This window comes from Stylophora pistillata, chromosome 11, assembly GCF_964205215.1.
Source record: "Stylophora pistillata chromosome 11, jaStyPist1.2, whole genome shotgun sequence".
NCBI classification, from domain to species: Eukaryota; Metazoa; Cnidaria; class Anthozoa; order Scleractinia; family Pocilloporidae; genus Stylophora; species Stylophora pistillata.
In genome coordinates this window covers 29,643,073-29,712,400 of record NC_142529.1, presented here as the reverse complement: position 1 = coordinate 29,712,400, position 69,328 = coordinate 29,643,073, and the positions used below count along the sequence as shown (strand labels likewise).

The 69,328-nt window shown below is 38.0% G+C and overlaps 12 protein-coding genes and 1 pseudogene across 16 annotated transcripts in view; 2 read left to right on the top strand and 11 right to left on the bottom strand.

The window, feature by feature from the left end:
• Positions 1-9, bottom strand: part of LOC148721114 (small ribosomal subunit protein eS28) — a 4,487-nt gene extending 4,478 nt beyond the window's left edge. For both annotated transcript variants that reach the window (XM_088739478.1, XM_088739479.1), the window contains exon 1: positions 1-9. This exon is cut by the window's left edge and continues 100 nt beyond it. The gene's annotated coding sequence lies outside the window, so the exon portion shown is untranslated.
• Positions 10-83: 74 nt separating this feature from the next.
• LOC111321180 (NADH dehydrogenase [ubiquinone] 1 alpha subcomplex subunit 7) lies at positions 84-2,433 on the top strand. The gene is made up of 4 exons (XM_022923989.2): positions 84-280; positions 361-407; positions 650-796; positions 1,890-2,433. Exons 1-4 carry the CDS (start codon positions 230-232, stop codon positions 1,951-1,953), a joined length of 309 nt encoding a protein of 102 aa, XP_022779724.2. The 5' UTR covers positions 84-229; the 3' UTR covers positions 1,954-2,433.
• A 992-nt stretch (positions 2,434-3,425) lies between these two features.
• LOC111321198 (transient receptor potential cation channel subfamily V member 5) lies at positions 3,426-15,859 on the top strand. Of its 3 annotated transcripts, none has more exons than XM_022924015.2 (14): positions 3,426-3,825; positions 5,102-5,293; positions 6,231-6,517; positions 6,956-7,034; positions 7,866-8,120; positions 8,377-8,450; positions 9,100-9,282; positions 9,840-10,022; positions 10,446-10,592; positions 11,066-11,146; positions 11,541-11,721; positions 14,111-14,171; positions 14,337-14,403; positions 14,480-15,859. In XM_022924015.2, the coding sequence occupies exons 1-14, from the start codon at positions 3,637-3,639 to the stop codon at positions 14,538-14,540; spliced, it is 2,040 nt and encodes a 679-aa protein (XP_022779750.2). In that variant the 5' UTR covers positions 3,426-3,636; the 3' UTR covers positions 14,541-15,859. The 3 variants fall into 3 exon arrangements, with proteins under 3 accessions (XP_022779750.2, XP_088595598.1, XP_088595599.1); XM_088739472.1 differs by lacking the exon at positions 3,426-3,825 and adding an exon at positions 4,036-4,130; XM_088739473.1 differs by lacking the exon at positions 3,426-3,825 and adding an exon at positions 4,262-4,348.
• A 901-nt stretch (positions 15,860-16,760) lies between these two features.
• Positions 16,761-19,242, bottom strand: LOC111321215 (uncharacterized). Its single transcript, XM_022924036.2, has 2 exons — positions 19,106-19,242; positions 16,761-17,246 (listed from the first exon to the last, which is right to left on the bottom strand). Exon 2 carries the CDS (start codon positions 17,234-17,236, stop codon positions 16,778-16,780), a length of 459 nt encoding a protein of 152 aa, XP_022779771.2. The 5' UTR covers positions 17,237-17,246; positions 19,106-19,242; the 3' UTR covers positions 16,761-16,777.
• Positions 19,243-22,664: 3,422 nt separating this feature from the next.
• On the bottom strand, positions 22,665-24,149 carry LOC111321231 (melanocyte-stimulating hormone receptor-like). Its single transcript, XM_088739474.1, has one exon. It carries the CDS (start codon positions 23,927-23,929, stop codon positions 22,982-22,984), a length of 948 nt encoding a protein of 315 aa, XP_088595600.1. The 5' UTR covers positions 23,930-24,149; the 3' UTR covers positions 22,665-22,981.
• Positions 24,150-29,060: 4,911 nt separating this feature from the next.
• Positions 29,061-31,406, bottom strand: LOC111321142 (uncharacterized). The gene has a single exon (XM_088737750.1). It carries the CDS (start codon positions 31,404-31,406, stop codon positions 29,061-29,063), a length of 2,346 nt encoding a protein of 781 aa, XP_088593876.1.
• Positions 31,407-34,009: 2,603 nt separating this feature from the next.
• LOC148721113 (melanocyte-stimulating hormone receptor-like) lies at positions 34,010-36,349 on the bottom strand. The gene has a single exon (XM_088739343.1). The coding sequence runs from the start codon at positions 36,111-36,113 to the stop codon at positions 35,193-35,195; it is 921 nt and encodes a 306-aa protein (XP_088595469.1). The 5' UTR covers positions 36,114-36,349; the 3' UTR covers positions 34,010-35,192.
• A 5,102-nt stretch (positions 36,350-41,451) lies between these two features.
• Positions 41,452-43,676, bottom strand: LOC148721112 (melanocyte-stimulating hormone receptor-like). The gene has a single exon (XM_088739195.1). The coding sequence runs from the start codon at positions 42,674-42,676 to the stop codon at positions 41,756-41,758; it is 921 nt and encodes a 306-aa protein (XP_088595321.1). The 5' UTR covers positions 42,677-43,676; the 3' UTR covers positions 41,452-41,755.
• A 571-nt stretch (positions 43,677-44,247) lies between these two features.
• LOC148721111 (melanocyte-stimulating hormone receptor-like) lies at positions 44,248-49,043 on the bottom strand. Its single transcript, XM_088737749.1, has 2 exons — positions 48,106-49,043; positions 44,248-44,682 (listed from the first exon to the last, which is right to left on the bottom strand). The coding sequence occupies exons 1-2, from the start codon at positions 49,021-49,023 to the stop codon at positions 44,554-44,556; spliced, it is 1,047 nt and encodes a 348-aa protein (XP_088593875.1). The 5' UTR covers positions 49,024-49,043; the 3' UTR covers positions 44,248-44,553.
• Positions 49,044-56,035: 6,992 nt separating this feature from the next.
• LOC148721110 (melanocyte-stimulating hormone receptor-like) lies at positions 56,036-58,779 on the bottom strand. The gene is made up of 2 exons (XM_088739507.1): positions 58,687-58,779; positions 56,036-57,431 (listed from the first exon to the last, which is right to left on the bottom strand). Exon 2 carries the CDS (start codon positions 57,390-57,392, stop codon positions 56,445-56,447), a length of 948 nt encoding a protein of 315 aa, XP_088595633.1. The 5' UTR covers positions 57,393-57,431; positions 58,687-58,779; the 3' UTR covers positions 56,036-56,444.
• Positions 58,780-59,083: 304 nt separating this feature from the next.
• LOC111321221 (melanocortin receptor 4-like) lies at positions 59,084-60,411 on the bottom strand. The gene has a single exon (XM_088739508.1). The coding sequence runs from the start codon at positions 60,030-60,032 to the stop codon at positions 59,097-59,099; it is 936 nt and encodes a 311-aa protein (XP_088595634.1). The 5' UTR covers positions 60,033-60,411; the 3' UTR covers positions 59,084-59,096.
• A 1,853-nt stretch (positions 60,412-62,264) lies between these two features.
• LOC148721109 (uncharacterized) lies at positions 62,265-63,681 on the bottom strand. The gene has a single exon (XM_088737748.1). The coding sequence runs from the start codon at positions 63,679-63,681 to the stop codon at positions 62,701-62,703; it is 981 nt and encodes a 326-aa protein (XP_088593874.1). The 3' UTR covers positions 62,265-62,700.
• Positions 63,682-64,548: 867 nt separating this feature from the next.
• Positions 64,549-67,753, bottom strand: LOC148721108 (melanocyte-stimulating hormone receptor-like; annotated as a pseudogene). The gene is made up of 2 exons (XR_015993552.1): positions 67,151-67,753; positions 64,549-66,385 (listed from the first exon to the last, which is right to left on the bottom strand). The product of XR_015993552.1 is annotated as a melanocyte-stimulating hormone receptor-like (transcript).
• Between the last annotated feature and the right edge of the window lie 1,575 nt (positions 67,754-69,328).

The following is a 69,328-nucleotide window of genomic DNA, read 5'->3' as shown; positions in this document are numbered from 1 at the left end:
GGAAAAAAGAGAACTCGATGAATTGAAATGATATCATAACTCCATGTAAATTATCTAAAGAAAAACAGCTTAGTTATCCTATCCGCCCACTTTTATTTGCATTTAGAGTTCCAAATTTGAGGTTTTTTGGCTATTTATCTCCACTTCGAATTACCGAAAAGACTTTTTGGCCGAGAAGGCCTAGGTAGAAATCTCCCATGATTCCATGTAAGCTTGGTTTTCTCTCAAGATGGCGACGGCATCGAGAGCTATTCAAGCGATTCGGAATTTTCTCATTGGCGTAAGCATACCTGAATACTTAGAAATTGTGTACTTCCTCACAAAGGAGTTTCCATTGATCCTTTCTCTCTCTTGCCACAGAAAAGACTGACAGTTTCTTCTCGTTATGCGTACGATCAATCTGCAAGGTAACTTTTTCGTGCTGAATTGCATTTGTTTTGAACACTACTTCTACGTTAGGTTTTTCGCCGTTTTCAGACACGTAGAAAAGTTAAATTGTTTATCCAAGCATATTAGCATATGTAGATTGGTGGGGGTAGGGGGGTTGTTAATATAGAGGAAGAGTTTATGAATCCATTTATAGTAATCAAATTTTTGAACAATTTCCTGTAATAACTGATTCTTGGTAATCAACAACACATTCTTATAGGACACAACCGAATCCTAACATCCCAGATGGTCCTGCTCACAAACTAAGTCATAATTACTACTGTGACCGAGATCTGCGTCGAGCTTCAATGCCACCAGTTGTATTGTATGGCCAGCAGAAGCTGCTAGAAGAGGCTGCAGAGAAAGGGTGAATAGTTCTTTGAATTTTTCAATATTATTTTGATAGGACATGTTCTCTAATTATTTAAGAGAAAAGATGGGTAACTGTGTGTAATATGTCAAGTGAAAGTAAACTTAGTGGAAAATAGATCAGAAACTGGGAGGTATGCTGTCACGTTTCTCTTTTTGAGAACTGTTGTATTTTTCCTCAGTGAGGTGCGATGGCCTCATGGTTAGAGTGCTCAACTCCAAATCAAGTGCTCTTGGTTTCGAACCCTGGCTGTGGACAATGTGTTCTTAGACAAGACATTTTACTCTCGCAGTGCCTCTCTTCACCTAGGTGTTTAAATGGGTACCAGCAAATTTATTGCTTGGAGGGGGGGGGGGGGGTAGCCCTGTGATGGACTAGCATCCCATTTAGGAGGGAGAAGAAATACACTTAGTCACTTGGTGTTATGGAAACTAGAGTTAAGCGCCAGCTGGATGGGCTACTTAGCTTGTAAACAGACTTTACCTTTTTTTTTACCGTGCTTGTGCTCATCACTCTCTTGGGATATTAAGGATTCTTCCAGGTATAAATTGAATCTCTATGTTCACCTCCTCTCAGTTTGCTAAATTTCTTGGATAATATGAAATAATTGAGATGACATCAGTACCCGAATTGGTCCAAAATTTGTCATTTATCACACTAGTAAACCCATAGCTATTTTATAAAAGCAACAGGCCACATTTTCTATTGGTTCACTGGTATATTAGCCACTTGGGATGTTAAGTGAACATGAGGAAAGGTTGTAAATCACGAGTAGGAGTCAAGTGCTATACAAACCTTCCTGTGTCCTCCTAACATCCCACATGGAGTATTATGCTAGTAAATCAATAGGTGTGGTTTGTTGCTTAAAAAGTAAACTTTTTTTTTCTATATTGTGGAGGAAATTAGGTAGCTTATGTCACCAAAATAGGAATTGCAAGGTGCCCTGTTTAGGGATGGTTGCAGTTTTTTTTTTTGTATTTTTTTTTTCAATTTGGATTATGCAGAAGTCTCATTATTTGTCAATTTTTATTTCTCAGTATATTTTATATGTTGATTTACCAGTTTTTTTTTTCATTTTTTTTTTATTTAGGGGAAAAGGAGTCAAATCACTAGCTGCAAAAACTCCAGGAAAAGTGTTCAATCCAGATCAGTGATGGCTTCTGGAAAAGCTATCATGCTGTTGTATCTGGGATAAACTATTATTTCCACTCTAAATTTTTCTTTTTTGATGAACTCAAGATTTTCCTCTGAACAAGCAGGAGTGTCATATGAGAAAGAAATAAGCCCAATATTTTTTTCTACTGGGCAAAGTCTGTTCCTTGTGGTTTTCTAAAATTATTAGAACCGTGGCTGATAGTATTTATAGCGATTTGGGTTTTGAGTGTCTTAATGCCAAATTGTGGATTTTAAGGAGTATAAATCAGACCTTTTCATACTGGCTGACTTCAAGTTTGTTGAAACCATTACTTTCTTGAGATGTCAAGTCTTAACATCCACTGAATTTTGTGTTTTAAAATTTCATGTGATGTTCTGTATGGGTTTATTTCAGAGTTAAGGTTAAATATAAATGAGGTATTTGGAATTCTGTTTTGTATATAATGTAATTTAGAAGAATAAAGGTGATTTCACAGAAATCTGATTTCTGACAACTTGTGAATCTTCTCTAATAACAATTAAAACCTGTATGTGCCATGGTAGTCTGGACTTAATGACAGGCAATTTAGCATGGCAAAGTAATAGAATATTTAATAAGTGAAAAAAATGGGAAAAAATTGTCTTTGCCTTGCTGAGTTTTATGGCTACCAGAGCCTGGTTGTTCAAAGAGCAGATAACACTATTCAACAGGTAAATCACTATTGAGTGGATGAGTGTTACCAAAATGTACTGTGCCATCCACCAGACAGAAATTTTTCCAGTGTATAGCATTATCTGCCCTTTGAACAGCCAGTGCCTGGGACATATGTATGATTATTTGTGAACTGCACAAAGCAGCCAAATGTAAAGCTCTTCCTGTAGACTCTTGTGTGAAATCTTAAATGTAATGGGAAAGAAAGAGTATTCTCAATAAGTCTGATACGATAACATGACATCTCACATCAAGGTCCAGGGTTTACTGGCTTGTGAATGCTGGAGAACTAAGCTGTTTAAGAAGGAAGTAGTTTTCACTTTCTGCAGTGCTTTTATGTGTATAGATAATCCTGAGCTATATACGACTAATTACATAGAGGGCATTTTACATCAACTTCGGTAATTATCCCACAGGCATTTTACATCAACTTCAGTAATTTCCCTCTATAAAATTACTTGTATTTGAATACACTGAAAAGGCTCAACTCTGGCCAAAAGTAGTGTAATTGCATTAATTGCAATTGTTTATTAACAGGGCTGGTTTTGCTGCGCTGGAGTAGTGCGAGGAACATAACATTTCATTCAGCTGATTCGCGCGTTTTACAGTTCGTAGACGCGAACTGGACATTAAAATTTTGAAAACTGTTAGATAGTGAGCGTGTAGAAAGCTGCTAATGACCTTCGACCATTATATAGCGCCTTGTTCTTCACCGGAAGTAAAATGTATGAGATACGCGCGACCGGAAGCCAAGATGTTGTGAACACAGCGTGAGCTTTATTGACAGCAAAGGCCCATTTTGATAAGACAGCCGGTCATCTGCATGTTTATGTGATCATTATGCCTGTTCATCTTTTCGACTGTCTATGGACGACGCCCGAATTCTTGTCTACTCCTTTCCGAAAATATGTGCTAGTACTGATGTCTTGGTCGAACTTAGAGGGCTGAAGAACCGTTTTAGTTAGGCATTGTTTGTGTTTTGATCGTCATTATGGCAGAAGCAAGATCGGCAGGAAAAGGTTCTTATGTGTCTTTATCGCTGGAAGATATGAGGGGCTCGAAGCGCAGTGAAAACGACAGCGAGGATACAGAGAGCAAAAAGGGGACTGTTCATTCAATCGATACGAGGAGCTTTATGGATGATTACTTGATAGAGTTCAACGAAGTCTTTAGAAGACAGGTAACAGCTTTAATGCAAGGAGGATCATAACATTGATTATGTTCAATGTGTTCTTTGAGGTTGCATGTCCATTTGAGAGAATGAATTTCTATTTATTTAGCTAGACGTTCTTCTTTGTCATTTTGCGAGCCGTGTTTTTTCATGGAGCTAAGTAGAAATTAAGGGGGGTGGGGGAGGGGTGAAGTAGGGGACTCAGTAGGGGTGGAGTAGGGGATTAGGGCCGAGAAAGGAATTGAAGCCTCACCTACAAAGTGATATACACAGGAAAGGATGCTGGTAACAACAAGTATAATGTTCAGGAAAAAGTAACAAAATGCTTTTTTTTTTTTAGGCTTTTAAGGGAAGGACTAATAATGCAGTATCTTTCAGACAAAATTTCTTCACTTGAATTCAAAATTGTCTCAATTAACCCTTTTACTTTGCTCTGACCTGGGCTAATGCTCAAAATGTCAGCTTTTGAACCCTTTATAGTGGCCAATTTATCAGCTCAGGTGATAAAACCAAGTAAGCTTCAGAGAAGGGGGTAAGTTTCTAGAGAAACTGTGGTGCTGTGTCAGTGGGGGTTAAACAAGGTAATTTGGTAATATCAACTAAGTTGAAATTGTAAATTGGCCACCATAAAGAGTTAAAAAGCTGATGTTTCGAGCGTTAGTCCTTTGTCAGAGGGAATGGAGGAATTGTGGGTTGTGTGTGGGTTCATATGCAGAAAGTGAAGAGCTCTATGCTATTGGTGGGAGCATAGCGATTCATGTTTTTCTTGTCACCATGCTCCCACCAATAGTGTGGCTTCACTTTCTGCATATAAACCCACACACAACCCACAATTCTTCCATTCACTCTTACGAAGGGCTATAAACGCCCGAAACATCAGCTTTTTAACTCTTTACAGTGGCCAATTTACAATTTCAACCTAGTTAATATTTAACAATTATTCCACGAGCGCGCGTTGGATATGAGATGATAGATAGCCAATGAGGCGCATAGTGCCAAGCTGGCTATAATCATCTCATATCTAACAAGCACGAGTGGAATAATTGTTTTATTTAAAAAAATGCCCCCAAGATATTAGACAAATCTTCTCGCCTTTATTTTGTAAGAAGAAACCGAATGTTACAATGTACAGATATTAGATCATGGTATATTGGCTCATATACCATAATGGCTAACCTAATAAAAAGTCTTGAATTGCATTATCCAATGATCCAGTTTTTAATAATACTAAATAACCTTCAGAGAGTTGTTTTCAGCTCCGTGACATGTTTTTTACTTAATGTAGGTACGTGAGAAGTATTGTTCTACAGAGGAAACATCTTGGAGCAATGCGGCAGATGAGGTGAAAGTTGAAATCTTGATAGCAAGATTTGAAGAAGGAGGAAGGCAACTTTCAGATGATCCTCTTCTTGTTTTACTTAAGAAATGGCCAGCAAGTGAAATGTTTTCTGATAATCCAAGATTGGTGGAGGCAGAGGTATGTTTTCACCTCTGTATGTTTTAACTCCTTATTATATCAACTGCCTCCCTGTTAGCTCAATTAGTTAGAGTGCCAGACTGTTGTGCGGGAGGTCAAGGGTTCCAGCCCTGGCCAGACCAACACTCAAGGTCTTAAAATAACTGAAGAGAATGTGCTACCTTTCTATAATATCAAGAAATGGATAGACATTCTAGTCTTCTCGGATAAGGACGAATAAACTGTAGGTCCTGTCTCCTGCATCTATTAATTAGTTAATTTGGTTAGGCAGGGGACATTTAAGAACCCACTCATGAGATAACTGTGATGTGGTCTGGCCTGCATGTTTACTGTTCCAGGCCCATAGTAATTGGCGTAAGCTGTTGCGGAGTCCCTGCCTGTCGGCAAAGCCTAATAAAATAAGATAAATAGAAGAATTATCATATTGAGGCTATAGGAGACAGTAGCCACAATGATTCTCTTTACAATATCAGTGCAGTGGCAATTGAACTGGTAACAAGAATACACAAGTTCATCACCCAAAGGGTGTTATCTGAAAAAAAAAATGTAACAAATTCTCTTAACTCATTTTCAAGGTGTTTATCGCCTTTATGCAGGAGAATTTCTCATCAGACTTATGCAGTTAAAGAATTGTCTTTATCATTGAATTTGAATCTATGAAAATCATATAATTATGTGTACTGCTGTTTATCTGCAAAAAAAAATGGAACAAATTCTCTTAACTCATTTTCAATTGGGTGTTTACAGCCTATGTGGGAGAATTTCTCATTAGACTTAATATGCAGTTAAAGAAATGTCTTTATCACTGAATTTGAATCTATGAAAATCATTATGTGGTCTGCAGTTTTAAGATATGTATGAAAGCAATCCTTGCACTAATGAACACTACTTATGTAGTATAGAAAATTGTCCTCATCTTTCTCTTTTTTATATCCAGGTAAATCGTCTAGTCAAAATAATTCTCTGCAAAGATGAAGCTAAGAAATACAAGTTTTTCAGAGACAAAGAAGAGCTGTCGTGGAAGACACCACTCCACCTGGTTGCAGAATTAAACTTCACATCTGTGGCGCAGACTATTTTAGCTCACTACCCTGGGCAATTGTACATAACAACAAATCCACATACAGGAAATGATAATAGTAGAGGCATTCCTCTAAAGCTGGCTTTGAAAAGATGCAATGATGAAGTTTCAACTCTGTTGATAGAGCACATGAAATCTGAAAGGTATTCTTATGGAAAGAAATAGGTGTGATAGTCATTTATGTTCATTTTGGATCAAAAGTGTAATGAAATCCTAAGACCATGGAAAATTATGAGCAATTAATGTTGGTTCTGTTAAGTGTTAGGTGAGGACGCTCAGATCCCATGTCATACTGCTTAACTTCATGACTGTGCAGAAAACTGGTGACCAGGTTGCTCGGGAACAAGCCATCTGTAGATGTGTTGGGAAGGGGGGGGGGGTATTAGCATCCTATCATTCAGAAGGGGTGAGAAAGAAGATGTTTAATTTTGACCTCATTCCATTAAGGTCCAGCTCCCTCAGCTCTTCCAGGCAGTCCAATGTACATACCCTTTTGCTTCTACCCTCCTACCTACTGCTTTGATTATTTTTTAACTTTTTTTTTAGTTAGATATATATAATAGTTTTTTTTTACTCTACAGGGTCCTGAGGCTGTTTTCTGATAATGTCTATGACATCCCTTTGAGCTTTCAAGAGCTTGTGAAACACCCTAATATGAAGGTGTGTATTCAGGGCAGGTGAGGGAGGCAGCCCTCTCAAGGAATTTTCTACAGAAAAATATAAAAGAACTTCATTAAGTAGATATAATGGAATTAAAAGATTATGGGAAACCTCCTTGAGACAAAGCAAAGATGAAAAAGAAGTTTACACTCAGAAAACTCCCTTTGGCATCCTGTTAAACACAATCCAGATCAATAAAAATGCAAAACAAATGTATAAGAGAACAACATAAGAGAGTGGCTTGCTATCAGAATTTAAGACCTGTGTAAAGACATACCTTTTTAATAAATTTTATAATTAGACTATTGCTTAGTGAGTTAACTGGTTATTTAAGTAGTTAGCTAGGCTGCTAGATAGTTGGTTAGTAAATTAGTCAATTAGTTAATCAGCTGGTTAGTTAGTTAGTAAATTAGTTAATTTCATTATAAGTTACAATTTTTACTCTCATTATTACAGATTACCTTATTAGTTAGTTTCTTTTACTCATATTTCTGAGATTTTTACGTTCTATAAATTTTATCAGTGTGATCTATAACACTACTGTACAGCGCTATTGAATAGTGACAGATATAGCGCTATATAAATACCATATTATTATTATTATTATTATTATTACTATTATTATTATATGCAAATTCTGTGTTTGCAAATTATGGATTTTGTTATCTCATTGTCACTAATGTAACCAGTCCCACCACTCCTTCCCTTTCCTACTCCTTTCAATCCTCTCCCTCCTCTCCCCTCCCCCCTCTCCCCTCCCCCCTCGTCCTCCACCTACTGGTCAAGAACTGTAGCTTCTACTCAGGTTGGCCATAAATCTGTTTTCTTCAGAAAACTGTTGTAGCTGTTCTCAACTGTATGGTTAGTCCCGATTGGCGACATTTACCCAAGTTCAGGGAAGACTTTTCCTCGCAAATGAAAAAGGACATCGAGCGTGCTTGGAGCTCAGAGCCGAGTGATCCAATCAGCTATCAATTTTACTTTAAAATCTTGGATGGTGATGAATACGGTAGAGACCCCACTCATGATGAATTCAACTGGATGTCAAAATCTTGTCTCTTCTTGATTGCAAATAGTCAAAACAAGGTAAAAATCATAAGCTTACTTGTAAGCCGTACCCTCCTCAGTCCCGAGGAGAAACGGAAGGGAGGGAATTCTTCCGTTTCTCCCCGGGGGAGGGAAGGGAGGGAGAGTCTAAGGCTACACGTAGGCTAAAGAATTACTTGCTCGCTTCTACCCTATGTTAGGAGCTTGCATTTGATTGACGCGTCGTTTATCATTTACACCTATGTTAGGAACTTGCATTTGATTGACGTGTCGTTTATCATTTACACTGATACAGGAAGCCATTCAACATCCAGTGATCAGACAACTTGTCAAAAGGAAATGGATTAAATATGGTCATTTCTGGTTCAGGTGAGATAAAAAGACATACTATTTACCTATTGAATGACTTTGATCAGGCCAGACGGGAAAATAGCTGCTCGAGGTCATTACGTACGGTCTGAGCGCAACAAGGTCCGTGCTTCATGACCGAGGACCAAATATTTTCCTGTCCGGCCCGATCAAACTCAGTCAATAAGCATTTCATTATACGACCATTGCGTGTTGAAAATATGGACAATTTTGTTACAACCCAAAATAGGATGAACTTGCATGCAATAAAAAGGGCGCGCACCGGACAACTACTAAAAAGATTTTATAACAAAAACTTTTCCTTTTTTCCTTCGAGTCAGAATAGAGGGTCTCCAAGGGGTTTGGGGGAACAAGGGAACGTTGGCAAAATACTGAAGGAAACAAGGGAACATAAGCCTATTTTTAGGGAACAGGGGAACAAAATTGTACAAATTAGAGGAGAAAACATTGTGATATAAGAAATAAAGACCGTTATTTCTGAGATTTTATTTATGGTCATTTATGCACTACTGTCATTGGTTTCGTCTTACTTTACGTACACAAGAAATCAAACAAAGACAAAGCAGTCAGCTGAGAGTCTGGGTGCGAGAAGCTGGCGGGCTTGCAAGACAACTTACATCTGTCATTTTGGTTTTTTTTTTTTCCTCAGTGTGTTGACCTGTTTGTACTTGTTATTTCTCCTACTGTTGTCTTTCTCGTTGCTTTACGGCGCAACTAAACCAGACCCAACAAAATACCAGGGCAGTGCGGACGGGCTAAGAATGATCTGCGAGATTTTTGTTGTCGTGTGGATTGTGGCCTACATTGCTGACGAGATTAACGAAATTAATAAGTAAGTACATCGTCAATTGTTACGAATTGGTTTGTCGTGTGCTCTCCATCGTGGTTGAGGTTCCTCCCTCCGAGAGCAGTCTAAATTGACAGCGACTGACGTATCTATAAACTGAGGAATTGTCGTCGTCAGAGTAGCGTGAAAAAGTTTTTTTTTTTCCTAGTAGAATGGTATTAGTCACACTATGAAATATCTTCCTCTTTCGAGGTCCGCACAAATTACGGACAAATGTTTTAACGCTCGGGTTTATATGGCTCAAGCGCGAAGCACGCAGGTCATGACTCCGAGCGGAAAACACAAGGTTCCCTAACTTTCAGTGTGGACCGATAAAGCGTGGATGGTAAGATATTTATTTTATTTCTGGGTTTAAATAGAGGAGGATGATTACTATTCGAACAAACTTTTGAATTTAGCGGACTGTACGTATGGTAAAATACCCGGCATTTAGCACCAAAGATTCTTGGTGCCCCCATAACTTATAACTCAGTTATTTAGCCTTTTTTTCGCGAGCTATGATATTTAGCCTAGAGCTCTTCCTTGTCTTGTTTGTCTTGTAGAGAACGCTGGAGTTACTTCAAAGTTCCACAAGTTTACTTCAATCTGTTTGACTGGCTTGGATTGATACTAATTCTGATAGTGATTCCACTTCGATTTTCACGGCATGAAGGCCAGTGGGTTGTCGCCTCCTTGGGCTTTTTCTTCAACGTCCTCCGGCTTTTCAAGTATTCTTGTGTCACCAGGTAATTTTCGTACAAGTATCCTAAAACCGTAGCCGGAGTGATCACAATCAATCAGAAGAAAGGTGAATGTCACAAGGAGCCAATCAAAATTCGAGGTGAAAACAGACCAGCGACCGAAGCGCGGGAAAACACGAGTGGCCAAGTTACGGTTGGTTTGAGCTTTCAATGTGATTGGTTGAGAGTAAGGTGCAAGTTTATTTAACCAATCACAGAGCTTTCGAGCTACAAAATGGCTAGTGACCAAAAAGCGCGGGAAAACGCGAGTGGGCTAGTCGTGATTGGTTTGAGATTTGCAACTGATTGGTTACGAGGATACGCTAGTTTTTGGACCAATCTCAGAGCAAGTTACGCAATGTCAAATGAATGCAAAATTATTTTCGACTCCCAATTGAAAATGGCTCTGATTACTTTGATGTTTTGTAGGGCAACAGGACTCTATACAAAGACGTTAGCCAGGATTGTGTATCGGGATATTACTCGCTTCAGCTGCGTATTTCTCGTCGTATTCTTGGCGTTTTGTGGAGCGTTTTTCCTGTCCTTACGAACAACAAGTGATGTGAAAGTCTTTGGGTAAATAGATCGGCTTTTTCTTCTTAGATTTTCCTTCTTCTTGTAATGGCTTGCTTTAGTAATGAAAACGTTAATCCTTGTCAAGAGACCGGAAATTTCACGATTCTTAAATTGACCAATCACACATGTACGGGTGCTTGTAATCACGCCGAATCTAATATGTGCGCAACCTTTGTCGAGTTACCGAAGATTTTACGATTCTTTCACCCACCAATTAGCGTTGCACGCCTGTTCACGTATACGCCGAAGGTTGTCACATCGGGTCCTTAGGTTCGTTTTGTTGCCTTGTAACCTTTTGTGAAGAAAATTCAGAACGCTGTCTGTCTGGAGGCTTGAAGTCTAGCTGAAAGGCTGGCCTTGTTCTCTCTGGTGCATGGCGATCCATTCTTGGCGCTGAGTGTGCAAAGTTGGGCGTTAAATGGAATCGTTTTAGCTTGTTAATTTTTCTCTTTTCTTCTCTTTAATTAATTTAGTGGTTTCGATATTGTCATGTTGAGTGGTGTCAGAGCACTTGTGGAACAACAGCCAGCTGCAGATGATTATACAAAATTCAAGTAAGGCCTAAATTAATGTTGAAAGCTTGTATTAATAGCCATATTCCAAGGGTTCACCTACAGAAAACTAAGTTAAAACCACTTTGCATAGCATAAATACCTTTTACTAGGCGAGTACCGCGTTCGCTCGGATTTATGGACTAAGCGCGAAGCGTGCGGGCTATAAATCCTAGCAGAGAAAAACGAGGTGCCGAAAAAACGAGGTATGTAAGATAGTTACTATATCTTTTCGTTCAAATAGAGGGGGAAGATCTAAATTCGAACAATTTTTTTTAAATAAGCCGGCCATGCATTGAATTACGGTCACGCACTGAGAGTTAGAGGCAATGAATATGACAAACAGAGTTCACTTCGGTGGAAACTGAGATGTTATTCTATATATTTTCGTTACAAGATGGCTTCCAGTGTTTGTCCTTCTGATGTACATGATGGCTGTTGTGGTAATTCTTCTAAACATTCTGATCGCTCAAATGAGTAGTACTTACTCTGAGGCCAAGAAGAATGCCAGGCTGCAGTATGATGTCGACAGAATGCTCATTATCACAAGACTAGAACATAGCAGATTCCACAAATTCGTAAGTCTGTTAATGGAAGTCTTCGCCCAGTTTCTCAGCATTCGTATGATGCAGGATCCTTCGCAGTAGATAGCGCTATTTATGCAATAGCGAAAATCAGACCTGAAAAAAATCAGGCCTGTACGGGATTCGAACCACTGACCTCTGCGATACTAGTGCAGCGCTCTACCAATTGAGCTAACAAGCCAACTGGGAGCAGGCCGTTAAGTTGATTCGTAATAAACCCGTGATGATAAATCAGATACAATGAATATATGAAGTTCATATATTTTGAACATAACGCCCACTACTATAAGAACTTTCAGCATTGCTGAAAGTTCTTGTAGTAGTGCTTTAATTCATTTGCGCAACTTCTCTTTTAATTTTTCTTTTAACGCAACTGGTTTGGTGAGAATCCTAGCGTTTTTTGCTGTTTTGCTGTTTTTTTGCTGTTTTTATTATTATTTAATAGAACATTAAGAGCCAATTTACACAACCCGCATATAGCATTAGCTAATCTTGGCGGGTATTAGTAATAAATAAGTAAATACTACATATTGTAAGCTAAAGAGATTTCATTACTACTACAATATTTCTGCAGTTATGAGCTATGCATTTGTTTACTACATTATAAGCTAAAAGATACGTACAGTTGTCATATTCACCGAACCCGAGGCGAATAATTGTTTCAGTATAATTTCAGAGCTGAACAACAGAGAAATTTCTGAAATCATAACATTTTATTTTAACATTTTATATAAATCGCGTGGAGCGGTTTATATAACCTCTTAGTATAATTTCAGAGCTGAGCAAAGAGTTTCCAGTGATCTGATTGGTCGAGCGGTTCCTTATATGACGCTCTATAAACCGCTCCATGCGATTTATACAAAATGTTAACTAAAATGTTAATAAATGGTACTAAAATGTTATGATTTTAGCAAATGTCTCTATTGTTTAGCTCTGAAATTATATTAAAACAATAATTCGCCTCAGGTTCGGTGAATATTGTCGAATAATCCCCTCGACTTCGTCGCGGGGATTATTCGACGATATTCACTTCGCCTTCGGCGAATAATTGTTAAATATAAGGAACCGCTCGACCAATCAGATCGCTGGAAACTCTTTGCTCAGCTCTGAAATTACACTAATATTCGATAATCATTGGTATTGAATTTCAATATTAGTGAATGGGCGTCAACATAGTAGTCCTCAATCCCAAGTATAGTCAATGGATAGAGCGCTGGACTGTTGTGCGGGAGGTCGAGGGTTCGAGCCCCGGTCGGACCAACACTCAGGGTCTTAAAATAATTGAGAAGAATTTGCTGCCTTTCTATAACATCAAGAAATGGTTAGATATTCTAGTCTTCTCGGATAGGGACGAATAAATGGAGGTCCCGTCTCCTGCAGGGTTGGGGTAGGAGACGTTAATTTCCCACACACGAGATTACTGTGTGATGGATGTCCTCCCCTGGGGTGGGATGGGTGGGAGGGTGGACTAGCACGAATGGTTCCTATGTTCCTTTCTAGTCCTTCCCCACTGCAAAACTTAATGCAGTGAAAATGGACTAAATTAAACTAAATTAAATTAAATTAAATTAAATTAAATTAAACTAAATTAAATTAAAAGCAACTTATGAATTTTCCTTTTAAATGCTCTTTTCGAGAGCTTACGCAAGTCAGAGTTTAGACAGTTCCATAACCTCGTACCAAACGCTGAGAAAGACTTAAATTTCACATGCAATCTAGATTTCTTTACATAAAAATTCTCTGTGGAAGAGAAACGCGTATTATATGTATGGACGTCAGCTGAATTAATAAAAAGTTCACGAATATTCCTTGGTGTAGAGCTAGTTGAAACATCATGCATTATTGCAGAAACGGTTTCAAAATAGAGCATATTAATAGGTAGAATACTCGAAGTTATAAAAAGAGGGATAGCATGAGATATTTTGCTGGAAAAGATATTTTGCGTTTGAAGTCATTGCTGATTAGCTTATACCTCCCATGATATTTTTCCTTAGTTAACCAAAACAAACGCAAGTTATCTCAGTTTTCCCGTTCCTTAAAGAGACCTTGCATCGTTTACTTTCTGTTAGCCATGTGTCCAGGTTTACGAACTTTTTTTATTCGCACTTTGGAGAACTTGTTCCACAGTCGTCATTTTTCCTGCCTTTGCAAAGTTGGACCTAGTCCTATAATCTCCTTTTCTTAAAAGAAGAACGCGGCATTTCGTAAATTTTCTTTCGTTTTGTAAAGTCAATGCTAGTTGCTTATTTTCCCGCTCAATTTGCAGAGGTCTATTAAAATTTTGCACCAAAGTGTTAGAGATCACCGTAACACTGGCTTGGGCTTATTTTTTGGATCGGCGTTTAGTCTACTTAATTACTTGTGTCTTCTTAATATTATACAGAATCTGCGGCTAAATTACTATCAAGTAGAAGAAATTATAGACGAGATGACTCTGGCAAAAGGTAAAAAATACATAAATATAGTCACGGGACAACATAAGTAATGAATAATGAAGTATAAAACCAACCGCATCTGTAATATTTTCTTTGTTAAGTTACCTGGAACACGTTTCTGTATTAAAAAGTGACTTAATTTAACAAAATAATTTTATTTGTGTTTAATAACAGATCTCTTAGAGTACAATGCAGACATTTCCCCTTGGGACACAGTTGAGGAGAAACTGGATGAAATCAGGTTTGTAACCGAATATTTAGGACTTTACAGATTTGACAAATGTTGTAATTCTTTTTATCTATTTATTTCCTTTAAGGGCTATAATGCGGAAGATCATTAAACGAATACCTTTACTAGATGAAGATAAAGAGAGATGATGTGTCAGGAGATTGAATCAAAAGTCCGCAAGAACAACATGATCAGCTTCTTTGATCAAAAACGAAACAAACAATGGTAATCATAATAGGCCTTTTGCAGCTAGAGATCACGTGCTTAGATACCGCATAGCAACGCCATACTGGAGAGCAAGCATTCCAGTGATCTCAGACAGTATAGAGGTGACAGAGGTCTGCATTCAAACAAAAAAAACAGCGATAACAGGTCAAAAGGTATCCCAATTCGAGAAATCCAGTAAGAAGTAATCAACAGCTTCCCTGGGAGTGTATCAGCAGCAAAATCACACCAAAATTCGTTTTTCGCTGATACACTCCAAGGAAGCTGTTGATTAAAACTTGCAAGATTTCTCGAATTGGGATACCCTTTAACTTGTTATCCGCTGTATTCTTTGTTTGAATGCAGACCTCTGTCACCTCTATACTGTCTGAGATCACTGGAGTGCTTGCTCTCCAGTATGGAGTTGCTATGCGGTATCTAAGCACGTAATCTCCAACAGCAAAAGGCCTATTTTACCACAGGCATAATATTAAGATAAAACTCTGGTTTCCCCTCAAGTAATCGAACCGCAGGCCTTAAATACGGTGGTTAAACGTCTGCGCATTTGCGAATGTTGTAAAGGCTAGATGACCACAAGAGCGATTAAGTCGCGATGTTTAAAAACCGTAGAACTCTTTTTGTATAGCTCAGAACAAAATGGTAAAATAGGAGATAAACCGTAATCAAAGAAGTTTTGGGCAGGGAAACCCTCGAGTTTTCCATTTTTTGTGAGCCCCAGAAAACTCAATGGTGAGGCAGGTCATTGGTAGGTGGCTGTTAGAACGAAACGAAGTTTATCTACGAGATGAAAGCTAGAGGATTATTGATGGTGGAACATGGAATCCTGTACGCGCATTTTAGTTTCGTACCCAGACCCTTCACGGCCAAGCCCACCTTTCAGTTACAGTTACACGATAGGATCTGGTACAACATTGTGCATTTTTAACAACAACAAGAACGGTGATAGTAGGAGTTAAGCTCACTAATTCTCTATGAAAAAATCGAAAGGGTTCTGAATAGCAAAGACCAAAACAAAAGCTTTGTGATCACTATATGAGATCAGAGGCACTGCAGTAGGTAAAACTTCAGCTTAAACTGTTCGACCAAGAGGCCAAGAATATATATGTAGTGTAAAATAACCTTATATTTATTTACTGTATATATTGGTGATAAAATGTTATCTCAGGAGGAGATAGTAGCCTTTTATGACAGCTAAGGTTTAAAAGTTTACATGTTAGTAAACAATGAAAATTTACTGACAAAACGACGTATTGTCATGCCGCGGGCGGGGGAAACTGGTGAACACTTAATAGAGACCTCACTGTAGTTCTAGACAAGGCAGGGGGGGCGCGCGGTTATCCCTTTTTCCCCTGAGAGTGGCCAACGTAATAGTAATAGTGATAGTAATCAAAATTTAATGTCTTTACGTGGGACATGGTTACCCATATTGCCCGCGCCAGAGGCTCATGTATGAAACGCAAGACAACAACCCACCCATCCCACCCCAGGGGAGGACATCCATCACACAGTAATCTCGTGCGTGGGAAATTAACGTCTCCTACCCCTAACCCTGCAGGAGATGGGACCTCCATTTATTCGTCCCTATCCGAGATTTCGAATTTCTCCTTAAAATACCACGCCCGAATCACGCATTGAGGTGACGTCATGAGAATAAAGGAAATGAACACCAACTGAAGCAGCTCCTGATTGTTCTACAGATTCTCCTTGTTAGCACCTGAGGATCTTTATGGAGAACAGTATGGAGAATATGCATACTGATGTCAAGGTGTAAACGTTTAGATAAGCGCGAGGAGAAGATAAAAACGTGAAATCTGAAATCCAAAGCGCGCGAGGTACCTCGGAACACATGCTACGGGAACTAGTGTGATGAGACTTCGTCCTAAAACTACCTTATTGTTTTGGTTTGTTTCTTTTCCAGTCATGTGTTTTAATCAGTTTTTCATTATGTTTTTGTTTTTTATTCATTATTTTATTTTATTTTACGTCCGTTTTTTTTGTTTTTGCCTTTTTTTCATCTTTCCTAGTTTAGTGTTTGTTTGTGTTTCGTTTTGTTCTGTTTGTATATTTTTCTGTTCTTTCGTGTTTTTTTTTTTTTTTTCACTATAAAGACAATTTTTTGCTCCTAAAAGAACCTCACAACCAAGTTTATGAACTCAGTGTTTTATTTCTTGTTTTTCTTAACAATCCCTTTAATCGTGTCTACAATTTGTTCCACCTTTGGGTTTGCTTCCAACTCCAGCGTCTCACTGACGTGGAAAATTCTCTTCGGAACTCGATCGTAAAACCATTGCTCCGGTCTCCATCCGTAATGAATCACAATTACTCGGTTAACCATCTCATCTTCCTCCAGGAATGCTTTAGTGATACTGCCATCGAATACTACGTATTCCTCGTTAAAATCGAACGCTCCCTCTTGCAGAAACTTTTCGCTGTCTTGAGTGTAAACAAGAACGACGCATTGACTTTGGAAAAGCTCGTCCTCTAGGGTAGAATCGTCCTCCAGGGCGTCACTTACTGTGGCAACTTTAACTAAGGAGCCTAGTTTTCCTTGAAGAAAATCTTTCAACTCCTGGCTTCGGGTTTCATCAGCTTGCGCATAGAGAAAAAGCACGTTGGACATGATTTTCGATCTATGAATTTAAAGCATAAAAATTAGATCTTATATATTGAAAACCTGCGACAATTTTTTTTCCAAAACTCGTCATAATTCAATAACCAGTAATAATTAAGAAAAACTTATATTTTCGACGACTGTTTCTTATTTATTCACGCACGAATTTTAGACAAATAGGCCATTTTACAGTTGTGTACTTAGTTGCCAAGCCTTTTATTCAGAGTGAGGCTGAAGTAGACCTTGTTGTGATAGAGACCTGTATCTACTTAGTATGATAACAAAGTGATTTACATTTGAAAGGCAGCAAGGTTTGTATCATGGTCAACCCTAGCCTCACTCCCATTCAAAGGCCTGGCAACCATGCACACAACTGTAAAATGGACTATTCATCCGTCACAAATACTTTGAACAGCATTTCATGCGTCACGAATTTAAAAGGGAAAACCCCAAGTCTCTCTTCTTCTGTTCGAGGTTTCTGGAAAATCTTGAAAGAAAAAATTCACAGGTCAAGCGTATTCACAAGGCAAATCATGTCACTGATTCATAAATTCACGAATCACGCCTTTCTGTAAAATTCACGCATCGCATATTAATTTTGGCCTCAATCACGCTACGTAGAGACCCTTAGCCACCCTCTAATGAAGGCGGAAGGCGCCATCTTTATTGATATGCGCGCGCTGACTAAGGGTAGACGGTCCGTAGCGGCATCGGAGACGCGCTGGGCAATGCCACGGAAGGTGAAGGTGAAAAGGGGCTTGAACAATACTTCAGACCTACAACGAACGAGAATTAACACTATGGACGAATAAGGAGAGACTCGCAGAATTCTTCACCTGAAGCATTACCTACTTTTCTAAACCCCTTCCACCCATTCAGTGATTTTCATGGGAGCGACGACTGGGTACGAAGCAGATGCAAGGCGTTTTTCTTTGGCGTGATAGTATAACAGTAACCGCTCGGTAAAGCGAACAAGAAAGAACGCGTTCTATCTTCCTCATTTTCCCAACAGCTGACTACCGCACTGCAATATACTATCACACTTTCCTGATAGAGGAAAGCCTGATCTCAGGTTGAGGTAAAGGCAACGATTAAACTTTTTGAATCGCCAGTCACGCATTCGTCCACAACATTTGTAGAAGAATGCGTGACAAGCCGTCTTGAAGGGTTTTCACTACTTGAGCGCTTGACCTCTGACATTTAATGTCGTTCCGTCTTTTTTGTTCAACTGAAATTAATTTATGTTTCAAAGCATGATAAAGTAATTGTAACCATAGGCACACGTTTTTTGAATCGTACAGTAAGCTGTTCCGGTTAATTATTTAAGCAGATAATGGATAGCCAGATGAGCTTCGCGGTCAGATTAACAGATATTTTATGTCTAATCTAGTGTTACAAAGGAAACAGACACATTGTTTTGTTGTGCATGTTGCAGTTTCTGTTTATAACAAGCAAAAGATGATCGCTTCAAAATTGAGTAAACTCTGATGAAATTAAAAATACCAGTGCTACGAAAGGAAAGATCAAACTGAATTGACGGAAAATAATTTATTAGTTAAACAGAAAGAAACAGAAATGAATGCCGACTCTAAAAATGTAACTCTTTGCGTTACCCGTTTGGATTCGTCAAACTGTTTGTTTAACTCAGAAGAATTCTTTTTTCCATATTTAATTCATTTGAGGGTCTTCACTGTAGACTAATTTTAGCATTTTCATAGTGTAAGGCAAACAGTTTTGAAGCGTCTGTTGATGTTTCGTGAAAAGCAGTAATGGAAAGCTAAACGCTAAAGGTCTCGCTCACTTAGACTCCGGTCTGTCTCTTAATCCGCAGCTCTAAAATAAGCCTAGCTTTAATAGGCAACGACATTAGGCACCTACCTCTACACTGTGTCTTTTTGGTTGGTTGAACTGTCCAGTGAAAAATTTTGCGGCAGGTTTCTTTAAGAACTTTCATCACATGTCCAACATTGTCAACCGATTCGTGCAATAAAAACTCGATTTACCGGAAGTCCAAGAATGCGAAACAAGAGCCCTGTTGAATTTTTTAAGGTCAAGTAGCCTTGTTTAGCTATGACATAAACGTGCGTTCGAGAAGGTAGAGCCATCATTTGGCGTGAACTGAAAAAATTAAGAGCCCACTCGTTAACTTGTACACTGCAAAATCAATCATAAATTAATTCAGAATATTCATGTTGATCTCCGCAAATGTTTAAATTTCAAGGAAAGATGAGTGGCACCGGAGCAGTGAATCAGTGAGAAAACTCCCAAGCACCTCCCCCCCCCCCCCCCCCTTAGGGACAGAGTAGAGATAAACAACCACCTTCGGGTACGCCAAAAAACGCACTGAGGGCAGTCCGGTTGGGAAAGACGAAGCGGGGGTGGGGTTTAGGTGGAGGGAAGAAAATATTTTCTTATTTCTTCCGCTAGCCTGTCCTACGCGAAGCGCTAATAAAAATAAATTGCGCGATTGAAGCGGCGGAGCGGAAGGTCGGGTCGCAAGTACTTCTCGAATGAGTGTTGCAAAACCAAACCCAGGCCAAAACCAAAGTAATCACAGGCGCCAATTCCTTACTAGAAAGTACCGCAAGGAACCATTAACCCGCCAGAAAAACAAGCAAACTTTTACTGAAGCACGGGAAAACGAAGATGAGCAATTTATTTATGAGCCTGCGTAAAAAGGAGATACTTTTTGAGTACCAAATGGAATTACTGCAGGAAGAGAAATTTTTGTTTTCAACCAGCTAAGCCCGGCTCGTTTTAATCCTAGAGTTCCATCCGGTACCAAAACATTTATTTCGTCTTCCTTAGATGCCACGTTTTCTACCAAGTTTTTACATTTTTCTTTTTTAACCTACCATTTGTCTCACAGATGGTAAAAAGCAACATGAAAACTCTAGAACATAGGCGATTTTATATTTCCTTGGTTTTACTTTTTAAATGTATGAAATGGAACGGTCCGGAATATATTAAAAACTTTTTTAAATTGCGGGAATCTAGATATAGTTTAAGGAATAAAGGTGTAAATCTAGTGCAACCAGGGTATAATAATAGATCGTATCATAATTCCTTTACATATAAAGCTAGTCACCTTTGGAACAGTTTACCTAGAGAAATCAAAACAGCATCTACGCTTAGCGATTTTTGTAGTAAACTTAAGAATTTCGATTTTAGCACTCTAGGACCAATCTGTAAATGTAATACATGTAGTTGACTTTTATTGTACGTACACATACATTGTCATTCTTATTCATATTCATCTACTGCAATATCTTTCACCGAACATAATGTTTAGACTCTTTTAACTATCAGTATTAATCACCTACAATTTTACAATTATCACTCGTACTCTAAACTTATATATTTTTACCTGTAAAGTTTTAAGTACTTCTAATAATATACCTTTAATTATAGTTAATTTATTGTCTACCGTTTTATACATGAGCCTCTGGCTCGGGCAATTGGGCAACCATGCCTCACGTTAGACAATAAACTTTGATTGATTGATTGATTGCGGCAATGACATCAATTTTTGTTGGAGCTCTTTCTTATAATCCTCTTGAAATACTGAGCACAGCGACTACAGCTCTGTAGCTAAACAATAACATATCTGTCGCAACCAGCTGTTTATTCCTGCATATAAAGTTTCGTTTAACTTTTACAAGTTCAAATTAGCATTAAAAGATAATTCCCTTGGCAAACACAAAGACATCGACTATACTACTGTTGGACGACAAGACAAGAAAGATTACTCATGTCACTTTATTAGTGACGCAATAAATACTTCACTTAGATACACTGTTATTTTCTAGAGCCGATATATAATTGAAAATATTCTCCCTGTATTTTCAATTCTGAATTCCAATAAGGAGTTGTAAAACGACTTAAGGGAAAAATAAGGGGAAGATACAAACGGCTAAACATAGAATAAAAAAAACCTGCGGGCAACTAAAAGACTCACCAGCATTAAACTGTAAATAAAGTGACCCTTTCTATTCAGTGTTTTCAAACGTCGATTTTTTTAAAATCCATATTCCTTTTTCCCTACAACACTATCGACAGACCTCGAGAACAAATCTTATTGACGAGTGGTCAATATCGGTCAGTTTTGAAACGAAACTAATGATAAAATCGGGTATAACTAGCGGATGTCTGGGGTGGATCCAGGGGTGGTTGAGGTGGTTCGGTCGAACCCCCTGAGTTTTCCCTCAGAACGCTGGAAATCATGTTTCCGAAGACCTAATTTTCAAATTCTCGGACCCCTCCGGAGGGGGAAAATTCTCCGAACCCCCCTTGACTAAATCCTGGATCCGCCCCAGGATGTTCTAACCCCAAGGACAGCAAAGTGCTTGTCTGATTGTCTGCTTCACTGCTGCTTGTCTCACTTCACTAATCTTCCAGCAGTAAAGGTACGGGTTTAATGAATAAAGAAGGTAATGGGGGGGGGGGGGGAGGGGTAAGTTTCTAAAGAAACTGTAGTGCTGCGTCAGTTGGAATAATAAGGTAATTTGGTTTTATTGACTAAGTTGAAATGTAAATTGGCCACCGTAAAGAGTTTCAAAGTTTCGACCGTTAACCCTTCGTGGAATCGAAATTTATTTAATTCTTGTTTTCCAAACAGCGACCACAATTAAACTATTAGACAATTATATGTGGGCGGCTATTAGCTGTTTATATCAATTAGTTGAGTTGAATTTGAATACAAATTAACATTTAAGTTAAATCCCTTGCCAAAACATCAGCATTATTACTCTTTGAAAATACAATTTAAATAGGGGAACTTTCTTTCTGTCGCTTTTTTAATGATGGAATAGGCAATATATTGCGATAGACTGTCATTTTCTGGAGCCGATAATCAAGCGGAAATATTCTTCCTGTATTGTAGTCAATTCTGAACTTCAAAAAAACCTCCCTAAAGTGACTTTAAAGGAAAAGGAATGGAAGTTAGGGACAGTTAACCTCTCGAAAGTGGTAGATATAGAACGAAGTATTAGTTAAGAACAACTGATTAGAAACTGAATCAGCGACCTGTAGATATATAACAACCCTTTAAATTAAATAACTTTTAAAGTTGACTTTATTCCTCATTCGAATTATTTTCTCGACGTTAACATGTTATTTCAGGAAATCGGTCGATCTTAAATTGATCTGAAACAACCGGTTATAGTCAATTTTATTTCATACGCATTCAAAAAGTTTATTAATTACCTTACACAACTTGTAACGAAACCAATTTGCAAATTCATAAGCATTACGGACATTTTTCTGATAATAAAACAAATTCGAGACTAAACGTCAACCAATGCAACTCGTTTGGCAATATGGCGTCAATAACAAGCGCTTTCTTTAAGTTGACTTTATTCCTCATTAATATTCGAATTATTTTCTCGACGTTAAACGTGTTAGCGAGCGATCTTATACTGAAAAAAACTCTGAAACAACCGGTTATAGTCAATTTTATTTCATACGCATTCAAAAAGTTTGTTACCTTACACTAAGTAACGAAACCACTTTGCAAAAACATAAGCATTACGGACATTTTTCTGATAACAAAACAAATTCGAGACTAAACGTCGACCAGTGCAACTCGCTCTGCAATGTAGCGCCAATACCAAGCGCTTTCTTTAAGTTAGGGAAAAAAACGTTGAAATTGTTTTATCGTAACAAAGAAGTACCTTGATGAGCGCTCCCATCTAATAACTGCGACTCAGTGACTCAGCTTTGAAAGTACTATTACAGATATAACTCGAGAAGGATCTAACTCCAAGGACAGCAAAGTGTTTGTCTGATTGTCTGCTTCACTGCTTGTCTCACTTCACTAATCTTCCAGCAGTAAAGAAACGGGTTTAATGTCGAGTTAAAGTAAACTACGAGAACTGCTATTTCCCATATTACCATCAAGTGTGATGAATGTGTTTTACGGCGATCGATTACAATTGCCATTATAGAGTATAGTGCATAACAAACTACTAATACTAACTGCACCCACAGAGCGCTGTACAATCCCTTTTTGTATCGCATCATGTTCAGTGCATTTGATTGGCTCGGCTGTTGTTGGATATGATCTTGTACTTGAGCCTGATGATGACTGAGACCCCGAAAAATTTTTATATACGAGGCCACTGAAATAACAAGGCAAGATGGTATAGCTACATGGCCATACCAAATGGTTATACGGTAATCTAATGTGTAGCATAAAGCAGCGACACTAGATACAATCCAAAAGGTAACTACGATGATGTATGTGCGCTTCAAAGTTACAATTTCTCTGTATCTTAGCCTTAACAGCAGGGCGAGGAGCCTGTCCACGCTTATGGCCGTTATTGTCATCAAAGACACTCCACATAAGGCATACGCTGTGATGTAGGCTGCGTCAAACGCGTATCGACAAAGACTCCAGTGTTCCTGGCCCACGGACATCCAGTAAATAGCGTAGAGAGGCTGGCTGACGAGACCAACCAAAAGATCAGTTGTTGCCAGACAACGATACAAGAGTTTGGACGGCGGATGAAGGGAAGATTCTTTTTGAAGGGCAAAGAGGATAAGAAAGTTCCCAAGAGATGCTGTGATGGAAAGGAGAATGTAGATTGCTAAGAAATAAATTTCAAATTCTTTTTGAAGCACACCCACCAGAAGGGGGGAGCAATGTAATTCTTGAATTGTTATCGCTAGTGTTCCACCTCTACTGAAGTTTGTTGTCGACATTGTTCTGTATTCGTTTCCTTTTTCTTGGACTGGGGTTATCTGCGATTGCCACGAGAAATATTTCGTCTAAACAGCAACATAACGACGATCATCGAAAACTTACTCAGTTCCTACATAATAATCATATAAAGACTTCCTCATCATCGTTTACTCGTTTCATAAACGTCACAAAGAAAATTGTCTGTTGTGTCAAAAATCCTATACCTGTCGATTTAACTTGTCAGCTACTTCCCGTATGAAATGGAAATAAGAGAGAAATTTATCAAAATACCCTTAACATGACTATTCTTCACGTTTCGACCTACTATTCCTCTTTATTAAGCCTACGGGCAAGCACTCATTATATCATTAACGCTTCATTAAGAATTACTTGGCTAAGTCGTGAATAAGTTTGAGGCCTTAAGCAGCAGGACTCGTGGGCGAAGGAGCGACGTGTACGAAACAGAGGTGAAAGAGCTACAAAAGGTAATCAATTACACAGTTGAATTCAAATTTTTTAAAAGAAGTTTGCATCTGTGTCCATACATTAATTTTAAATCATTTTATGCATTCGAACACCTGGACTGATTGACATAGCTTGGACATCCTTAGCTAGAATCTCCTATAGTTTTAGCTTGCTTAGACTGATAGTGTTTCAAGGCTCAACTTTACACAAATGATATGGACATTTGATTGACACTCTATCAATGAAACTAGGTCAGCTTGCTAGGTGGTCTTCGTTATTAGTATAGCGGCACTGCACCCGACAACACTAGAACAAAACCAAAGGAGAGCAAAGAAATTACGCGATCAGACAATTTCAGCCGTTTCTTTCTCTTACATTCTCTACTTGTTCTCTAAATTCCTTTCTCCAAAAAATTCTAAGGGATTGTCTTGGATATTAGTAAGCCTCTTATAGCTTTGTTACATCATTTCTTTTCTTCCAACGTCTTGTCTGCGAAGAGACTAGTAAACTATTTTCTTATCAAACAAGCTTTCATGCTTCCGGCAGGTGACTTAGTTCTTCATATTGTAATTCCGTCGAGCTGTTGGCAATTGTCCTCTGATGATAAAAATTTTTTATGACAATGCTAAAGTGAACATGATAATCTATTGATCGAGAAGGAAAATCCAGGAAGGGATAACTTTATCATTTATGAAACTATGATCGCTCTTGGCTACGTCTTCAGAAATTCTTGCGCAACTTTTCATTTCTCCAGATTTCCTGAGTGCTTCATAACTCAGCGATACCACAGAACAAAACGTCTAATGAGATTTAGTATATACACACTCAGTGATATTGGCGTTTCAAGCAATCTGATTGGTTCGCTATCTCGGGCTAATCAACAATGTACACCTCCGAGCGAGTGGATAATGTGAAAAACAAAATAGCGGGCGTAAACTCGCGTTCCGCTAAAGTTTCAGAAGCAGAAATTGCCTTTAAATGGCTTCCTTTTAATTTTGTTGAGATCACTTCGTGTGTATGTACTAAAACAATTATTCTTTTCAATCTCGATGAATAGTGGCATTCGGGAATATTTACCGAGCCGCGAAGCGGCAAGGTAAATATTTAGCCACTATTCACCTCGATTTCAAAGAATAATTGTTAAATATATATTGAAATCAATTTTGCCAACTTCAAGGAACGCGTTATAAACTGAATTTAAAGAAAAAGGTGTGGAGGTTGGGGACACTTAACCACTCGGAAGTGATAGACATAGAATCAAATATACCATATTAAGAACAACTGTCTAAAAACTGAATTAGCGATCTGCTGGATGTACTGCAACCTTTTAAATTTGAATTAATTAACTTATAAAGTTCAATATATTCCTCATTCGAATCCCTTTTCCCCGATAACACGTAATTTCACCAAATCGAGCGATGTAAAACTGAAGAAAACTCTGAAACAACAGGTTATAGTTAATTCTATTTCGTATTTGCGTTCATAAGTTTTGCATATTCATAAGTATTACGGACATTTTTCTGATATCAAAACAAACTCGAGACCTAACGTCGACCAATACAACTCGTTTGGCAATGTGGCGTCGATACCAAGCGCTTTCTTTAAGTTATATTAGGTAAAAAACGTTGAAATGTTTTTATCGTGACAAAGGAGTACCTCCAAAAGCTCTCTCAAACTACTATTTGAAGTTTTAGCCAATACTTTAATATTGCTACATGTGAAAAAAACTTGAGAGTAAAATTAATGCAGATCTTTCTTTCATTATGCCTTGCAATATTCATGATCATTGGTAGCTACCCAGCACAAAAAATGCTCTTGACAAGATATGGTAATTGTCTCCGATTCCCTTTCTTTCAGTTTTTTCCGTCAAAAAAAGCTACTAAGTGCACACAACAAGCCATTTTGATAATTTGATTAAATGTGAGAGCCCCACAGGGCTTTGCTTTACACAGAAATCAATAGTATTAATTGATGATTAACATAAATCAACTTTTAAGTCATAAAACAACGGGCAAAATATTGACAACGTAAAAAACCTAAATAAACAGGTAAAATATTCACAACAGACAAGGCACAAAGCGCGACCAACAATATTATTTGGGCTTCTTATTTCTTCCTATCTAATAACATAATTTATTACACGACTCGGGCAGTCAGAGGGCCAATAACTAAAATCAATCAATCAAAATGCTCCATTGCCGGTCAATATTCTCTAAATATTGGACCGGGCACTGTCCCGAATGGTCCCAAATGACACCGCTCTTGTGTCCCTTTGAACTTCAGTCGTATAATAAATCTCTTATTAACCAAGCTTGCTCAGGACCGTACTGGAAGAATATCGGCCCCCGATCTTTTTTGTACGGACCGACGGTCCGTACTGTCAAGACCCCGGGCCGATATTCTCCCAGTACGCTCCTCGCGCTTGGCTAATAAGATATATTTACGAGCGTTGTCATGGGATAATTGTGACTTTGTGACTCTCGGCTTTGAAAAAACAAATAGAAATCTAACTCGAGGAGGATCTAACTCCATAGACAGCAAAGTGTTTGTCTGATTAATTGTCTGCTTTACTGCTTTTCTTACTTCAATAATCTTCCAGCAATAAAGAAACGGGTCTAATGTCGAGTTAAAGTAAATTGAGACAGCTGTTACTTCCCATATTACTACAAAGCGTGATGAATATGTTTTACTGTAAGCGATTACAATTTCCATGATTAAGAATGGTACATAACAAACTACTAATGTGATTTTGTATCGCGCCATGTTCAGTGCATTTGATTGGCTCGGCTGTTGTTGAACATTACCTTGTACTTGAGCATGATGGTGACCGAGACCCCGAAAAGTTTTTATATACGAGGCGACTGAAATAACAAGGCAAGATCATGGCCAGACCAAGTGGCTACACGATAATCTAATGTGTAGCATAAAGCAGTGACACTAGATAAAATCCAAAAGGTAGCTACAATGATGTATGTGCGCTTCGAAGTTACAATTTGTTTGTACCTCAGCCCCAACAGCAGGGCGGGAAGCCTGTCCACGCTTATGGCGGTCATCGTCAACAAAGACGCGCCACATAATGCATAACTTGTAATGATGACTGCTTCAAATGCGTATCGACAACAATTCCATTGTTCGTGAGCCACGAACATCCAAATACTAGCAACGGGAGGCAGGGTATAACAAGACCAACCAACAGATCGGTTGTTGCCAGACAACGATACGAGAGTTTGGACGGCGGGTGAAGGGAAGATTCTTCGTGAAGTGCAACAAGAATAAAAAAATTACTAAGAAACGCTGTGATGGAGAGGAGAATGTGAACTGCAGCGAAAGTAACTGATTCTTATTGAAGCGCTGCCATCAAAGAAGGGGAGAATGGCAGCTCTTGAGATGTTTTCGTCTGTGTTCCACCTCCAGTGAAATTTGTTGTTGGCATAATTCTGTATATGTTTCTTTTTCCTTGAAGATTATTAGTGGTTAAAGCAGAAATTATTTTGTCTGAAAAGTATATATCCAGCCACGATCAATGAAACCTTACTTCTGGAATAATATTCAAGACTACCTCACCAGTGTCTACTCATTCGGAATGCGTCAGAAAAATTGTCTTTTATGTCCAAAAAGTGAATATTTTTCTGGAACCTATGAAGTGCCTCAGGCATGAAAAAGCACTAAGAAGGAAATGGGGAGACATCTGTGTTATCATTATCCTTCTTTACCTGCATAAACTATCTTTGAAAAGGTGCTAACCAAGTGGTTTGCAACTTTTTCTCTCTCTCGTTTGCATCCTGGATTAAAATAAAAAACAAAACCGTAATAAGATGTTTTGCTACGCAACCCTTTTTACTATTTTATTGTCTACTCGTACTCTCTTTATATCTTTCACCAGAAAATTTATAGTGATGGTTTTTTCAAGCAACAACTTGCAAAATTTTGCCAATGAGACACTATGATATATTTTTTAGCCATTTCCTTTCTTCACCCCTTTGGTTGACGGAATAAGAAAAATGTTTCAGTATCAAGCAAGCTGAGGTGATTCAAATCTTGTTGTTGCCGTTATTTGAATCATTAGTAATATTCCTTATAGCGTAAATTATCTTATAATGTTCTTTAATGTTCCCTGTTGAAGGCACTAAACAGAAATGTCTATGAATCGTAACTTCTCGGTTACATTCATTAAATCTTTAATACAGAGTAGCATTAGACCATGTCTGATTGTTCACCTGGTTCACCTGTGAACTTTAATATATCTGATGTTCCTTATATTTAACAATTACTCGTCGAAGGCGAGTTGAATATCGTCGAATAATCCCCGAGACGAAGTCGAGGGGATTATTCGACAATATTCACCGAACCTGAGGTGAATAATTGTTTTAGTATAATTTCAGAGCTGAACAACAGAGAAATTTCTAAAATCATAACATTTTAGTAACATTTATTAACTTTTTATTTTAACATTTTATATAAACCGCGTGGAGCGGTTCATATAGCGTCATATAAGGAACCGCTCGACCAATAAGATTGCTGGAAACACTCTGCTCAGCTCTGAAATTATACTAATACGACTTATTATATGGCTGTGTCTCACAAGGACTGGGAACTACCGAGCAATCAAGCAAGCTGCATGTGGTTCATCTTGTTGTTATAATTATCTGGACTATTAATAATTAATAATTAATAACGTTGTCTATATTACGATATTCTAACACTTGGCAAATCGTTAATGTAGATGACAAATAGCAGAGGACCCAGAATACTTCCTTGAGGGACCCCATGGGTAACTGGCAATTCATCAGACAACTCATTCCCACAACATGTACGCTGTTTCCTGTCAGTAATGTAAGAGCGGAACCACTGAAGCGAGTTCTCACATAAACCAATTTTGGAGAGCTTGCGTAACAAAATCCGATGGTCCACAGTGTCGAAAGCCTTGGTTAAATCCAAAAACACGGCCCCACACAGTTTACCTTGTTCCATGTTCAATAAGACTTCATCAGCAAATGATGTCAAAGCAGATTCAGTAGAGAGCCCCTTCCTGAATCCAAACTGTTTCCTTGTGAGAAGGTTGTTAATTACCAAGTGCTGGTACAGCTGGGAATGCACGGCTTTCTCGAGAATTTTACTGAGTGTCGGTAAAATAGAGATAGGTCGATAGTTCGATGCATTTGACCGGTCGCCTGATTTAAACAAGGCTGTAATTTTTGAGCATTTCCACAATTTAGGAAATTTACCAGTAAGAATCGATCGATTCAACAGCTTAGTGATGGAGGGAGTGATTGTATTAGCAGAGCTCTTGAGTAGTCTAGCACTAATTTTGTCCAAACCAATTGCTTTATTTGTCTTCAAAGAGGTAAGCTGCTGAAACACAAACGATTCCTCTAGTTCAGTTAACTGGAACTGAGACAACGGTTGTTCTAAAACCAAGTTGCAATTCGACCAGGTAGTCGTTATTTTGTCAGCTAGGCGCTTGCCTATGGATGCAAAGAAGCTATTCAAAGCAACAGCAATGGATTTGGAAGTGGTGTGCTGAATGCCATCGGAAATGATGCACTGAACCTTTTCTGAGGATGAATTACGATTGCATGCTTCGTTTACAGCTTTCCACATTTTGCCGTGATCTCCTCTGGCTTCCTCGATCATTTCGCAGTAATATTTCGACTTAGCAGATTTTACTAAGCGGTTTACTTTGTTCCTCAGTTTCCTGTAAGTGTTCCAGTGCTTTTCTGAGTTCGATTTACGTGCTTTACGATGATACCAGTCTCGATCTCTCATTGATTCGCTAATTTTGCTATTCATCCAAGGAATAGGTGTTCCCTTCACACGTCGTCGTTTGACAGGTGCATGATCGTCTGCAACTTCTGAAAACAGTTTGTTCCAAGTTAATAAAGCGTCATCGATATTGTTTTCATTGTCAACGACGTGCCAAGGAACATTCCTAAGATCTTCGTTAAATGAATTCGCATCGAAATTCTTGTAAGAGCGATACTCAAACATTCTTGGATGTGCTTTTGTGTGCACACCAGTCTTTAGAATGCAAAACACCAGGTAATGGTCGCTCAATGGAAACGGAACAACACCAGATTTTACAATACGATGTTCATTATTGACAAAAATCAGGTCAATCAAGGTCCGTGAGGTGTCAGATATTCGAGTAGGCTCTTTTATCAGCTGTGTGAAGTCAAAAGCGCGCGAGAAGGTGAGAAGTTGTTGTTTGTCTTTCTTGGGCAATTTTGAATTAGGCATCATGTTTGCGTTTAGATCTCCTAAAATGATCACATCCGATTTTTCAAGATCAACAGCAGGCATACTATCTCGCAGAGACGAAATAAAAGTGCAGAGATCGGCATCTGGTGCTCTATAAGCGCAGCATAATAACGTTGGCTTACATTTATCTCGAGTTAACTCAATCCATAAACATTCCTGTCCACCAGTATTGATATCATTCCGCAAACGAAACGCCAAATCTTCTCTTACATACATAGCAACTCCGCCATATCCCTCTTTATTGCCAGTGCGATCTAACCTTATGCACACAAATCCAGGGAGTTTTATTTCAGCATCACTTGTTGAGGAATCCAGCCAAGTCTCGGACAGAGTTAGCACGTCAAAAGTTTTGTTGTTAATTCCCTCAAGACGCAGAGAGTCGGTTTTGTTTGCGAGACTTCGTATATTCAAGTGAGCAATCTTGAGACCTCTAGTGGACTTGATATCAGCAAATGTCTGGTAGCCGGGATTAATCTCAATGTCACCAGCAAGAGCAATAAGAGTCAAAGCAAAACAGGCACGATGAAAAAGCTTACAAAGCATAACACTCTTCAGTCGTCCATTAGACTCTTGCCTCCGGGTCGGTTCGTTTCGATGAAATGAAGCACCAGCAACTTCAGCCCTACAATACGTCTGGGAAACAAAAAACGTCTCTCTATCGTTAAGCAAAGTGTTCTCATATACATCTGAGAACCTGAAGAACTCCAAAGTGATGTCAATACAGAGAAACACACATAAATTTGCGGAGAGCTTGAAGCCGCGTCCGAACGCCATATTTGATTGAAGGTGTTAATTATGATGAACTAGTAGCACGAGATGTATTTTTAAGAGATATAGTTACTGTTTCAATTGCTTTTCTTTCAGACTATCTACAAACCTTGAGCAAACATTTCTTTGATCTTCCTGTTTCTTCCTATCCTATAATAATGATAAGTATTCTCTGACAATAAACGCTGCTTTATGGTCACCTTTGAAAGAATTCAGTATAAGTATAACTCATGAGGGATCTAACTCCATGGACAGCAAAATGCTTGTCTGATTGTCTGCTTCAATGTTTGTCTTACTTCACTTATCTTCCAGCAGTAAAGAAACGGATTTAACGTCGAGTTAAGTAAACTAAAACACCCGCTACCTCACTTATTCGTTCGTCTTGTTTTTCTAGTAGGTTATCTGTGATTGAAACGAGAAATGAGATCCAAACATCTCACGTCTATCCACGATCACTGAAACTCTACTTTCTAAAGAATATCCACAATCAGCGTTTACGCTGGAAAATTACTCTTTTTGTAAGAAAGTGTCCGAAACCTGCGAGGTACCACAGTTAAGAAATAACACTGAAAGGAAAATATGGAGACATCTGATATTAAACCTCCGCTGACAGGATGCTAAAAAAAAAACTTATCATTTTTGTAGAATTGAAACGTTAATCATTATCAGCCCTAGCAAGCGTAATAAATAATTTAAACTGGCGCTTTTACTCGGTCTTAGAATAAATTCAATTTTTCACCATCTCCGAACGCATTAAACAATTTCAATTGAAAGTTTTGGTCCCAGCAGCGAACTAATTACAAAATATTTGAGTTTACCTGAGTGTGTAATTAATTGTGCCTTTTAAGAATTTAATTTTAACAAGTTGATTGCGCTTTGCAGCTTTTTTTCCTCCTATACGTATCCGACTAGTACTTGAAACGAAATTATGAACAAAAGCAAAATATTACGCCAGAAAACCACTTTCTACAATTCTTTTCCCTTGTCTGTTAGTTATCCTCCTTTCGCCAGCGAATTCACAGTGATTATACTTGATAATGATAAGCCAAAGGTAGCCTACTAAAACATAGATCCCATTTGTTTTCTTCCAATGTCTTGTTCACAAGAAGACCAGAAAAATACTTCGTATCAGGTAAACTTTCATGCAAAAGGAAATGTATTGAATTTTTCTTCTTGAGATTATATTCAGCGATGAACGATTCTCGTTTCGTAATGTCGACAGTTATTTTCCAATATTGAAGTAATATATCACAAACGAGTGTGAGTGTTTCATCAGGGGTTCCAAACACTGAGAACCAGATGGTGTTTGGAACCCCTGATGAAACACACAGCATTACGATAACATGCATGCACGATTATTGCTTTGGTGTAGTTGGTGAATGACCATGAGTGAAGACGGAGCGGCAAGATTTAGGGTGCCAAAAACGGTTTAAGAAGGAAGCGCGTTAATCGAAAAGCTATTCCCTCGTTTAATTTAGCAAATGTAAGTACAAATAGACGCTAACAATTTTTGGCGAATGGCAAATTTCTCAGTCGGTTATAGCTCCCGTTTTCGATCCAGAAGCACTCTTTTAAAGACTATGATTTACTCAAGGTCGAACAGCTTTCTACCAGCATTAAAAAAGGGATGCAGTAACTTGAATTACTAGCTTAGCAAGTTTGTGATGGAGGTGGCCAAGAAGTGGAGGGAGAGAAATCCACCCAAGATCCTTCATGAAATAATATTTAGGTCATTGTTGTTAAAGATGTCTTCATTATTAAAAATGCTCATCAAAATTCAAGTATTAGATCTTAAATCAAAATCCTTCAATTTTCATTTGAGTATTCATTGGGTATCAAGGTTCATGCATGTGACCCAAATATGCCTCATTGATTGGCTGTTGCCTTCATGAGTTATTAAGGATTTTGAGAGTTAAACACGATAATTATTGATGGAGACGGAAAATAAAGGCCAGGGATGGGAAGTCAAGACTTATTACTGATTCGAAGAACCACTTAATTCATTCTAGTATTTTATCATTTTAATTATCACTTGTATACCTTTAGTTCACCAAGCTCCGCCTTTAGCAACTCCTACACATCTTTAAAGTTTAACTGTAAAACTATCGCGTGCTTCATATCATACACTGGCGAACGAATTAGTTGTTAATACCTTGTAAAAGTTTAGGAGACATCAATTAGCAATTAAAATGTGTCAGGAATTTGTCTATTGTGTCAAAAAAGTTAGCTTTTATTCGGAACTTGTGAAGTGCCTCAAATTGTATGAAATAGCGACAAAAAGCATGCCAAAATAAGGAAGACATCTATCGTATCATTTTTTAAAGTGCGGCAAACAATCCTCCTTTATTTGATAGTGTGCTTTTCAGATGTCCATAACATCTGCGTGAAGTTCACACTTGACTCATTATCATCCTCGGTAAACTGGGAATAAAAAAGAAATAAAAGCTGACGATTATACTTGGTCTAAAAAGAAATTTGGATTCGTGACAATCTACGAAAGCATGACACTAGTGAAATTAAAAATTTAATCAGAGATGCCAACTTATTTCACAATATTTCATTTAAATTTCTAATGAACACAGTTTTCCAGCTAAAAAATGTTCTATTCTCAAGCAAGCTGCATGCTATTCAATCTTGTCGTTGCCATCATCTGGACCATTCATAATATAATGTTCTTTATATTACCACATCTTAATGCTGAAGTGAAAAACGCATTTTATCAGTCCCAGTAAGAAATCAATGGATAGATATTTACGAATTATCAAAACTCGCCGAGCGATTAGTTCGTTCTATCTTTCATCACAACATTCACCTCAAGACTTCCTGTAAAGCGTTTACTCTTTAAATAACGCGCCCGCGATATGGCTTTTAAGTGACAGTGAGGACAATCACTTTTCTTTTTATAATTCATAGTTTACTTTACACTTATCAGTAATAATAAACGGAGACAACTTGTAACAAAAAGAAATTTTGTGACATCTTATTATGGTTTTATCTCCTTAAATGCCTCCGAATAAAGACGGGAGTCTATTTTGCGACACAACTACGTGTCTGTGTAATCGGTAAAGCTTACTTTAGGAATAAATTAGCCTGTAAAGTCAAACCTACAGACATATGTAATAGTATTTTTATTTTACACCTTATTTGAATCTCCGTTTTCTTAGGTAGAAAATTATTCATAGCTGAGCGAAGAGAATAAAGTGCCACGTTCAATTTCGGAAAAGCGAAAGATTTTGAAAACAAGTATAAAAAGCGGAGATTGTAAATTTTACTCCCTGCACACACTTACACTTTATTAACTAGTATTATTATCCAACTGTGCTTCGTAGAGTACAAATAAAGTCCAAAGCGAGTACAAATATCTCGCGGTATTTGTACTCCTATGAACTGGTTAGAAATATCCGCAAGATTCGCCCGCGCTGAAATAACAATTTGGCGCGTTGAATAATAAATCTCTTAGAAGTTTAGTTGTGTAGTATCGAACAGTATTTTTACTCGTTGCCTTGATATTGTTCAAAGAAGAATAAACATGAGAATGAAATGCATGCATATCTTTCTTCGATCATGACTAGATATAATTATTTATATCAGTAGCATGAGGAACATTTTCAATAGATATAGCTAGTGTTTCCATTGTTTCTCTTTCAGAGTATCTAGAAACCTCGAGCAAACATTTCTTTGAGCTTCCTTGTTTCGTCCTATCCTATAACATTGATAAGTATTCTCTAACAATAAACGGGACTTTATGGTAATATTTAAAAGTCTTTAATACAAGCATAACTCTTGAGGGATCTAACTCCATGGAAAGCAAAGTGCTTGTCTGATTGTCTGCTTCACTGCTTGTCTTACTTCATAAATCTGCCAGCAGTAAAGGAACGGGTTTAACGTCGAGTTAAAGAAAACTAAGACAGCTGCTACTCCCCATAATACTAGTAAGTGCGATGAAAATGTTTTACGGCCAGCGATTACAATTGTTACTATAAAGTATGGTACATAACAAACTACTAACGCTAACTGTACCCGCAGTGCAGTGTACACTGCTTTTTTGTATCGCGCCATTTTCAGTGCATTTAGTTGGCTCGGCTGTTGTTGGACATGATCTTGTACTTGCGCCTGATGATCACTGAGATCCCGAAATATTTTTATATACGAGGCGAATGAAATGACAAGGCAAGGTGATGTAACTATATGGCCATACCAAACGGTTATACGGTAATCTAATGTGTAGCATAAAGCAGCGACGCTAGATGCAATCCAAAAAGTAGCTACAATGATGTATGTGCGCTTCAAAGTTACAATTTCTCTGTATCTTAGCCTTAACAGCAGAGCAAGAAGTCTGTCCACGCTTATGGCCGTTATTATCATCAAAGACACTACACATAATGTAAAGGCTGTGATGATGGCTGCGTCAAATGCGTATCGACAAAGACTCCAGTGTTCCTGAACCACACACACCCAAACAGTGACGTAGAGAGGCTGACAAACAAGACCAACCAACAGATCAGTTGTTGCCAGACAACGATACAAGAGTTTCGACGGCGGATGAAGGGAAGATTCTCTGCGAAGGGCAACGATTATAAGAAAGTTCCCAAGAAATGCTGTGATGGAAAGGAGACTGTAGATTGTCAAGAAAAAAATTTTAAGTTCTTGTTGAAGCATACCAACTAGAGGTGGGGAGCAGTAAAGTTCTTGTAGTGTTTTTGTTGTCGACATTATTCTGTGTTCGTTTCCTTTTTGTTAGACTGAAATTATCTGTGAATGCAACGAGAAACAGTTCGTCTAAACAGCAACAACAGCAACTCGATGAACAACTTATAAAACCTTAGTTTTCTTAAGCTCCGCCTTTAGCAACTCTTAGCAATCTTTCAAGCTGTAAAATTACCGCGTGCTTCATATTGTACACCGATGAACAATTTAGTTGTTAAACTTTGTCAAAGTTAAAGACATTAGATAGCATTTAAAATGTGTCGGGAAACTGTCAATTGTGGCTAAAACGTTACTTTTTTCCCGGAACTTTTGAGGTGCCTAAAATGGCATAAAATAGCAATAAAAGACAAGCTAAATAATGAGAGATCAATCGTATCATTTTAGAAAGAGCAGCAAACAATCCCTCTTTATTTGATAGGGTTCAAATTTCCATATCATCTGTGTGAAGTTAAAACGTTAGTCATTATCAACCTCGGCAAAGTGGAATTAAACAAAGAACAAAAGCTGACAGTTTTGCTTGTCTAAGAAAACATTTGCATTCGTTAAAATCTCCGAAAGCATCAAACCATTGAAATTGATATTTTAATCACAGAAGCTAGCTTGTTTTAAAATATTTCATTTAAATTTCTAATGTACACAGTTTTGCAGCTAACAAATATATTCATTATTAAGCGAGCTGTATGTGGTTCATCTTGTTGCTACCATTATCTGGACTATTAAAACCTGTATTGCGACATCCTAATACTGAAGTAAAAAACACATCTATATTAAGCGCACGTGTGGACTTTCACAAACAGTATCAGTTTTAAACAACAACAAACATATGAAACATATGTGTGAACTGCGGTTATGAGACGTATATGAGAATGATCCTTCGCAGTAAAGCACTATTTGAGCAATAGTGAAAATCAGACCTGAAAAACATTTCAGGCCTGTACGGGATTCGAACCACTGACCTCTGCGATACTAGTGCAGCGCTCTACCAATTGAGCTAACAGTTTTCACGCGAGACACAGGCACCCTAGACTGGTGCCTAACTAATCAGCCTAAGCTATTACCAGTTCCCCAACAGCTTCCGAAACTTGGATCCAGCGACCATTTCTGTGTGTATATTCACTCGCGTGTCTTTAAGACCACCCTGGCTAAAAGAACACTAACTCGCCGCGACACGCGTGATAGTCGTATGAGAGAGTTTGGCCAGTGGCTTACGTCATTTTCCTGGGACAGCCTTTTCTCTTTAAGATCCTGTGCTGATAAATTTGAGTTTTTTCATCAAACTCTTATGAACGCTGTTGACTGTTTCCTCCCGCTTAAAACATTTAAGGTCCATCAAACAGATAACCCTTGGATAACCAACGCAATCAAGACTGCGACCAAGAAACGGCAGAAATATTTAGCCCAGCATGGGAAAGACTCCTTTCTGTTTAAGCTTTGGCGTGATAATGGTCAGCGGCTTATTCAGCACGGTAAAAAGGCCTTCTATAAAAACAAAGTTAAAAGTCTGAAGAGCACGCATGTTGGGAAGTGGTGGAAATCGATCAAGAACTTGTCAGATGTTTCGTGTACTGAGGGCTTGTGTTATAGTCAACTTATAGATACAGAGACTGTAGATGCACTTAATGATCTTGCAGAAAACATTAATGACTTTTTTGTGTGTCTAACGTCAGCGTTCTCCCTCTTAACATCGGCTGATATCGCGCACATACGTGTTGATGAGATACCAAGTCATTTGTTTGTGACCGAACGGGAGGCCTATGTCGCGCTCGTGTTATCCAATGCTTTAATATTGTTTAAAGAAGAATAAACATGCTGAGAGTAAAATGCATGCATATCTTTCTTCGATCATGAATAGGTATAATTATGATGAACTAGTAGCACGAGATGTATTTTTAAGAGATATAGCTAGTGTTTCCATTGCTTTTCTTTCAGACTATCTACAAACCTCGAGCAAACATTTTTTGATCTTCCTGTTTTGTCCTATCCTATAACAATAATAAGTATTCTCTGACAATAAACGCGGCTTTATGGTCACCTTTGAAAGAATTCAGTACAAGTATAACTCATGAGGGATCTAACTCCATGGACAGCAAAATGCTTGTCTGATTGTCTGCTTCACTGCTTGTCTTACTTCACTTATCTTCCAACAGTAAAGAAACGGATTTAACGTCGAGTTAAGTAAACTAAAACACCTGCTACCTCCCTTATGTGTTCGTCTTGTTTTTCTAGTAGGTTATCTGTGATTGAAACGTGAAATGAGATCCAAACATCTCACGTCTATCCACGATCACTGAAACTCTACTTTCTAAAGAATATCCCCAATCAGCGTTTACGCTGGAAAATTACTTTTTTTTGTAAGAAATTTAGTTTCCAAAACCTGCGAGGTACCACAGTTAAGAAATGACACTGAAAGGAAAATATGGAGACATCTGCCATTAAACCTCCACTGACAGGATACTAAAAAAAACATATCATTTTTGAGGAATTGAAACGTGAATCATTATCAGCCCTAGCAAGCGTAATAAATAATTTAAACTGGCGCTTTTACTCGGTCTTAGAATACTGGCGCTTTTACTCGGTCTTAGAATGAATTCAATTTTTTACCATCTCCGAACGCATTAAACAATTTCAATTGAAAGTTTTGGTCCCAGCAGCGAACTAATTACAAAATATTTGAGTTTACCTGAGCGTGTACTTAATTGTGCCTTTTACTAATTTAATTTTAACTAATTGATTGCGCTTTGCAGCCTTTTTTTTTCCTCCTATACGTATCCGGCTGGTACTTGAAACGAAGTTGTGAACAAAAGCAAAATTATACACTACAGAAGCATTTTCTACAATTTTTTTTCCTTGTCTGTTGGTTATCCTCCTTTCGCCAGCGAATTCACAGTGATTATCCCTGATAATGACAAGCCAAAGGTAGCCTACTAGACCCTCGATCTAATTTGTTTTCTTCCAATGTCTTGTTCACAAGAAGACCAGAAAAATACTTCGTATCAGGTAAACTTTCATGCAAAAGGAAATGTATTGAATTTTTCTTCTTGAGATTATATTCAGCGATGAACGATTCTCGTTTCGTAATGTCGACAGTTATTTTCCAATATTGAAGTAATATATCACAAACGAGTGTGAGTGTTTCATCAGGGGTTCCAAACACTGAGAACCAAATGGTGCTTGAAACCCCTGATGAAACACACAGCATTACGTTAACATGCATGCAGGATTATTGCTTTGGTGTAGTTGGGATATGACCACGAGTAAAGGCGGAGCGGCAAGATTTAGGGTGCCAAAAACGGTTTAAGAAGGAAGCGCGTTAATCGAAAAGCTATTCCCTCGTTTAGTTTAGCAAATGTAAGTACAAATAGACGCTAACAATTTTTGGCGAATGGCAAATTTCTCAGTCGGTTATAGCTCCCGTTTTCGATCCAGAAGCACTCTTTTAAAGACTATGATTTACTCAAGGTCGAACAGCTTTCTACCAGCATTTAAAAAAGGATGCAGTAACTTGAATTACTAGCTTAGCAAGTTTGTGATGGAGGTGGCCAAGAAGTGGAGGGAGAGAAATCCACCCAAGATCCTTCATGAAATAATATTTAGGTCATTGTTGTTAAAGATGTATTCATTATTAAAAATGCTCATCAAAATTCAAGTATTTGATCTTAGATCAAAATCCTTCAATTTTCATTTGAGTATTCATTGGGTATCAAGGTTCATGCATGTGACCCAAATATGCCTCATTGATTGGCTGTTGCCTTCATGAATTAGTAAGGAGTTTGAGAGTTAAACACGATAATTATTGATGGAGACGGAAAATAAATGCAAGGGATGGGTAGTCAAAACTTATTACTGACTCCAAATACCATTTAATTCATTCTAGTATTTTATCATTTTAATTATCACTTGTATACCTTTAGTTCACCAAGCTCCGCCTTTAGCAACTCTTACACATCTTTAAAGTTTAACTGTAAAACTATCGCGTGCTTCATATCATACACTGGCGAACGAATTAGTTGTTAATACCTTGTAAAAGTTTAGGAGACATCAATTAGCAATTAAAATGTGTCACGAATTTGTCTATTGTGCCAAAAAAGTTACCTTTTATTCGGAACTTGTGAAGTGCCTCAAATTGTATGAAATAGCGACAAAAAGCACGCCAAAATAAAGAAGACATCTATCGTATCATTTTGGAAAGTCCGGCAAACAATCCTTCTTTATTTGATAGTGTGCTTTTCAAATGTCCATAACATCTGCGTGAGGTTCACACTTGACTCATTATCATCCTCGGTAAACTGGAAATAAAAAAAAAAATAAAAGCTGACGATTATACTTGGTCTAAAAAGAAATTTGGATTCGTGACAATCTACGAAAGCATGACACTATTGAAACTAAAAATTTAATCAGAGATGCCAACTTATTTCACAATATTTCATTTAAATTTCTAATGAACACAATTTTCCAGCTAAAAAATGTTCTATTCTCAAGCAAGCTGCATGCTATTCAATCTTGTCGTTGCCATCATCTGGACCATTCATAATATAATGTTCTTTATATTACCACATCTTAATGCTGAAGTGAAAAACGCATTTTATCAGTCCCAGTAAGAAATCAATCGATAGATATTTACGAATTATCAAAACTCGCCGAGCGATTATTCCGTTCTATCTTTCATCACAACATTCACCTCAAGACTTCCTGTAAAGCGTTTACTCTTTAAATAACGCGCCCACGATATGGCTTTTAAGTGACAATGAGGACAATCACTTTTCTTTTCTTAATTTATAGTTTACTTTACAATTATCAGTAATACTAAATGGAGACAACTTGTAACAAAAAGAAATTTTGTGACATCTCATTGTGGTTTTAACTCCTTAAATGTCTCAGAATGAAGACGGGAGTCTATTTTGCGCCACAACTACGTGTCTGTGTAATCAGTAAAGCTTAATTTAGGAATAAATTAGCCTGTAAAGTCAAACCTACAGACATATGTAATAGTATTTTTATTTTACACCTTATTTGAATCTCCGTTTCCTTAGGTAGAAAATTATTCATAGCTGAGCGAAGAGGATAAAGTGCCACGTTCAATTTCGGAAAAGCGAAAGATTTTGAAAACAAGTATAAAAAGCGGAGATTGTAAATTTTACTCCCTACACACACTTACACATTATTAACTAGTATTATTATCCAGCTGTGCTTCGTAGAGTACCAATAACGTCCAAAGCGAGTACAAATATCTCGCGGTATCTGTACTCCTATGAACTGGTTACAAATATCCGCGAGATTCGCCCGCGCTGAAATAACGATTTGACGCGTTGAATAATAAATCTCATAGAAGTTTAGTTGTGTAGTATCGTACAGTATTTTTACTAGTTGCCTTGATATTGTTCAAAGAAGAATATGAAATGCATGCATATCTTTCTTCGATCATGACTAGGTATAATTATTTGAATCAGTAGCATGAGGAATATTTTCAATAGATATAGCTAGTATTTCCATTGTTTCTCTTTCAGAGTATCTAGAAACCTCGAGCAAACATTTCTTTGAGCTTCCTTGTTTCGTCCTATCCTATAACATTGATAAGTATTCTCTAACAATAAACGGGACTTTATGTTAATCTTTGAAAGTCTTCAATACAAGCATAACTCTTGAGGGATCTAACTCCATGGAAAGCAAAGTGCTTGTCTGATTGTCTGCTTCACCGCTTGTCTTACTTCACAAATCTGCCAGCAGTAAAGGAACGGGTTTAACGTGGAGTTAAAGAAAACTAAGACAGCTGCTACTCCCCATAATACTAGTAAGTGTGATGAAAACGTTTTACCGCCAGCGATTACAATTGTTACTATAAAGTATGGTGCATAACAAACTACTAATGCTAACTGTACCCACAGTGCAGTGTACACTGCTTTTTTGTATCGCGCCATGTTCAGTGCATTTGGTTGGCTCGGCTGTTGTTGGACATGATCTTGTACTTGAGCCTGATGATGACTGAGATCCCGAAATATTTTTATATACGAGGCGAATGAAATGACAAGGCAAGGTGATGTAACTATATGGCCATACCAAACGGTTATACGGTAATCTAATGTGTAGCATAAAGCAGCGACGCTAGATGCAATCCAAAAAGTAGCTACGATGATGTATGTGCGCTTCAAAGTTACAATTTCTCTGTATCTTAGCCCCAACAGCAGGACGAGAAGCCTCTCCACGCCTATGGCCGTCATCGTCATCAAAGACACTCCACATAATGTAAAGGCTGTGATGGTGGCTGCGTCAAATGCGTATCGACAAAGACTCCAGTGTTCCTGAACCACAGACATCCAAACAGTGGCGTAGAGAGGCTGACAAACAAGACCAACCAACAGATCAGTCGTTGCCAGACAACGATACAAGAGTTTCGACGGCGGATGAAGGAAAGATTCTTTGTGAAGGGCAACGATTATAAGAAGGTTCCCAAGAAATGCTGTGATGGAAAGGAGACTGTAGATTGTCAAGAAAAAAATTTTAAGCTCTTGTTGAAGCATTCCAACTAGAGGTGGGGAGCAGTAAAGTTCTTGTAGTGTTTTTGTTGTCGACATTATTCTGTGTTCGTTTCCTTTTTGTTAGACTGAAATTATCTGTGAATGCAACGAGAAACAGTTCGTCTAAACAGCAACAACAGCAACTCGATGAACAACTTATAAAACCTTAGTTTTCTTAAGCTCCGCCTTTAGCAACTCTTAGCAATCTTTCAAGCTGTAAAATTACCGCTTGCTTCATATCGTACACCAATGAACGATTTAGTTGTTAAAACTTTGTCAAAGTTAAAGACATTAGATAGCATTTAAAATGTGTCGGAAAACTGTCAATTGTGGCTAAAACGTTACCTTTTTCCCGGAACTTTTGAGGTGCCTAAAATGGCATAAAATAGCAGTAAAAGACAAGCTAAATAGAGAGACATCTATCGTATCATTTTTGAAAGAGCGGCAAACAATCCCTCTTTATTTGATAGGGTGCTTTTCAAATTTCCATATCATCTGTGTGAAGTTAAAACTTTAGTCATTATCAACCTCGGCAAGGTAGAATTAAACAAAGAACAAAAGCTGACGGTTTTGCTTTTCTAAGAAAACATTTGGATTCGTTAAAATCTCCGAAAGCATCAAACCATTGAAATTGATATTTTAATCACAGAAGCTAGCTTGTTTTAAAATATTTCATTTAAATTTCTAATGTACGCAGTTTTGCAGCTAACAAATATATTCATTATTAAGCGAGCTGTATGTGGTTCATCTTGTTGCTACCATTATCTGGACTATTAAAACCTGTATTGCGACGTCCTAATACTGAAGTAAAAAACACATCTATATTAAGCGCACGTGTGGACTTTCACAAATAGTATCAGTTTTCACGCGAGACACAGGCACCCTAGACTGGTGCCTAACTAATCAGCCTAAGCTATTACCAGTTCCCCAACAGCTTCCGAAACTTGGATCCAGCGACCATTTCTGTGTGTATATTCACTCGCGTGTCTTTAAGACCACCCTGGCTAAAAGAACACTAACTCGCCGCGACACGCGTGATAGTCGTATGAGAGAGTTTGGCCAGCGACTTACGTCATTTTCCTGGGACAGCCTTTTCTCTTTAAGATCCTGTGCTGATAAATTTGAGTTTTTTCGTCAAACTCTTATAAACGCTATTGACTGTTCCCTCCCGCTTAAAACATTTAAAGTCCATAAAACAAATAAACCTTGGATAACCAACGCGATCAAGATTGCGATCAAGAAACGGCAGAAATATTTAGCCCAGCATGGGAAAGACTTCTTTCTGTTTAAGCTTTGGCGTGATAATGTTCAGCGGCTTATTCAGCACAGTAAAAAGGCCTTCTATAAAAACAAAGTTAAAAGTCTGAAAAGCACGCATGTTGGGAAGTGGTGGAAATCGATAAAGAACTTGTCAGGTGTTTCGTGTAGTGAGGGCTTGTGGTCTAGTCAACTTCTAGATACCCAGACTGTAGATGCAGTTAATGATCTTGCAGAAAATATTAATGACTTTTTTGTGTCTCTAACGTCAGGGTTCTCTCCCTTAACATCGGCTGATATCGCGCGCACACGTGTTGATGAGATACCAAGTCATTTGTTTGTGACCGAACGGGAGGCCTATGTCGCGCTCGTGTTATCCAATGCTTTAATATTGTTTAAAGAGGAATAAACATGCTGAGAGTAAAATGCATGCATATCTTTCTTCGATCATGAATAGGTATAATTATGATGAACTAGTAGTACGAGATGTATTTTTAAGAGATATAGCTAGTGTTTCCATTGCTTTTCTTTCAGACTATCTACAAACCTCGAGCAAACATTTCTTTGATCTTCCTGTTTCGTCCTATCCTATAACAATAATAAGTATTCTCTGACAATAAACGCGGTTTTATGGTCACCTTTGAAAGAATTCAGTACAAGTATAACTCATGAGGGATCTAACTCCATGGACAGCAAAATGCTTGTCTGATTGTCTGCTTCACTGCTTGTCTTACTTCACTTATCTTCCAACAGTAAAGAAACGGATTTAACGTCGAGTTAAGTAAACTAAAACACCTGCTACCTCCCTTATGTGTTCGTCTTGTTTTTCTTGTAGGTTATCTGTGATTGAAACGTGAAATGAGATCCAAACATCTCACGTCTATCCACGATCACCGAAACTCTACTTTCTAAAGAATATCCCCAATCAGCGTTTACGCTGGAAAATTACTTTTTTTTGTAAGAAATTTAGTTTCCAAAACCTGCCAGGTACCACAGTTAAGAAATGACACTGAAAGGAAAATATGGAGACATCTGCCATTAAACCTCCACTGACAGGATACTAAAAAAAACTTATCATTTTTGTGGAATTGAAACGTGAATCATTACAGCCCTAGCAAGCGTAATAAATAATTTAAACTGGCGCTTTTACTCGGTCTTAGAATGAATTCAATTTTTCACCATCTCCGAACGCATTTAACAATTTCAATTCAAGATTTTGGTCCCAGCAGCGAACTAATTACAAAATATTTGAGTTCACCTGAGCGTGTAATTAATTGTGCCTTTTAATAATTTAATTTTAACTAGTTGATTGCGCTTTGCAGCTTTTTTTTTCCTCCTATACGTATCCGACTGGTACTTGAAACGAAATTGTGAACAAAAGCAAAATATTACGCCAGAAAAGCATTTTCTACAAATTTTTTTCCTTATCTGTTAGTTATCCTCCTTTCGCCAGCGAATTCACAGTGATTATCCTTGATAATGACAAGCCAAAGGTAGCCTACTAGACCCTAGATCCAATGTATTTTCTTCCAATGTCTTGTTCACAAGAAGACCAGAAAAATACTTCGTATCAGGTAAACTTTCATGCAAAAGGAATTGTATTGAATTTTTCTTCTTGAGATTATATTCAGCGATGAACGATTCTCGTTTCGTAATGTCGACAGTTATTTTCCAATATTGAAGTAATATATCACAAACGAGTGTGAGTATTTCATCAGGGGTTCCAAACACTGAGAACCAGATGGTGTTTGGAACCCCTGATGAAACACTCAGCATTACGTCAACATGCATGCACGATTATTGCTTTGGTGTAGTTGTTGTATGACCATGAGTGAAGACGGAGCGGTAAGATTTAGGGTGCCAAAAACGGTTTAAGAAGGAAGCGCGTTAATCGAAAAGCTATTCCCTCGTTTAATTTAGCAAATGTAAGTACAAATAGACGCTAACAATTTTTGGCGAGTGGCAAATTTCTCAGTCGGTTATAGCTCCCGTTTTCGATCCAGAAGCACTCTTTTAAAGACTATGATTTACTCAAGGTCGAACAGCTTTCTACCAGCATTTAAAAAAGGATGCAGTAACTTGAATTACTAGCTTAGTAAGCTTGTGATGGAGGTGGCCAAGAAGAAGTGGGAGAGAATTCCACCCAAGATCCTTCATGAAATAATATTTAGGTCATTGATGTTAAAGATGTATTCATTATTAAAAATGCTCATCAAAATTCAAGTATTTGATCTTCGATCAAAATCCTTCAATTTTCATTTGAGTATTCATTGGGTATCAAGGTTCCTTCATGTGACCCAAATATGCCTCATTGATTGGCTGTTGCCTTCATGAATTAGTAAGGATTTTGAGAGTTAAACACGATAATTATTGATGGAGACGGAAAATAAAGGCCAGGGATGGGTAGTCAAAACTTATTACTGACTCCAAATACCATTTAATTCATTGTAGTATTTTATCATTTTAATTATCACTTGTATACCTTTAGTTCACCAAGCTCCGCCTTTACCAACTCTTACGCATCTTTAAAGTTTAACTGTAAAGCTATCGCGTGCTTCATATCATACACTGGCGAACGAATTAGTTGTTAATACCTTGTAAAAGTTTAGGAGACATCAATTAGAAATTAAAATGTGTCAGGAATTTGTCTATTGTGTCAAAAAAGTTACCTTTTATTCGGAAATTGTGACGTTCCTCAAGTTGTATGAAATAGCAACAAAAAGCACGCCAAAATAAAGAAGACATCTATCGTATCATTTTTGAAAGTGCGGCAAACAATCCTTCTTTATTTGATAGTGTGCTTTTCAAATGTCCATAACATCTGCGTGAGGTTCACACTTGACTCCTTATCATCCTCGGTAAACTGGAAATAAAAAAAAAATAAAAGCTGAAGATTATAATTGGTCTAAAAAGACATTTGGATTCGCGACAATCTACGAAAGCATGACACTATTGAAATTAAAAATTTAATAAGAGGTGCCAACTTATTTCACTATATTTCATTTAAATTTCTAATTAACACAATTTTCCAGCTAAAAAATGTTCTATTCTCAAGCAAGTTGCATGGTATTTAATCTTGTCGTTGCCATCATCTGGACCATTCATAATATAATGTTCTTTATATTACCACATCTTAATGCTGAAGTGAAAAACGCATTTTATCAGTCCCAGTAAGAAATCAATCGATAGATATTTACGAATTATCAAAACTCGCCGAGCGATTAGTCCGTTCTATCTTTCATCACAACATTTACCTCAAGACTTCCCGTGTAAAGCGTTTACTCTTTAAATAACGCGCCCACGATATGGCTTTTAAGTGACAATGAGGACAATCACTTTTCTTTTCTTAATTTATAGTTTACTTTACAATTATCAGTAATAATAAATGGCGACAACTTGTAAGAAAAAGAAATTTTGTGACATCTTATTGTGGTTCTATCTCCTTAATTGTCTCAGAATAAAGACGGGAGTCTATTTTGCGCCACAGCTACGTGTCTGTGTAATCGGTAAAGCTTAATTTAGGAATAAATTAGCCTGTAAAGTCAAACCTTCAGACATATGTAATAGTATTGTTATTTTACACCTTATTTGAATCTCCGTTTTCTTAGGTAGAAAATTATTCATAGCTGAGCGAAGAGGATAAAGTGCCACGTTCAATATCGGAAAAGCGAAAGATTTTGAAAACAAGTATAAAAAGCGGAGATTGTAAATTTTACTCTCTACACACACGTACACATTATTAACTAGTATTCTTATCCAACTGTGCTTCGCAGAGTACAAATAACGTCCAAAGCGAGTACAAATATCTCGCGGTATTTGTACTCCTATGAACTGGTTAGAAATATCCGCGAGACTCGCCTGCGCTGAAATATCGATTAGGCGCGTTGAATAAAAAATCTCTTAGAAGTTTAGTTGTGTAGTATCGTACAGTATTTTTACTCGTTGCCTTGATATTGTTCAAAGAAGAATATGAAATGCTTGCATATCTTTCTTCGATCATGACTAGGTATAATTATTTGAATCAGTAGCACGAGGAATATTTTCAATAGATATAGCTAGTGTTTCCATTGTTTCTCTTTCAGAGTATCTAGAAACCTCGAGCAAACATTTCTTTGAGCTTCCTTGTTTCGTCCTATCCTATAACATTGATAAGTATTCTCTAACAATAAACGCGACTTTATGGTAATCTTTGAAAGTCTTCAATACAAGCATAACTCTTGAGGGATCTAACTCCATGGAAAGCAAAGTGCTTGTCTGATTGTCTGCTTAACTGCTTGTCTTACTTCACAAATCTGCCAGCAGTAAAGGAACGGGTTTAACGTCGAGTTAAAGAAAACTAAGACAGCTGCTACTCCCCATAATACTAGTAAGTGGGATGCAAATGTTTCACCGCTAGCGATTACAATTGTTACTATAAAGTATGGTACATAACAAACTACTAATGCTAACTGTACCCACAGTGCAGTGTACACTGCTTTTATGTATCGCGCCATGTTCAGTGCATTTGGTTGGCTCGGCTGTTGTTGGACATGATCTTGTACTTGAGCCTGATGATGACTGAGATCCCGAAATATTTTTATATACGAGGCGAATGAAATGACAAGGCAAGGTGATGTAACTATATGGCCATACCAAACGGTTATACGGTAATCTAATGTGTAGCATAAAGCAGCGACGCTAGATGCAATCCAAAAAGTAGCTACAATGATGTATGTGCGCTTCAAAGTTACAATTTCTCTGTATCTTAGCCCCAACAGCAGGACGAGAAGCCTCTCCACGCTTATGGCCGTCATCGTCATCAAAGACACTCCACATAATGTAAAGGCCGTGATGGTGGCTGCGTCAAATGCGTATCGACAAAGACTCCAGTGTTCCTGAACCACGGACATCCAAACAGTGGCGTAGAGAGGCTGACAAACAAGACCAACCAACAGATCAGTCGTTGCCAGACAATGATACAAGAGTTTCGACGGCGGATGAAGGAAAGATTCTTTGTGAAGGGCAACGATTATAAGAAAGTTCCCAAGAAATGCTGTGATGGAAAGGAGACTGTAGATTGTCAAGAAAAAAATTTTAAGTTCTTGTTGAAGCATACCAACTAGAGGTGGGGAGCAGTAAAGTTCTTGTAGTGTTTTTGTTGTCGACATTATTCTGTGTTCGTTTCCTTTTTGTTAGACTGAAATTATATCTGTGAATGCAACGAGAAACAGTTCGTTTAAAAGGCAACAACAGCAACTCGATGAACAACGTTTAAAACCTTAGTTTTCTTAAGCTCCGCCTTTAGCAACTCTTAGCAATCTTTCAAGCTGTAAAATTACCGCGTGCTTCTTATCGTACACCAATGAACGATTTAGTTGTTAAAACTTTGTCAAAGTTAAAGACATTAGATAGCATTTAAAATGTGTCGGGAAAACGTTACCTTTTTCCCGGAACTTTTGAGGTGCCTAAAATGGCATAAAATAGCAATAAAAGACAAGCTAAATAATGAGACATCTATCGTATCATTTTAGAAAGAGCAGCAAACAATCCCTTTTTATATGATAAGGTTCAAATTTCCATATCATCTGTGTGAAGTTAAAACTTTAGTCATTATCAACCTCGGCAAGGTGGAATTAAACAAAGAACAAAAGCTGACGGTTTTGCTTGTCTAAGAAGACATTTGGATTCGTTAAAATCTCCGAAAGCATCAAACCATTGAAATTGATATTTTAATCACAGAAGCTAGCTTGTTTTAAAATATTTCATTTAAATTTCTACTGTACGCAGTTTTGCAGCTAACAAATATATTCATTATTAAGCGAGCTGTATGTGGTTCATCTTGTTGGTACCATTATCTGGACTATTAAAACCTGTATTGCGACGTCCTAATACTGAAGTAAAAAACACATCTATATTAAGCGCACGTGTGGACTTTCACAAATAGTATCAGTTTTCACGCGAGACACAGGCACCCTAGACTGGTGCCTAACTAATCAGCCTAAGCTATTACCAGTTCCCCAACAGCTTCCGAAACTTGGATCCAGCGACCATTTCTGTGTGTATATTCACTCGCGTGTCTTTAAGACCACCCTGGCTAAAAGAACACTAACTCGCCGCGACACGCGTGATAGTCGTATGAGAGAGTTTGGCCAGTGGCTTACGTCATTTTCCTGGGACAGCCTTTTCTCTTTAAGATCCTGTGCTGATAAATTTGAGTTTTTTCATCAAAATCTTATGAACGCTGTTGACTGTTTCCTCCCGCTTAAAACATTTAAGGTCCATCAAACAGATAAACCTTGGATAACCAACGCGATCAAGATTGCGATCAAGAAACGGCAGAAATATTTAGCCCAGCATGGGAAAGACTCCTTTCCGTTTAAGCTTTGGCGTGATAATGTTCAGCGTCTTATTCAGCTCAGTAAAAAGGCCTTCTATAAAACAAAGTTAAAAGTCTGAAGAGCACGCATGTTGGTAAGTGGTGGAAATCGATAAAGAACTTGTCAGGTGTTTCGTGTAGTGATGGCTTGTGTTATAGTCAACTTATAGATACAGAGACTGTAGATGCAGTTAATGATCTTGTAGAAAATATTAATGACTGTTTTGTGTCTCTAACGTCAGGGTTCTCCCCCTTAACATTGGCTGATATCGCGCGCATGCGTATTGATGAGATACCAAGTCATTTGTTTGTGACCGAACGGGAGGCTATGTCGCGCTCCGCAGAATTAAGACCCAGAAAGCGCCGGGGCCTGACGGGATTCCCAACTCTATTCATAAGACTTTCCCCTTTGAATTGGTACTCGCTATTGCCGACATTTACAACTCGTCATTAAGCGAGGGGTACCTCCCTCCCCTTCTCAAGTCAGCGATTGTTCGCCCCCTGCCTAAGACGTCACCACCTATGAAAATAGAAGAGGACATCCGCCCCATCAGTCTTACTTGTCAAGTGGCCAAACTATTAGAAGGGTTCACGCTCACCAGGATTCTTCCTTCCATACTAGCGGATCTTGACGTCAAGCAGTTTGCGGTTGGTGGGAAAAGTACGGAAGAAGCCCTTGTTTACCTACTCCATTTGATTCTAGAAGCCATCGATAAAGGGAACTGTGCTGTACGATTGTTTTTCGCAGACTTTCGTAAGGGTTTTGACTTAATAGACCATAAAATCCTCATAGAACAACTATCTAAGTTCGATCTAGACGCCAGTTTGGTACGTTGGCTTGCGTGCTTCTTACAAGGTAGATCTCAGGTTACGCGCATAGATACGGTCAGTTCTAGTTCCCAAGCTTTGTGCGACGGGATACCATAGGGTACCCGGTTAGGGCCTATTTTCTTTGCTTGCATGGTTAATGACCTGATGGCTTCCTAGGGCTTGCGTATCAAGTTTATTGATGACTTAACTATCATGGAAATTCTTCCAAGAAATTCTCCTTCTGTGCTTAACTTCCTTGTGAATGACATCCAAAATTTTGCTAACACCAATAACATGCGCCTTAATTCTACTAAATGTAAGTGCATGACTGTTGACTTCCTTCAGTATAATAGTTACAAGGCTCCCCCGGTCGTATCGGGGGGCGCTGTTATAGAAGAGGTCTCGTCGTTCAAGCTTTTAGGCGTCAACTTGTCCACTGACCTTTCCTGGGGGACGCATGTTGACCACCTGCTGAAGAAGGCTAACAGACGGTTGTTTGCGTTAAGGTAGCTCAGGAGAAGTTCCGTCCCAGCGGAAGATACCGTCTACATCTATTGCTGCCTAATACGTTCCATACTTGAGTACGCCTCTACTGCATTTGTCAATTTACCGTCCTACTTATCTAAGACCTTAGAGTCATGCGGTGCAGAGGCGTGCTCTCGCCATTATTTGGCCAGGTCATTCGTACCCAGATACGCTAATGCTAGCCGATGTTAAAACCCTTGATGCACGCCGTAGTGCTGCCTGTGAATCCTTTATAAGTCGTATTCATAATGACAACCCCCTTTATACTGCAATGTAGGCCGACGTTCGTAAATCTTCAGACCGCTACAATTTAAGATCAAATCGTACTCACTATCACTCAAGAAAGTACACCGATCGTTTTAAGAACTTTGTTACAGTCAAGTACTTGCCAGTTTAATCATACTCGTTTTTTTTATAATAAACATTATTATCATTTTAGCATTATTATCATTGTTATGTACATGCTGTTTTTACTTGTATGTAGTTTAATGCATTTTGTACAGTTTTTCCCCTTTTTTCTCCTATAATTCTTGTTAATATAATTTATAAACCTCTAATTCAGCATTCTCTGCAAGAGGTTTGAATAAACGTTATTAGTATTAGTACAATTTACCAATTTACTATTTATCCATTGATTACCAATAAGTAATCAATGGATAGATCTTTGCGAATTATCACAACTCGCCGAACGATTAGTTGGTATAACTTTCATCAGCAACATTCACCTCAAGACTGCTTCGTTTGCGTTTACTCTTTAAAAATGCACCCACAGTAGGGCTTTTAGGTGAGAATGATGCCAATTCCTTACCTTTTTACAATTCATAGTTTACCTTACAATTATCGTTTATAATGAAAGGAGAAACTTGTAACAAAAGGAAATTTTGTGACATTTTATTCTGGTTTTCTCTTCTTTATTAAATGTCTCAGAATCGAATAAAGGCGGAAGTCGATTTTGCGCCACAACCTCGTGTTTGTCTAATCGGCAAAGTTTAATTTAGTTTTAGGAATAAATTAGCATCTAGAGTCAAACCTCCCAACATCTGTGATAGCATTGTTAATTTACATCTTATTTGAAACTCAATTTCTCTTTACTGGCAAAGGCTTGATAATTGCACGTAATGGAGAGTATTCATATGAGACAACTTTTCTATCCAGAGATGACTCTGTGTAATCATCTCCGTTGAGTTCTTAGAAAACGTAACCCTTAGTAATTCCGGGTTTAACTTCAGTACAGGGACTATCTTTGCGTTCAACCTCAGAGATTGCTTTAGGACTGGGCACTACATAATGTTTCAAAGATGGCGAAGATTTACTGACCTTGAAGATTTCATCATTACAGGCCTTTCCTTCGTTAAATTCTTGACCCAGTATTTCATGCTCAAGGCGTGCCACTTCAGCTTGACTTTGAGCGGAAATCACAGCCATTTCGTCTTCCCTTTTCCTTCGTAGTTGGTCGAGCTCTCGTTTTCGACATTCAAGTTTCCACTCTAATTCCCTTTGAACCATTTCTTCTTGAAACTCCTGTTCACGTACTTCATTGTCTCTCTTAACTCGTTCGGCAAGCTGTTTTGCTTGAAGGCTTGCGATGGAGGCTTTTATTTTAACGTCTCTTCTTCTCTTTGACGAGGACGACGAAGAAAAAGAGTGAGAAAGTGCTTTTGAATGACCAGAATCGACCTGGCTTACTCTGCTTACCGAATCTTTAGGAGTCACTTCAAGGCTGCTGTGAAGCGGTCATATCACACATTCGTCGACCAAGTGCCACGATTCGTGATTGCTCATCGTGAGCGGTTGATGCTCATCGTGAGCGGTTGATTTGCATCCGGCTCGATTGGACCAAAATTGGTAAGACCAAATAAAACGAGAGTTTTTATTATATTCGACGTAAACACAACGTTACAATTCCTTTTTCTCTCTCGCGCGCAAGCAGTCTTAGGTATAGCGTCAGTTACAACAGTTGCGATGGCCAGCGGCCGCTCCATCCATGGTTAGTGAGACTGGGGTTTCTGGTGTTTCTGTAGTATATGGATTCCCCCCATCAGCGATCCTAGAAAGCTCATATTCTATGTTCTGCTGACATCGACCTCATTCTTCACCTTCCAAATACGAACAGCTACATACTGAATAAGCAACACGCTTACCAGCATCTGATGCTACCTGAGAAACAGGTAGCATCAGATGCTGTCAGACGGGCAATCAGACCGGCCGTTCAAAAGCTTCCTCGTCTGCTTTAAGTTATGAAAAGAATGTGTCTTGGTGCTGTGATCTTAGATAGAGGTAAGTTGTCGATGGATACAGCCCATTTTCCTTTAAATAGCTTTTAATGGTTCCTTCACCAGGAAATTGAGTGATGGCCATTTGGGTTGTGTCGCAGATATCTAGGAACATATCGTCAACAGCGCCAGCAAAAGCACTTCTCCTGTCAGAGAAAAACAAAGCAGTGCCTTTTTGCTTCAGCTCCTCAACTGTGGGAGGTTCCGACGCAGTATAAGCAACGAACCGGTCTCCGCCACTGTTCTTCTGACGAACTGGAACAAAACTCTCTGCCTACTCGTCGTAATGAATCCAGCGAACTTGGATTCGATGTTCTTTAACGGTCTTTCTTTTCTTCCCTCTTGACTGACCTCTGATGCGGTCGAGCAATCCAGACAGTCGGCTTGCCGTTCGTTGGTTTCCTTTACAGGACGCTGCTTTAGAACTCGTAGAGGCAGATTCAACGCGTTCGTTGTTGTTCTGATCCTGACGCCTTATTTCCTCTCGTACAGTCTGCCTTTTTATAGCATCAATCGTTTAAAACGCCAAGTACTGCCACACAACAACCTCGAACTGCCTATAAGACGAACGAGTGGACAACTTTACCGCCTTCCAAAGTGGCGGGAGAAAACTTACTTGTCTCAGTCTCCGTATGTTAAGTTCCAGTCTCTTTCGTCCAACCGAAAAATCGGAACTGAACAGTGAAAAATCACAACTGAACCGTGAGCCTTCTGGGCCATGGTAAAATGCTCATCAAATGCGAGTGTTTGATCTCCGATAAAAATCCTTAAATTTTCATCGGAGTGTTCATTGGGTATCAAGGTTCATGCATGTGACCCAAATATGCCTCATTGATTGGCTGTTGCCCTTACGAATTATTAAGATTTTGAGAAGTAAATGACAAGTTTTGATGGAAATGGAAAATAAAGGCCAGAGATGGGTTGTCAAAGCTTATTGCTGACTCGAAGAACCACTTAATTCATTCTAGTATTTTATCATTTTTTATTATCACTTATAAACCTTTAGGTCACTAAGCTCCGCCTCTAGCAACTCTTAGAAATCTTCAAAGTTCGACTGTAAAACTATCGCGGGCTTTATACCGTGCACTGACGAACAAATTAGTCGTTAAAACTTTGTCAAAGTTTAGTAGACGTTAATTGGCAATTAAAATGTGTCAGAAATTTGTCTATTGTGTCAAAAAAGTTACTTTTCATCCAAACTTGTGACGTGCCCCAAATGGTATGAAATAGCAATAAAAAGCACGTCAAGATATAGAGACATCTATCATATCATTTTTGAAAGTGCGGCAAACAATCCCTCTTTATTTGATAGTGTACTTTGAAATGTGCTTTTCAAATGTTCATAACATCTGCGTGAAGTTCAAACTTGAATCATCATCATCCTAGGTAATCTAGAGATAAAAAAAATGAAAGCTGACGATTTTACTCGGTCTAAGAAGTAATTTGGATTCGTGATGAAATCATTAAACTATTGAAAATAAAATTTTAGTTAGAGATGCCCACTTATTTCAAAATAGTTCATTTAACTTTCTAATGAACACTATTTTCCAGCTAAAGAAATTTCTATTATCAAGCAAGCTGCATGCCATTCAATCTTGTCGTTGCCATTATCTGGACCATTAATAACGTTTCTTACATTATGACATACTAATACTGAAGTGAAAAACGCAATTTAAGAGTCTCAGTAAGAAATCAATGGATAGATATTTACGAATTATCAAAACTCGCCGAGCGATTATTCGGTTCTATCTTCCATCAGCAACATTCACCACAAGACTTCCTCTAAACCATTTGCTCTTTAGAAAACGCGCCCACAATATGGGTTTTACGCGACAATTATGATGGCAATTCCTTTTCTTTTCTCAGTTCATAGTTTACTTTACAATTATTAGTTATAATCAATAGGGACAACTTGTAACAAAAAGAAATTTTGTGACATCTTATCTCCATAACTGTCTGAGGATAAAGGCGAGATTCTATTTTGCGCCACAACCACCTGTTCGTATAATCGGTAAAGCTTAATTTGAGAATAAATTAGCATCCACAGTCAGACCTACAGAGATCTGTGATAGTATTGTTATTTTACATCTTATTTGAAACTCTGTCTTGTCAGGTAGAAAATCATCCATAGCTGAGCAAAGAGGATAAAGTGCTCCATTCAATTTCGGAAAAGTGAGAGATTTTGAAGACAACTAAAAACAGCAGGGATTGTTAAATTTTATTCCCTACACACACTTACACATTCTTAACTAATATTATTATCCAACTGTGCTTCATAGAGTACAAATAACGCCCAAAACGACTACAAATATCTCGCGATATTTGTACTCCAGAGAACCGGTAAGAAAATATCTGCGAAATTCGCCCGCGCTGAAATGACAATTTGGCGCGTTGAATAACAAATCTCTTCTTAGACGTTTTGTTGTGTAGTATCGCAAAGTATTTTTACTCGTTGCCTTGATATTGTTGAATAATAATAATAAGCATGAGAATAAAATACATACATATCGTCCTATCCTATAACAATGAAAGTATTTTCTAACATTAAACGCGGCTTTATGGTCACCTTTGAAAATCTTTATTACAAGTATAACTCATGAGGGATCTAACTCCATGGATAGCAAACTGCTCGTCTGATTGTCTGTTTCACTGCTCGTCTTACTTTACTAATCTTCCAACAGTAAAGAAACGGGTTTAACGTCGAGTTAAAGTAAACTAAGACAGCTGCTACTCCCTTTATGGCTACAAAGTGTGATGAGTATATTTTACTTTGAGAGAGCACAATTTCCACTATAAAGTGTGGTGCATAACAAACAACTAATGCTAACTGGAACCACAGTGCAGTGTACACTGCCTCTTTGTATCGCCCTATGTTCAGTGCATTTGGTTGGCTCGGCTGTTGTTGGACATGATCTTGTACTTGAGCCTGATGATGACTGAGAACCCGAAAAATTTTTACATACGAAGCCACTAAAATAACAAGACAAGATGGTATAGCTATGTAGCCATACCAAATGAGTATACGGTAATCTAATATGTGCGATAAAACAGCGACGCTAGATACAATCCAAAAGGTAGCTACGATGATGTATGTGCGCGTCAAAGTTACAATTTGTTTATATCTCAGCCCCAACAACAAAGCGAGAAGCCTGTCCACGCTTATGGCCATCATCGTCATCAAAGACACTCCACATAATGCAAAGCTTGTGATGGTGGCTGCGTCAAATGCGTTTCGACAAAGACTCCAGTGTTCCTGAACCACAGACATCCAATAAGTAGCATTGAGAGGCTGGGCTACAAGACCAACCAACAGATCAGTTGTTGCCAGACAACGATACAAGAGTTTGGACGGAGGATGCAGGGAAGATTCTTTGTGAAGGGCAACGAGGACAAGAAAGTTCCCCAAAACTGCTGTGATGGAAAGTAGAATGTTGATTGTGAATAAAGAAATGTTAAATTCCTGTTGAAGCACACCAACCAGAGGAAAGAAGCAGAAAAGTTCTTGTAATGTTTTCGCCTGTGTTCCACCCCTATCGAAATTTGTTGTCCACATTATTCTGTGTTCGTTTCCTTTTTCTTGGATTGAGGTTATCTGTGAATGCAACGAGAAATATTTTGTCTAAACAGCAACACAACGACGATTATTGAAACCTTGCTCAGTTTCTACATAATAATCATATAAAGACCATCATTGTCGTTTACTAGTTTGAAAAACGTCACAGAGAAAATTGTCTGTTGTGTCAAAAGCCTATATTTGTCGATGTAATTAACTTGTCAGGTACAACCCGTATGAAACAGGAATAAGAGAAAAATATATAAAAACACTTCTAACATTACTTTTTTTCTTTGCGATCTACAATTCCTCTTTACTTAGCCCACGGGCAGGCACTCATTATCAGCGCTTCAGTACGAGTTACTTGGCTCGTGATTAAGTTTGAGTCCTTGAGCAACACGACTCGTGGGCGTTCTCTTCCTTTCCCCAATAAATTCTAAGTGATTGTCTTGGATATTACTAAGCCAAAGTTAGAAATCAATAGTATTGATTGATGATCGGCCCAAATCAACTTAAACACGAAGGCGCGCTATAAAAGGAGCCTTAGGTCCCACTGGACCATTTGTCAATCAACCGTCGTGTGATGTAGAACTCTTAGAGTCAAGTCAGCTTGAGCTACAGCTACTGCAAAGCAGTGAACAGCGGGCGCATTCCTCAAAATTGTTTTATGTCTTCATCACAATACAAGAATTTTTGAGATTTGTATTTCCTTTCTCAGGTGGTTCGCACGTTACCTCATGCCACCATGCTGGTGGAAGTAAACAATAGATATCTCATTAGCTCCTTTTGTTCGTCTACCAGCATTTGAATTTGACCCGCACACGTCAACGGTGAGTGACAAATGAGCCTAGGTCTTCCCAGGGAAGACTTACTTATATAGCGCGCCTTCGTGTTTAAAGTGACCATGCACTAATGAGGAGAATATTCACAATGTAAAGAACATAAGTAAATGGGTAAAATATTTACAACAGACTATAAAGAAACCTCGAAAAACGATATTATTTGAGCTTCTTATTTTTTCCTATCTAATAACGTAATTTACGAGCGTTTTCATGTAATAATTATTTAGGACTCTCAGCTTTAAAAGAACTAATAGAAATATAACTCGAGAAAAATCTATTTGCTTTACTGCTTGTCTTACTTCAATAATCTTCCAGTAGTAAAATTATGCCAAAAAAAGAGAATTTTTTTCTGGAATCTTTTAAGTGCCTCAGGTATGGAATAGCACCACGAAGAAAATGGAAAGACATCTGCGTTATCATTTTCCACTAAGCGACAAACAAGCTTTCCTTACCTACATCAACTATCTTTGAAAAGGTGCTAAGCAAGTTTCCATATCATCTGGGCGAAGTTAAGACTTGCATCATTTAATTTCACCCATGAAAAGCGGAAAATAAAAGTTTGAGATAGCGATTTTATTTGCTCTTATAAAAAATTGGATTCGTGACAATCTCCGAAAGCATCATACAATTGAAATTCAAACTTTGTCACAGGTGCGAACTTCTTTAAAAATGTCTGAATTAAATTTGTAATGAAAAAGGTTTGCAGCTTTTTTCTCTTCGATTCCTTTTGTATCCCGAACTAAAATTAAAAACAAAACCGTGACAAGATGTTTTGCAACCAAACCCTTTTTGCGACTTAATTCGACTATTGCTACCTTCTCTATTAAATTTGTTTCTTTTCTTCAGCAAACCATAGCCGACTTCAAGAACAGCAAAGTGCTTGTCTGATCGTCTCCTTTACTGCTTGTCTTATTTCAGTAATCTTCCAGCAGTAAAGGAACGAGTTTAGCGTTGAGTTAAAGTAAACTAAGGCTACTCCAATTCCTCTACTGACAACTAAATGTGAATACGTTTTGCTATAAGTGATCTGAATTTCTATAATACTGTAGGGTACATAACAAACAACTAATGCTAACTGAACCCACAGAGCACTGTACACTGCCTTTTTGTATCGCGCCATGTTCAGTCTATTTGCTTGGCTCGGCTGTTGTCGCAGATGAGATTGTACTTGGGCACGATGATGGCTGAGAGCTCGGAATATTTTTGTGTACGAGGCAATTGAGATTACAAGGCAAGATGTTACCACAACACAGCCACACCAAAAGGTTATTCGCTTATCTAAAATGTAACTTAAAGCAGCGATACCACACAAAACCCACAAGAAAGCTAAAGTGATAAAGATGCGCTTCACAGTTACAATCTGTCTGTATCTCATCCCCAACAACAGGGCGAGAAGTCTGTCCACGCTTATGGCCGTCATTGTCGTTAGAGACGCTCCGCATAATGCATAGCTTGTTATGTAAGCAATGTCATATAAGTAGCGACAAAGACTCCACTGCTCGTGAACCAAAGACATCCAATACGTAGCATTATGTGGCTGGCTAACAAGACCAATTAACAGATCAGTTGTTGCCAGACAACGATACAAGAATTTGGACGGCGGATGAAGAGAATGTTCCTTGTGAAGGGCAACAAGGATAAGGGAATTTCCAAGAAATGCTGTGATGGAGAAGAGAATGTTGACCGCTGAGAAATATGTTGATTGTTGTTGCAACTCCCCAACCAAAGAAGGGGAGCATGCCAATTCATCAAATGTTTTCGTATCTCTTTCTTCTGCTGTTAAATTTGTTATCGCCATCGTACTTCAGGTTTCTATGGTGGCGTCCTCACGATAATTCCTAATCCAGTATTAATTAATTAAATTCATCTAAATAATGTTTTTCAGTTAAGGCCTTAAGACAGTATCAATTATTCATTAAAACTAACGCAAATGATCCATCTTTGTGTCTCGAAACTCCATATTTTATCTCAGTCAAGGTATCTTAAATCATATTATGAGCCTTTGAGGGAATCCTTTTCTCACTGATAAATAATTCTGTGACATTTCTATCTTGCGTCTTGCCCTCAGAGGTTTCAAGATATTCATGGTTAATATTTTATTCCAACACCATAAAGAGTTTACTTACCCGGCCTTATCGGGAAGACGTTTGTCTACAATTATCTCAGGTTTGAAAATGGAAGTTTAATATCAAACAGTGGTGTGAGTGTCTCAGTCACGTGTCTAATAGATCAGTAAACGTAATTTAGGTATGGATTCAAAAGCATTTACGATCTAAGATCATAATTCCACGAAAAAAGATGGATAGTACGACCTCAAATGACATAAATAATTCATATAATACCCGCCAGACCTTTATCTGAAAACAAACTCTGGTTTGAAGGTAAAAGTTAAAAAGCGAACAGAGCTGTGCGTGTGTCGCTCATGCGACTACCAATTAGGTAAATGTTATTTTAGGTTAAAAAAAAAAGGGATCTGAAATCATAATTTCACGAAAATAGATGGATAGCACGACCTTCCAGTCCCAAAAGGGAATGATAAAAAAGACCAATTCTTTAAAAGATGCCGTTGCTATATACCATGTTTCCCATCTGACTAAAAGTGCAGAAGGACTGTTCATTCGATAGGCGCAAAATTTTTAATAACTTTTAGGTTATTTGCTCATGGATATCTTTTAACCCACTTCAAAACAATCTCATTACAATCAGGTAGTAAGTTTCTTTAAAGAGGTTCTACGAATTCATTATCGAGGTGATCGGTTAAGCTACAATGAGTTTCAAAAGCAGATAGAACGCCTTCCCCTTGTAGTCGGTCAACAATCCTTCACTCAGGCATAATCTGCAGTTAGAACGCCTTCCATCAGTAGGCGGTCAACAATCCTTCACTCAGGCATAATCTGCAGTTGGAACGCCTTCCATCAGTAGGCGGTCAACAATCCTTCACTCAGGCATAATCTGTAGTTGGAACGCCTTCCATCAGTAGGCGGTCAACAATCCTTCATTCAGGCATAATCTGCAGTTAGAACGCCTTCCATCAGTAGTCGGTCAACAATTCTTCACTCAGGCATAATCTGCAGTTGGAACGCCTTCCATCAGTAGGCGGTCAACAATCCTTCACTCAGGCATAATCTGCAGTTGGAACGCCTTCCATCAGTAGGCGGTCAAAAGTCCTCCACTCCGCATAGTATATACATAAATCTCGTCGTTAATGTGTATTAAGTGACTTGAAAGTCTCTCCTATTCCTTAAGAGGAAATTAAAATTGTTGCAAAAAAATTGATCTATTTTGTATCACCACTCCACGCTGAAATGGGGGACAGGTGAGGATAAACGTAAGTTATAACAAAGATTCAAAAAGATGTAGAGCACGCCGAGACTTTTGCCACTCATTGTAGATTATGCTAATATGTTTTCCGTTAAAGTTGAAAAAAAGATGTCGTGTGCGACAGGTGTCTGCATTCTCCTCGGTGTAATTTCAATTTTTTTTTTCTCCTGAAGGTCGTAAACTGACAACTTCTTCAAAACATAATCATATATTCCAACTTTGGTTTTAAGATGTCCGTTTTGCCAAAGTTTGTTTGTTTAGTTTTTATTAATTTTTTTTTTTTTCACATCAGTCCTAACATGAACTGAAAACTTCATTATTGATGACACCAGAGGCTTTTTCAGTATCAGTGTACTGCAAATGATGTCTGTGTAAGTCACGTTTTACAATTATACAACTCAGGACCTTTCACTTGACTCCTAATGCATACATAAACACTATTAGCATCATTATTATTATTATTATTATTATTATCATTATTATTATAGAGCTTTTTCGTTCAGTTTTCTGAAGTCGGTAATAAGTAGTAAATTTAAGTTTCATTGTCTTATAACTCATTAATTCAGTAAGTTACTGCAAGAGAGTTTAATAAACTGTTATTGTTATTATTATTATTATTATTATTATTATTATTATGTTTCTACCTTTTTGTGAATTTATTAAATTATTATGACTATATTTTAGGACTAGTGTAATTTTATCTCTTGAACAATAAAGACGCATTTTTATTTTAGCACCGACAATAATAATATTGATGATGATGAAAAGGAATAGATTTTAAATAAGATTTTAATTGAAATCAGAACTACTATTAGGTCGTTTTTATTTTTAACTTGAAAATAGTTATTTTCTTTGAGTGTTAATAAAGTTAGATGATGATGACGATGATGATGATGATTATTATTATTATGGCAGTTAAAACGTCTGAATCCCAGAACCTATATACACGAAAGCTGGGCGTCTAGGACGTGGCCAGCTAACATGTTTAGAATTTACATATCTACCCCCCCCCCCCCCCAAAAAAAGAAAAAACTAATACAAAATGATAAAAAAAATAAAAAAAACTTCTAAAAAAAAAAACCCTAGTGGCTAGTCCCTAATGTCTTAAAAACTCAACAAAATAACACATAGCTAAGATGAAGTCTTCAACTCATGACTTTCAAAGTTCTTGCAATCTTGAGTGAACTGCTGACTACAGACCTCTGCATTCTACCTAACACTGCTGTACTCCTTTCTGATCCAACAAGCTCCCTGACGCTCTTCTTGAGGTCTTTCGAGTACCCTCCCAGGACATCGATGATTATGTTGTACTGAATGATATTAAAACCAAGGTACTGTCTCTTGAGCTCTAGACGAAGCAATGCGTACTTCATGATCTTCTCCTCGTCTTTGTGGTCCCGATTGTCTACCCATGGGCAGCTCATCTCCAGTGGTGTTACCGTCTTGCGCGCCTTGTCCACTATCCGACGGTCTATCCTGTTGGCCCTGACTTCCGTCTGGTCTGCAAAGACTGGAACATCCCAGTAGGCCGTCACCTTCTCTCCCTCATAGATGGGTTTGGGTTGGGTGGGTGAATACCATGGAGGTACCCTGTTAACAAGCCCATGATCCCTCAATAGCTCGAAAAAGACGATCTTAAATGCTGCGTTGTGCCTAGTAAGGTACGCAGTCTGAGCAAGCGCACTACACCCTGCTAGCACACGTGCCACACTTTCCTGTCCCCTCCCGCATAGTTTACACCTCACATCCGAGTCACCGCTTGTCTTAGCTTTTCTGGTGCAATAGACCTTTGTCGGGAGGAGCTGTTGGTATAACTCCTCAAGTGCTGCTATTGTGTAAGTGGGAGCAGTTCTCCATTCACACAATAGTGAGAAACAGCTCCTGTCGAGCTGATCGTCTTGCCACCGATTGGCCACTAACTTGCCTTGCCATCTCTGTTCTTCGATCCCCTGGCGACGCTTAGTGTACAAGGCTTTCTTGGCGAACACTCCGATCTTCTTCTTGTCAACCAGTTCCCCTTCCTCTGTTAAATGTACGATACAATCTTGGATAAAGGTATCCTTGTTAAGATAATAAATAAAAAGCTCTATATAAAAAGCACTTCGTAAGTAACTCTCACCTTTCATAACTATTTGTAGGGGAGAAGTATCTTGGTTATATCACAGACGTTTAAGAGTCCATCACATGATTAATAGTTTGATTAACTCTAACAAGCAGTAAAACCAATTCTTTCCAACTCATCAAAGGTGACCTTCAGGACTCGTAAACATAAAAGGTTAATCGCAATATACTATGCAAAAGTGCTGATAACAAAATGAAACTTTTTCAAACGGTTTTACGAAGCTCAGCGTAGTTTCCTTTGGTTATTTTGTTTTTATCGACAATCAATCGATTTGTATCCGCACAATTTATACTGCGCTTAGCTTTCAGATCTGATTGACCTCTTTATGTCCTACCATTTTGTTCTTATTGGTCCTTCTTTTGTCTTCCGTGGGAGAAAAAAACAAAACAAAATAAAACAAAAAAACAAACAAGAAAGAAAGAAAAATTCTCAGAACCCTCAACCTGTCTAATGGCGTAAACAACGTTTTTAAAAAAATAACGAAGTATATGTACTATATATTGGCACAAAAAACGGCAAGAAAAATATTCCTGCTATAGTCAAAGAAGTACCTCGAAAAAACTCTTTGAATTCTTATCCAATATTTTATATTGCTAAAAGATGATTAAACATAAGAGTAAAGTGTATGTGTAATTTTCTTCAATTATGCCTTGTCATTTTCATGATCACTGCCAGCTAAATAACGTAAAAATACTCTTGAAGAATATGGTTAGTGATTCCATTTCCTTTCTTGCAATGGTTTCCGGTAAAAAAAAGCTGATAAGTGAACGCAACAATCCAAAATCAACGTAAAAAAAGCATAAACTACAGGGAAAATATTCACAACGCAAAAAACATAAATTAACGGGTAAAATATTCACAACAGACTATGTACAAACCTCGAAAAACAATATTATTTGAGTTTCTTATTATCTATCGAAACACATTTTTGACGAGCGTTCCCATATAATAACTGTGACTTTATCACTCTCAGCTTTGAAAGTACAAATACAAAAAGAACTCCAGAAGGATCTAACTCCATGGACAGCAAAGTGCTTGTCTCATTGTCTGCTTCACTGCTTGTCTCACTTCACTAATCTTCCAGCAGTAAAGAAACGGGTTTAACGTCGAGTTAAAGTAAACTGAGAGAACTGCTACTTCCCATATTACCATCAAGTGTGATGAATGTGTTTTACGGCGACCGATTACAATTGCCATTATAGAGTATAGTGCATAACAAACTACTAATACTAACTGCACCCACAGAGCGCTGTACAATCCCTTTTTGTATCGCACCATGTTCAGTGCATTTGATTGGCTCGGCTGTTGTTGGATATGATCTTGTACTTGAGCCTGATGATGACTGAGACCCCGAAAAATTTTTATATACGAGGCCACTGAAATAACAAGGCAAGATGGTATAGCTACATGGCCATACCAAATGGTTATACGGTAATCTAATGTGTAGCATAAAGCAGCGACACTAGATACAATCCAAAAGGTAACTACGATGATGTATGTGCGCTTCAAAGTTACAATTTCTCTGTATCTTAGCCTTAACAGCAGGGCGAGGAGCCTGTCCACGCTTATGGCCGTTATGGTCATCAAAGACACTCCACATAATGCATAGGCTGTGATGGTGGCTGCGTCAAACGCGCATCGACAAAGACTCCAGTGTTCCGGCGAACCACAGACATCCAAGAAGTAGCGTAGAGAGGCTCACTAACAAGACCAACCAACAGGTCAGTTATGGCCAGACTACGATACAACAGTTTGGACGGCGGATGAAGGGAAGATTCTTTGTGGAGGGCAATGAGGATAAGAAAGTTCCCAAAGAATGCTGTGATGGAAAGGAGAAAGTAGATTGTTGAGAGAGAAACTTTAAATTCTTCTTGAAGCACACCAACCAGAGGGAAGGAGCAATGTAGTTCTTGTAATGTTTTCGCTTGTGTTCCACCACTAGTGAAATTTGTCGTCGACATTATTCTGTGTTCGTTTCCTTTTTCTTGGAGTGAAGTTATCTGTGAATGCAACACTGAAGAAATATTTCTTCTAAATAGCAACACAACAACGATCACTGAGACCTTCCTCACTTCCTACATAATAATCATATATTAATTAAAGACTTCCTTATCGTCGTTTACTCGTTTGAATAACGTCACTCAGAAATTTGTCTGTTGTTTCAAAAAAGCCTATCTTTGTCGCGTAAAGTTGTCAGGTACTTCCCGTATGAAATGGTAATAAGAGGCAAATATATAAAAACACCTGGAACATTACTTTTTTTCACGTTGCGACCTACAATCCCTCTTTACTTATTCCACGGGCAGGCGCTCATTATAAACGCTTCAATACGAGTTACTTGGCTCGTGAATAAGTTTGAGGCCTTGAGGAACACCCCTCGTGGGCGAAGGAGTGACGTACCGCAGCACTAAGAACGAGGACCACCTAGCATGCCAACCTACTTTCATTGATAAGGTGTCAATCAAATGTCCATATCATTTGTATAAAGTTGAGCCTTGAATCATTATCAGCTTCAGCAAGCTAAAAATAAAGAAGATTCAAGCTAAGGATATCAAACCCATGTTAATCAGTCCAGGTATTCGAATGTGTATAAAGATTTAAAATCAATGTATAGACATAGATGCAATCACATTTTAATATATTTGAATTCAGCTGTGTAATTGATAACCTTTTGTGGCTCTTTCACCTCCGTTTCGCCTCCGACAAAACTAGAACAAAAGAAAAGAAGAGCAAAAATCATGCGAACAAACAATTTCTGCCGTTTCTTTCTTTTACATTCTCTATTTGTTCTCTTTCTTGTCTTGTCTTAGATATTAATAAGCCAAAACTAGCCTATTACACCGGCCTTAGTTATATAATTTCTTTCTTCCAACGTATTGTCTGCAAAAAGACAAGTAAAATATTTTGTTATAACCCAGCTTTCATGTTTCCGGCAGGTGACTGAATTCTTCATTTTGTAATTCCCTCGAGCGGTTAGCAGTTGTCCTCTGATGATCAAAATTTTTATGAGAATGCTCAAGGGGAAATGATAATCTATTGATCGAGAAGGAAAATGAAGGAAGGCGTAACTTTATCATTAAACTTTCACTGACAGGATGCTAATCGAGAGTTCATATCACTTTTGCGGAGTAAGCTGAAAGTTAAATCATTATCAGCCTCAGTAAGCTTAATAAATAATTTAAGCTAGCGATTTTACTCAATCTTAAATAAATAAACGAGTTTTTGACAATTTCCGAACGCATCAAACTGTTCAAATTTAAATTTTAGTCACAACTGCGAATTTATTTTAGAATCGCATCATTGAATCAAATCTCGCATTCTGATTGTTAAGAAAGCGAGGTATTTAGCGTGGAATTGCGAGTTGAGAACGAGGCTAAGAGAAATTGTTTCGCATTACGTCATTAACAGGCACAACAACTGTCGTCCGTGAAATTGTTACAAAGTTTGGTTTCTAAGTCAATTTCCATTGTTACCTTCTAAAGAGCAAAAACAAACAAAGCGTTTTCAAAGTGAGCCTGAGGTTCTTCCTTGTTTTGAACTGAACTTCAAATTCTTGGAGAGGCATGAAAAACCACTTCCGCTCGCGACAACCCAAAAACGAGAAAATCCTGAGAACACGGTCCAGAAAAAACAATCTCCGAGCAAACAGGTCACGCCAACCCGGGTTCAATGCTACAGCCATAATCTTTTAGAAAAACGACAAAGGATGTCAAGCAAGTTGGCTGGGTTTCAGTCGTACCACTAGTACCACTACAACTGTCACAGCTGCCAACGCCAGCGATGGTCCACGCACTAAATCTTTGCGAGAAATTTATGTCAACAGCCTTGCACTTCCATCAGTAGTTGGCATTAATAACACAACATCAATAAATAACGGCATTGATGATCTAGCAGCAAGAGTTCTAGGTGGATTGTTCACCAATGTATCGTTCAACAACTCTCCAGTGAATATTTCCGTCAACTTTCAGTCGAATGCTCATCCCAACGATTCAGCTAATGGCAATCGCCTGTTGTGAATTTCTACAAATAAAAAGATTAACGTTTTTGGACTCTTCATAAAACGCTTCTTTGTTTTTAAAGGAATAGATTATCGATCAATACACGTATTTACACTTCAAGGCACTTACCTTACATTAATCGCGATGTTATTGCACTTGAAATCAGTGCTTTCGCTCGCTCACTTCATTTCTCTCAAGTTTGCCACCAAAGAGGTAAAAGGTGTAAATTATTTTCCTGCTCGAGCAAATTATTTGGAATTTTGAAGAAAGATGTCAACGGTAAACGGCTTGTAAGTTCAGTGAAATGCCACTATTATCCTTATTTAGTGTGAAGCTTCTTTAAAAAGTTCGAAAATTAATGTAAAATCAAGCACGAGGTACAAATAAAATTGTCGAAGGTTCAAACGTGTACGACTAACCTTGCTTTCTATTCGCTAACATAATGACACTTCTGACAATTGGCTTTGAAATGGCTTTCTAGAGCGCGCACTCGGGATAAAAACAAACAATAATGTTGCCGATTTAATTTCTTGTTTTCTTATTTTCATTCAGTTACGCGATTCAAGGAAAATTCATTACCTGACGAGGGTATTCCTCGTTAAATTGCACGCGAAAACCGATATCGCACGAATCGCGATTTTCGCGATTTTCGGTTTTCAAGTGCATTTTAACGCGGAATTTTACGAGTCAGGTAATGAATTTTCCTATAAAATATTTGAATTTACCCAGTGTGAAATAAATTGCGCTTTGCAGCTTTTCTCTCTTCTTTACGCGTCCGACTAGTATTTGAAACGAAATTGTAAAACAAAGGTAAAATACTACAACAGCAAACCATATCCTTCAAATTTGTTTTCATCCTTTGTTTTTTCTCCACCTTTCGCCAGCGAATTCATAGTGATTATCCCAGATGACGACAAGCCAAAGGTAGCCTACTAAACCATAGACCCCATTTGTTTTCTTCCAATGTCTTGTTCACAATTATACGAGAAAAATACTTTCGTATCAGATAAAGTTACATGTAAAATGAAATTTATGTAATTGTTCTTCCCGCCATTCCCTTCGGGCTCGTCAAAATACGGCGCCACTCGTAAAAATACTCAGCGATACCACAAAACAAAACTTCTAATAAGATATATATGCATGAACATCACTAAAACGCATGATTATGGACATTCTTCAAATAAAAAAAAAAATTCAGTTTTGTAACGGGCCCTGTAACCGACTCAGTATCGCTATAAAATGTCAAGCGCTTTAACTCAGCAAAAAAAAAAAATTAACAAACTCAAGGTCCAATTACGAAAAGGAAATACCACAGCGTGGTAATATGGACTCAAAATAGAAACAAAAAATCTTTTAGAACCGCGGGAAAACGACAGAGACCAAGACCTTATTGACTGAAAAGAGGGTAACAGGCGGATTGTTGGGCGCTAAGGGAAAATGTATGAGACAGAAAAAACATAATTTTGCACCAGCTAAGTCATACAGACTACGCACTCGGTCTCGATCGATCTGAAAGAGAACTCTGTAACAACTGATGATGGTAAATTTTATTTCACATCTTTTGGCAAACTCAGTTAACACAGGCAAGCGGAAAATCATCTTCACAAATCTATAAATATAACAGACACTTTTCAAATAAGCAAATAAACTTGA

Excerpts from the sequence above, each read along its gene's own strand:
- LOC111321221 (XM_088739508.1), bottom strand. The coding sequence starts at position 60,032 with ATGGCGATAACAAATTTAACAGCAGAAGAAAGAGATACGAAAACATTT.
- LOC111321180 (XM_022923989.2), top strand. The coding sequence starts at position 230 with ATGGCGACGGCATCGAGAGCTATTCAAGCGATTCGGAATTTTCTCATT. Across the intron at positions 281-360 it reads TTCGGAATTTTCTCATTGGC|AAAAGACTGACAGTTTCTTC; the intron begins GTAAGCATACCT and ends CTCTTGCCACAG. Across the intron at positions 408-649 it reads GCGTACGATCAATCTGCAAG|GACACAACCGAATCCTAACA; the intron begins GTAACTTTTTCG and ends ACATTCTTATAG.
- LOC148721112 (XM_088739195.1), bottom strand. The coding sequence starts at position 42,676 with ATGTCGACAACAAAAACACTACAAGAACTTTACTGCTCCCCACCTCTA.
- LOC148721113 (XM_088739343.1), bottom strand. The coding sequence starts at position 36,113 with ATGTCGACAACAAAAACACTACAAGAACTTTACTGCTCCCCACCTCTA.
- LOC111321142 (XM_088737750.1), bottom strand. The coding sequence starts at position 31,406 with ATGGCGTTCGGACGCGGCTTCAAGCTCTCCGCAAATTTATGTGTGTTT.
- LOC111321215 (XM_022924036.2), bottom strand. The coding sequence starts at position 17,236 with ATGTCCAACGTGCTTTTTCTCTATGCGCAAGCTGATGAAACCCGAAGC.
- LOC148721109 (XM_088737748.1), bottom strand. The coding sequence starts at position 63,681 with ATGAAAGGTGAGAGTTACTTACGAAGTGCTTTTTATATAGAGCTTTTT.
- LOC148721110 (XM_088739507.1), bottom strand. The coding sequence starts at position 57,392 with ATGTGGACAACAAATTTCGATAGGGGTGGAACACAGGCGAAAACATTA.
- LOC111321231 (XM_088739474.1), bottom strand. The coding sequence starts at position 23,929 with ATGTCGACAACAAACTTCAGTAGAGGTGGAACACTAGCGATAACAATT.
- LOC148721111 (XM_088737749.1), bottom strand. The coding sequence starts at position 49,023 with ATGTCGACAACAAAAACACTACAAGAACTTTACTGCTCCCCACCTCTA. Across the intron at positions 44,683-48,105 it reads CACTTTGCTTTCCATGGAGT|GGAGGTAGCAGGTGTTTTAG; the intron begins TAGATCCCTCAA and ends CGAACACATAAG.
- LOC111321198 (XM_022924015.2), top strand. The coding sequence starts at position 3,637 with ATGGCAGAAGCAAGATCGGCAGGAAAAGGTTCTTATGTGTCTTTATCG. Across the intron at positions 3,826-5,101 it reads ACGAAGTCTTTAGAAGACAG|GTACGTGAGAAGTATTGTTC; the intron begins GTAACAGCTTTA and ends TACTTAATGTAG. Across the intron at positions 7,035-7,865 it reads TGAAACACCCTAATATGAAG|AAAACTGTTGTAGCTGTTCT; the intron begins GTGTGTATTCAG and ends TGTTTTCTTCAG.